Consider the following 72,089-nt stretch of genomic DNA (forward strand, 5'->3'; position numbering starts at 1 on the left):
TACTCTTCAGGGGCTCTCTGATAGGCTGCAGTCTATCAGAGAGCCAGCCTTAGAGCCAACCTGTTTGAGAACCAGCCTTCTTATAGGCTGGCTCTCTGGATAGCTGGCTCTCTGATTGGCTGGCTCTCTGGCAGGTAAATTAATGATCACGAAGACAGATCGGCTGGAACACCACACAACACACGGAGCACCTGACTTTGCCAGAATGGTACCAGAACCATGCAGATTAGATGAGTGCTGCTAAATATGGCTTGGCACAATTGAAGAACTCAGTCTGGCAGTTTATTTCATGGGACTAGTAGAATTTGTGTTGTTCATCGAGTAAATTATGGTCCATTTAGAGTCAAATGAACCAGTGATTTTCAACCACTGTGCCTCGGCACACTAGTGTGCCGTGAGAGAACGTCAGGTGTGCTGTGGGAAAATGTCTTTCTTTTGACAGTTTTTGGTTGACAAAAGAAAGATCAGCAAAGCTCAGCTTTAAACCACGATCTTGTCTAAGTTCAGTTATTTCCTTCTGCTTGTGCAGTCATGTTCTTTCCCAAAGCTGTTGCTGAGTTATATGGGTCCCTAACCTAGTCAAGGCCTTCAGTCGAGGCTGAGGGGAAATAAAATGACAACTTCTCCTCAAGAGTTTTTAAGTGTTTTCCTATTATCTCACACAGTGCCAAGGAATTCCCTGTTATTGCAAACAGGAATTTCCACATTGCTCCCATTTTCTATGACATACTTGTGTGAGATGAGCTTTTCAAGCATGGCTGCTATAAAAATAAAAAACAGAGAGACTGAGACCAGATGTAGAAGAGCTTCGGGTGTGCCTTTCTTCCATTCCTGATAGGATATCAGCTCTATCACATGGAAAACATGGAAATGTTTTTTTCTCTCTCTTCTGGGTTACGAGCATGCACATGCATCATTACGCAACCATGCGTAATGATGCATGTGCGCCCACAGCTACAGAACATTAACGCAAGAAAAACAATAGCGTAAGAAGAAAAATATTGATATAAAAATAATTGCCCATGTGTTCCTGTAACTACATAAATAAAACAAATCATCATTACTATCACTCATTACGTTTTCACACACATCAGTGTGTTGTGTATGATTTATGCGCTGATAAAGTGGTGGGTGATTGATTTGCCTGGCATCGATTGATTAAGTTTTAGCAACACGGCGGTGGTCAGCTCCCACTAAGAGCGTCTTAGGAAGCTTCTTTGGCGAGAGCTTAAGAAGGCAGTTAAGAACGCGTCTGGGAAACACTCGTATCTTAGCGCTCCTTCTTAGCCGAAGTCTTCTTTCGAGCCTTCTTAAGTCCTTAAGAACGATCGAATCTGGGAAACGCGGCCATTGTCACCGTATTATGCTACAATGTGACTTTTGTAATGTTAGTGGTTGTTGGTGTGCCGCAGTCTTTTGTTTTTGTAAAAAATGTGTCGCCGCTCAAAAAAGGTTGAAAAACACTGAAATAGAACATAAAGCATGATTGACAGGTGGCTACTTTTAATCTATCGGGCCTTTGAGGCAAATTTAAGAGTAGTTGTTGAAGTGGCTGCTATGCATGTTTTATATATATTTTACTCGGAGACCAGCAATAAATCCCCCAAGCGAAGACTTGGCAAAGATAGATATTGGTTTTCCTGATAGTGGAGTAACCCTGGTGGCCTGTTGTCGGCTTGTTCGCCTACGTTCTGCTCCATCGCACTGATCAGAGCCAACGGGAGCGTCAGAAGCTGCTAAGCCTCGACTGGACCAGCAGCTATCGACTGGTTGTCGTGTCTCTCGGGCGCCGAAATTGATCTTTTTCTCATCAGAGAGTAAATCTACCCCCCTCCGTCCACCCCTCACACATCCCACCTCATCTGCTCCTACGTCGTTAGACAAGATCCATTGTTGTTGAGGCAAGCACCGTTGGACTTTACGTTGAGGTGGAGACAATAAGGATACGTTTGAGACTTTTTGGCTGCTTTCTTTCGTTTTTTCAAGTTACTGAAATGTCACTGGAGAGGTCATTGCATTTCACACCCTGTCAACAACATGCTGACGAAAGCCACATTGTATTCTAGTCCCTTTGCTAACCCCCTGTGGAGGTAGAGAATTGTTCACTGTGTGTGTTCTAAGAGAGATTTCTCCCAGTGTGATTTTAACACGGATGGAAGCTTTTTGAATCAAACAGTCCCTGAAACATGTCTAATGACTCAACTGTTCTGGAAATATATTACATTTTTGTCAATCTTTTACCACAGACTGCATGTAAGAGGTGGCCCCGCCCTGAAGCATCCCCTGCTTCAAGCTCTGTTTAACTCTAAACAACCATAATTTACTAAATGAACACCATGACTTCTATTCAACCAGAGGAGTCGCCCCCTGGTGGTCAGTAAAGAGAATGCAGCTTTAACACATAAAGCATAGACTTCTATACAACCAGAGGAGTCCCCTCCCCCCACACCTGGTGGTCAGTAGAGAGACTGCAGCTTTAACGCATGAAACATTTACTTCAATACAACCAGAGGAGTCGTCCCCTGGTGGTCAGGAGAGAGAATGCAGCTTTAAGGTATCGAAAGTTACTTTTTTTATCTGATCCTGAACCAGTCTCAGTGTAGTCCTGGTCCTCTATAGATCCGTCAGTAAACAGAGCATCAAGGAGAAGATGGTCTGTTTCTTAAAGCTCCTCATCGCTGGAGGGAAGGGGTGCACGGAAGAACCAGGACCAGGACTGACAGGCCAGACTGACAGGCCAGACTGTCTGACCTGCTGCGGTAAAATGAAAACGTTTTCTAAAAGGACCCTAGTGCTCATAGACACTACCACTTTAGTCCACATGGGGCGCTACAATTAACACAACATGAAAGTTCCTTTTAGTAACTTTAAAGCAATAAGTGAAGTAGCTTTCAAATACTTTAACGTGCGTCAGACGTATGAGGAGAAACACTAAAGTGAACTCTTCTTGCTTTATTGGATTTTGCGCCAGTTTTTTCTTGTGTTGGGGACCAGACATCAGCCCTTCATGTTTTAAGTATTTAGTTCATCTTTAAATCTACAATGTGTACATGTATAATTTACAGACTGTTCTCAAGGTAGGCCTTTTTTGTTTGCAGAGCCCATAAACTTCCAACCCCTGCAGCTTTTAAAGAGCTCTGGACTCATTACCTCTATCTGAGACTAATGACGGCCTAACTCAGCCACATAATGAGCTCAAATGAATTGTTCTCTTCTATGCAACACTTTGCATCCCATAACGACGAGCGAGCACTGAGGACACACACACAAACACACACACACACACACACACACACACACACACACACACACACACACACAGAAACCTCAATTCACACTCAGACAAATTAATGAACAACCATCTGATTTGATCCGTGTGTTTCCTAAACTCTGGTTCTGATTCTGAGCATGATGCTGAATAAACCAAACCAAACCGCCTGTGATGAGTTGTAAATCGAGCCTTTTTGAGTGTGTGTCCCTCTGATTATGTGTGCTAAGCCCCGCAGGAGTGATCTGTTGTTTGATCAAAAAAAATGTCTCTAAAGATATTTAAAAAAAAACTCAACCAGCTCGAAGCTGATTTGCGTCAGATTGCCTCCGACCTGACAAGTCGTCCCCCGATGCTCTGTTATGCTTTTCTTTGTGGGACCGACCGCGTTTCTCCTCTCGCCCTTATTTTACTTTGCCGGAGTAGTAACTGCGGGCTAAACAACGGAGCCACACATGATATGGGCAATGTTAGCAATATATGCCGCATATCAGCATCATCCTGAAGCTATATCGGATCTCCCTGCTCCTCTGAGTCCAATTACAGAGTCTGTGCGTGTGTGCGTGTGTGTGCAGACAGACTGTGTGCAGATCCAGCCCACACACACACACACACACACACACACAAGGAAGATGATTTGTACAAATGTAACAAGGCATGCAGCGACACTGCATTGTTGTCCTCAGACGGCAAGTTAACGAGGCAGAATGTATTGAAGGGTGCGAGCTATGCTCTCTGTTTCACAACTAGCTCCGTCTCCGCTCCATGTATTTATATACTTTTTTAATGTGATTTACTAATTGCTCCAGGGATTATATTCAGTTTGACAGCCTGAATCAATAAATCCTCCAAATTAATCGACGAAATTCATCCCGGAACGACCCATTTTCTGATTGCCTTCTGAAGCTGTTGCAAATTTGCGTTGCTAAAAAGAAACTGTCCTCACCGCCTTGCGGTTGTATCCCTCCGCCAACAAGTTGTGGCCGAAATCTTGAAGCGTTCGGTGTGTACACAGAATTAGTCTTGTCGTTGACCACCAAGGCCCTATTCCACATATGTGGTTTACTGATATAGCTGGATAACTTCCAAGATAAGATGACGTAGATCAGGCTTTTCGGTTATCACAAAGCCAGTTTAGATCAATCACCACAGCACACATCGAAATCCCCTAACCTGGTCCAGAGCAGGTTTAGTGAAAGTAAACTGGGTAAGCTGGCCACTCCCACTGGACAAAAGGCAGCTCCCTTCCTCGTTGTTGAAGGAGCGATATTAATTTTATATTAGTTTCATAGGGCGACAGTTCTTCCAGATCGCCAAGATCCATTCTCACATCATGATGACTTCATTTGAGTGCTATCAATTCTGCCAAAGGAAATGTATTTATTTCCTTCGGCGAGTGCTGTCCGTCTCACATACTGCACACAATACACACTGTATATGCAGACTCGATCACAGAAGGATTGTGTAAAAAGCGCAAGGCACAGCTCGCTTTTTTGCAAGTGGTACATGTTTGTGTCCGCGATGCAGAGAACATCGTGAAAGCCGCTGCATGCCGTATTGTTCATAACGTTTATTTAGCTTAAGAAACTTAGGATGTGTTGAAAGCACTCATAATTATAAGACAGTCATTAGTACCTGATACATATCATTATTGTCGAATATGATGAAGGGGGACTCATGATAAGAATACTTATCACTACTTCAACTGATTGAATTTCTGGTTATGAATAATGTATACATACTGATGCACCCATACAAATATTCAAATTCCTAGTTATATCCTAGCCAGCATGTCCATGTGGGGCCCATAAGGTTTAAATTTGGGCTGCAGATAAGGGTCCCAAGTGGGTTTCTCCGCAGTTTCCTCTGTGGCCTCACCTGTGTTTGTCCATATGGGTTTCATGTTGGAGTATCCTCCATATGATAAATAGTAGGGTGATGGGTTTTTGGTGGTGATTAGAGCCTTGTAAATGCCAAAGATTAGCAACAAAATTGATTTGATTGCATTAGTAATTTTCATGGTTTTATACTACAATGACAGTGACATTAAAACAATTTGGTTTTCATGGAAGTCAATGAGGCATTTTTGGCCACAAAGGTGTCCAGAGGGAGTATTTGACACTACATGAAAAATACTAATGCAATACAATCAATTTTGTTGTTGTTTGAGATTGTTTCAAGGCGGTTCCACCTTTGTGGAACCGACATATCCTGTAGTCAATCATCTCGGTTAAGCTGGATAATAAGACATTTGATTGACTTTGTTGAACCATGTACGTGGAATAGGTTGCAGGCCATTGTAACAGCTGTACATTACATTCACAGTGTCAATTAGCAAGTGATAGCATTAGCCACCTGGCTGGTGACTCTTGGTCTAGTTTAAAAATCTGAGATAGAAATTTTCTTTCAGGTTAGTTAACCTGAAAGAAAACAGCTGCTTTGAAGTAGATCGTTGTTTAGCTTCTGGATTCTCGCCAAAAAGCGTCAACAGACAAATGTGTCGAAGCGTAGAGAAGGTCTGTGTATTTTGCGGCCAACGGATTTTAATTTTTGAAATGAGAAAATGGAAATCGAGAAACGAGCTGTTTCCTGATTTTGGGTCCTGAGAGACGGACCTGAGACGGACCTGAGAGGCTCACAACAATTCTGTCTTATTATTATTCTGTGTTGTCGTGGTGTGATCGTGTCCGGCTCAGCGCCGTGCGGCTTGGCGGAGACTTTAAAGTCGCTGATCAGAGGCTCTGAGTCCATAATGACACCCAGTGGGAAAAGAATATTGCTCTGTGCCGAGGACCCTTCTTCGTTTCTGCTTCTCTTCCTCCCTCTCACCGTCCTACCTCACTTTGATATATCTTTTACACTTCGGTCCGTGTATTTTGCGGCCAACGGATTTTCGTTTGAAATGAAAAAAACAAAAACTCAGGAAACAGCTCGTTTCCCGATTTCCGTTTGGAAATATGAAAACAAAAAATGGAAAATGACCCACTTTCCGTTTTTTGTTTTGATAATAGTAAACGGAAAACGAAAAACGTGGAAATCTTCTTTCTCAATTTCTCGTAAGTTTTTGTGTTGTGACCCGGAAGCTATCAGTAGTTTACGGTGTATTTAATTTAGAGTCAGACATTCAGGAGACGCACCTCAACAGAATGGCATTGCACGAATATGCAGGTTTTATTTCAGAACACCGAATGAATGGCGTGAAACATTCAAACGGGCGGAAAGAGCTACGGGACACAACATCCGGTTTTCAAAGTAGTGACTTATATGGATGTGTTCGGAACATTTCTGACCACATCTAAACTGCACCAGATTGTTTGTGTTTGACATAGTACAACATTTCTGTATAACCAGTTAAGATGGAGTATGTTTCACGTCAGTGTCAGCTGCAGCTGAATTGACCAGGGAGATGATCTGAATGTCTGCTGAGTTCACTGAAGTGGTTTACTGCACTAGATGGAGTTTAATCACCCACTTTGGGCTGCATTCCCAAAACAGAGAAAACCGGACCCGGGGCAACGCGACGGGGGCTGTTAATGGCATGAACCCCAGTGCGACGCAGGCCGTTACCAGCACCTTCGTCCAAGAGGTCTTTAGACCGGCCCGTTACCAGCCTAAGTTAAATATGCTTAAATTCAGCGGGAAAGCAAGAAAACAATAACACAAGCACACAATTATAAACGTATTTGTAATAAACAATACAACTAAAATATGTGTATAAGCAACGTATACGCGTGTCATCAACGTGTTTGTAATTCGTCAAACACCGATGTAATCAAGGAGAAAATATGTTTCTAGTCAACGTAATTGAAGATGCGTATTAGTTCTGGGGAAACGTAACTTGTATGAGACAGGGTTGCAGCACACCACCAAGCACTTTCCTCTTTGAAAAACCCTGTGTCGTCCCAAACTTGGTACATAACGCAGTGGCGATATATCACCACAAGACATGCCATTCATTCGGTGTTCTGAAATAAAACCTGCATATTCGTGCAATGCCATTCTGTTGAAGTGTGGCTCATGGACGTCTGAAACCAAATTAAATACACCACCAACTACTGATAGCTTTCGGGTCACAACACAAAAACCTACGCAGCGTGCCATCTGACACGTATATGACTGTCAAGCTTGTGTGAGCAACTTCCGGGTCACAACACAAAAACCTACGAGAAATTGAGAAAGAAGATTTTAATTTTTATTCTCGATGTCCATGTTTAAGCACATCAAAGAACATCCGATAACGGGGTCGTTTTTCGTTTTTCGTTTTTCGTTTTTCGTTTTCCGTTTTCGATTATCAAAACAAAAAACGGAAAATGGGTCATTTTCCGTTTTTGGTTTTCTCATTTCAAAACGAAAATCCGTTGGCCGCAAAATACACGGACCCACTTCCTTCCTCACCACATCCCCTCCCCTCTTTTACTTCTACAATCCTCAGATCTTCCAGCAGATTAAGGGGATTAAGGAGGAGTGACAAAGAGACGTCATAGGCGTGCAGCGATCTGTCAATCACTTTGTAGCCCTGCCCTAAAACATACCCTGCAGAAAAAAAACACTAAGCATCTTAACACATGAAGCATAGACTTCTATACAACCAGAGGAGTTGCCCCCTGGTGGTCAGGAGAATGCATTTTTAACACATGGAGCATAGACTTCTATACAACCACAGGACTCGGCCCCTTGTGGTCAGGAGAGAGAATGCAGCTTTAATGCATGAAGCATAGACCTCTATACAACCAGAGGAGTCTGTTCTTAATCCAGCAGATAGCTATAATGTAATACTTATTATGTACTCTGCATTGTTTAAGGAGAGTGGTGCTGAGGTTTTTCTTTTCTTTCTTGTCCTTCCCTTTCTTCTTTTTTGTTTTTTTGAGTCGAATCAGGTCAACCTCAGTCTCATGAAATCTCTTCTCTCGCTCTTTTTCGCTCTCTTTCTCTGTCTCGCACTCCCTTCTTCTCTTTCTCTCTCTCTCTCTTTCTCTCTCACGCTCTCTTTTTCTATCTCACTCAGTTTCTCTTTCTCTTGCTCAATCTCTCAATTCAATTCAATGCAGGTCCAATTCCAATCTCTCTCTCTCTTTCTCTCTCTTGATCTCTCTCTCCTCTTTACCTCCATCAATCTCCCTCTCCATCACCTCTCAGTTCATCCGCCCATGTATTTTTCTGGTCCCTTGTGAAGCCAATCCCATTCACACCCTTGAAGATAGAAACAGCTCTCAGAAGTGTGTGTGAGGGTGTGAGATAGAGAAAGTGAGACAGCAAGATGTAGGTGAAGCGGCATCATCAGAAGCACGACGGGCCAAAAAGACGCTGATTTTAGATTTGATAGAACTTGAAGGAGACACAAATAAAGGAGAACGATGGTGGGAAGCGGTTTAGAATTAAAAAAAAAAAGAAACAAGATGTCAGATTCAATTTTGAATAGCAGCTGCTTTCCTTTTCTTTCCGATGCCCAAAGACAGACTCATCAGACGTATCTTCACTGGTTTTAATTAATTATGTGTTTAAAGAAATAGTTCAACATTTCAATGACTTCACCTCATTGGTTTGTGGAATTACGCTTTGAAGCCTTGAGTTTGGCATTGGTCATCACCATTTTGGCTTTTTGCAACCAGTGAAAAGGAAATGACCATATTTGGACTGAGGCGTGACGTAGAGAGGCCGTAAACGTCTGTGCTAGAGACCTGTCAATTTACTTTGTAGCCCCGCCCTAAAGCATCCCCTGCTTTATGGTCTGTTTGACTCTAAATGGACCATGATATACTATTTGTTTGTTTGTTTGCACTCTGCTGCTGTAATCCTGCAAATATCGCCGCTGTGAGATGAATAAAGGATTACTTTATTGTTTACATCCAACTATTTCTGAAGCAGAAGAAACGACTGGCTAAAATTAACCAGAGAACATACACTATATTATCCAAAATTCAAAGAATGTTTAATGCCCAAACGAGAGAGCATACAGGGTTCCTTACTCTCTTCTGAGAACACAGCTGAAACTACTTCTGTGATTTACATGGCTGTGTTGAATATTAATGACTCCTGTGGTGCAGTAATGACGCAGCTTTTACAGTTGCCATTCAATTTCTTTTGATGTCGACTCCATGACCCATTTTCAAAAGTGCAACGAGATTTAAGAAGATTGGGCCAGAATTTGTATTTCAAAAAGAACTGCCATTGTGAACACAATGCAGTTCTGTCAAAGACGCCTGTGTGTGTTGTGTTGATGTCTAGTGAAATGAGCGGCCAGCCTCATCTTGTAATACCACTAGACTCACTATCACCTCTTGAGGTGATAGTGAGTCACTGCAGCGGCCAGTCAAACATGAGAAGACCGAGTGAATGAAGCCGAAGCTGAAGTTTCTTAAAGCTGCATTGTCTGAATAAACCTTGAAGAAAGGGTTTCTCCTTATATGTTGGAGGCGCGCTGAAGTATTTGACAGCTACTTCACTTTTAGTTTTAAAGCAAATAAAAGGAGTAAACATACTAACTACATTCCGCCTCTATGTTCATGTGATGCAGTACTGGTTTAGCATTATTGTAATCACATGTTGTATACCATGAGCCTTTGCAACTGGCTCGCTGTCAGAGGCTCTTGGGAGTTTTTAACCTCCGTGAATCACATTTCTACTTGTGAGTGTCTGGAGACCAAAAAAAAGGAAGATTTTTAATGGAGAACTGGCGCACGATGGCATTTTATTTAAAGAGCTGTGGGATGTAGATGTTGTTTGAAGCGACCAAGCTGCTCTCAGGTCAGTTCTCTCGTTTAATTTGTCTCCAGGTTTCAGGAGGCGGGAACGTGTCTGCAGGCGAGTGGGAGGAAGGAAAGGAAAACACCTTTCTTCCTTGTCGAACAGTGACCTTTAAGGTGGAGGTATGATTTATATTGTGTGTGTGTGTGTGTGTGTGTGTGTGTGTGTGTGTGTGTGTGTGCGTGTGTGTGTGTGTGTGTGTGTGTGTGTGTGTGTGTGTGTGCAGTTGTGTCAAGTATAGTCAGAAGGTTGGGAGAAACATCTTTCTCTCTCTCTCTCTCTCTCTCTCTCTCTCTCTCTCTCTCTCTCTCTCTCTCACACACACACACACACACACACACACACACACACACACACAACGGCTGGTTGTGTGTGGAGGAGTAAAGATGAGCAGCTGGTATCTTAGCAACAGCACGTTAAAGAAAGGAGGAGAGGGGAGAATGCATCGGTGAAGGTGGAGGATGTACCAAACTACTGATAGTCTGCACAGACACACACACACACACACACACAAACACAAGCATGCGCTCGCGCAAACACACACACACACATGCAGGACTCAGCACTAATGGGGTGTTTGGAGCGAATGGACAGCAGACAAAAGGTTTTTCTGTCTGAGCGTCCTGATGTTCAGATCTGAGTCTGAATGTTTTCAAGACTGATCCTAATAATTCTGTGCTCAAAAGCCAGCAATGTTTAAATATATATCTATATTTATTGTTATTATTATTATTATTGTTACTTGAGACATAATAATTCAAGAATTTAGCGGAAAATCTCTTAGTAACAAATTAAAATATTACAAAAAATACCTTTTACACTTAAAAAAAAAGAATTACACAGAACTTTAATTAGAAATTAAATATAATTCCACCAGCATACACGTGGTTGGCAACTATGTTGGTTGTATAGAAGTCTATGCTTCATGTGTTAAAGCTGCATTCTCTCTCCTGACCACCAGGGGGAAACTTGTCTGGTTGTATAGAAGTCAAGTCCTTGTCTGCTGCACACATTAGTGCCTATATTTGTGTACATAAAGCAGTCAAAAATACAGATGTGATTTTATATATTTATATATATTTTAAATACTGAAACACAAAATCCAACCATGGTGGAAAAATAACTAAAGAATAAAAAAACAAACTCTCTTTGACCCACGACTTGTTCTCAGTAGCTCGTTTTGACTCTTTAAAATGAAAAGGCGGGGAACACCTCCCACAGCAAGTTCAGGTCAAACTTCCTGAACTCCTGCGACAGCTGGACGGGCGCCGCCACCACTCGCTTTACCTCGTCATCGTAGCGCACCTGCACAGTGAGAAAGGTGTACAGTGAGGCCCTTTCATGTGATCTTCCAGTCTAAAAATTGTCACGTCTTTGTGGAAAATGTGCTTTCCTTTCGTAAAGGCAGGTCCATTGTTTCCTATGCTAAAGGATCTGAGTAAGGAGCGCCTTTCTTTTGCGTTTAGAGAATTCAACCAGCACTTATAATGGCGGCCACACCTAGGTCAGTTCACTCAGTGAGGAACCTTCCTAACCAAAAAGGACTATTTGACTGCAGCCCTAGATTACCCTCTGCTGGCCAAAACCCGGATTAGCACTCTGACTGCAGACTCAAAATCCTCCTGTCTCGTGCAAAATCTGTAGAATTTCAACAACTGTGACTTAATAATCTTTTTTTGTTTGGGTGTTTCCAAAATATATTTTTTATGGCCCTGATGCCTTCTCTGTAGTCAATATTAGTATAAAAACGGTGTATGTAAATTATAAACGGAATAGAGTTGGAAGGAATGTGACGTTTTTTAACTATATTGACAGAGTGGTATGTGTCCTTGATGAAACTTGGATGTGTGGTTGAGAGAGGATTGAGAAAGGACTCCAGGAACTCTGCAGTGTGATATGTTTCACTGCTGCAGTCAGACACATTGGGTCTACCTGGAGGAATTTGATGTGATGCTGCTGCTCCAGAAGACCACTCTGAAAAAGATGGCTGATGCCACCACAGAGTCAAAGAAGGTCTTCAGGAATGCTCCAAAAGACCTCAGTCTCTCCTCAGCAGAAATAGTCTGCTCTGTCTGCATGTGTGTCTGCAGTCCAATGAAGATGGAGAAGAAGGCAGCCCATTAGATGAGAGGGACACCTCTCAAAATGAAGCTGTTCTACAGAGACACTTTCTGCTGGTGCGTAAAAAAAAGTTGCCTAATTTGAGTTTTACATTTTTGCCAGGGACACGATGAGAGCGTTGAGCTGGGAGGCGAGTCCCAGTGCCTCTGAGCGATAAGTTACTTCAATCAAATAAACAGCAGAGACCAGCGCAGAGAAGCAATCTGTTTATGTGCACCCGTCCAAGCTCTTGATGCTAGCCGCCAGTTGGAGGGTGAATTTGGGGTATAATTTGCTTTCTAAGCACCTAAAATGTTTTAGAGATAGCTCGATTTTTACTTGAGACATTTTGAGAAAAAAATAGAAAGCATTACTCTGTTTGTTGACCAGCACTTTATGAGCACACAAGGGGTGGGTGTGTACGCCTCCTGTCACGACTGTTGCCTCACTTGCTTTTATTTTGAATCTGCCTCCAGCCTCTTATAACCCAGAAACATCCCAGACCTACCTTTACAAAGCATCTTTTCGCATCTAAATCAGGCTTAAGTAGTCTGGACTAAAGCTTTAAGATCTGGAGTAGACTGGACCAAAGGTTTAAGTTACGGAGTAGACTGGACATAAAGGTTTAACTTGCTTCAGGTTTTAAGTTTGTTTAAAGGGAGGACTTCTGTACTTTTACTTCCATTAATTATGATTACTTTTACTTGTAATGGAGTATTTTTACAGGAATGCGTTGCAATAGTAATAGGTAAAATGTGTCTTCCACTACTGATAGTTGGCGATTTCAGAACTCTTTTCCTGCAATAAGATGAACCCATTGAATGCGTTGTGATGTCTTTTGACTTCAGTTTCTTTGGTAAATTGATTATTTTTCTATTGTTTTTCGATCAATTGCATCGATAAAAATCATTACATCTTTATCTGGTCATTGGTTCTCTTAACAAAAATTCAATAAAGATTTTTTTCATTTTTAAATATTGCCGAAAATAATCTGTGTCAAACGTGAGTTTATTTCATGAAGATAATCTTCACTAATAAACATTTTAAAGATGTTTGAAATGTAAAATAAGACGCTAATGCTAGCCTATAAGTTAAGGTGACCAGATGTCCTCTTTTTCCCGGACATGTCCTCGAGACCTAAAAACTGCGTCCGGCAGGGATTCCAAAAACGTCTTGGATTTTGCCTCGTGTGATATTTGTGTTTCTCTGTGTCTTTCATAAACTAGTTATTACGCCCTTACAAGTTTTGAAAACGGTATCTCCCTTACGTTCCACCTTTTTGCTTGAGCTCTGACTGTAGAGAGAGAACTGTCATTGGTCGACCGATCTCAGTGTTGCCAGATGCACGATAATTATCCCCCAAATACAACCATTTTGAGCCTTTGGTACGATACTACGCCATCACCAATCTGGCAACACTGAGCACCTTGTCACCTCCACTCGCGACGAATATCCTGTTACGCTCTGAAGAAAGTTCGGCATAAAACATCGCCGCATCAATAATCGACTGGAATTTCAGCGCCGGATTTTTTTTGGTAGCTTAGCACGACTCGTTCTTTTTTATGAGCTAAAGATCGCGCAGATGCACCACTGTGGAGCGGGATAATGAGGTTTACCTTACGGCCAATAGTTGCATTGTTTACAACATGAAGTCGGACAGTTTTCAGCTCCCTTTAAAGTATAGACAGGATGTCACAGAAAAAATGACTTCCTGTTAGTTCCGATCTGTAGTCAAGTTGTAGTTTACAGATTACGTTTGGATTTATTTATTTGTGATTATAAATATATATTTATGTAGAAATGTGTGTGGAGCTGCATCCTTTGTTCTTCTATGTCTGCCTATGAAATACATTACTGCTACACACACATTTCTATATAAATATATATTTTTAATCACAAATGAATAAATCCAAACGTGATCTGTAAACTACAAGTAGACTACAGATTGTAACTAACAGGAAGTCATTTTTTCTGTGACTTCCTGTGTATAATCTGAAGGCAGCTGAAAACTGATAGACTTGATTGCAGTTTTTTGTAACCGCCTCCTGCAGTGGCGCCTGCTCTTGTCTAGATTCCAGGCGAGGCACAGCTCTAACAAACGAGCCTAATGCTGAATTACGGTAAGGGTTCATAAAGGGCACAAAATGTCTGCCACAAAGCCCTTAGGCACTCGACAATTTGACAATGGAACACTCCTATACACTCGAGGACTTTGCGGGAGCGAGCCACAAAGTCTGTGATTCCGTAAAGGTGGAAACTGGGATTGGGCCTTCATGTTAGCCTACAGAGGAACTCCACCATGGTCACATAACTTCATGTTAGCTTATAGAGGAACTCCATCACGGATACGTGACTTCATGTTAGCCTATTGAGGAACTCCACCACGGTCACATGACATCACATCTCCTCCACTGAGCTGAAGGAGGACTAGTGTCCTAGTGAGGGCCATTCACTGACCTATCAGAGATCAAAACTACCAGACCTGATTTTAAATATTTAACCCAAAAATCAACATTTAAAGAACACATTGACTTTGAGACGAGGAAACAGGAAGTTGAAACAATGTTGACTCATTTCTGCGTTTCATTGTTTATTTTTCTCAATCCCTCAGATCTGGACTTTGAGGGTTGAAGTATCTGGAGGCCGTTCTTTCCATCATTAAACTCCTGGTTGAGGAAAACAAAACAATAGAATTCTGATTAATATCTGGCATATAATATTCTAACCCTACTTGGCATATGGTCACTCAATGAGTAGGATGTGTTCAGGGCTCATTTTTAACTCACTGCAACGATAAAGGCGGTTGACGCGGGCGATGTCATTCTTGCTCATCTCTCTGGCGTATCCAAAGTTCAGGTTTGGGTTTTGCTTGGAGACGATGGTCGGCTGCCCGTTTTTGGAGAAAGCATATCTGAAGGAGGGCACACAAACACAATGATTGGTCTCCGGCAGCAAATTGTTTTTCTTCCATACAAGTTCAAATGTTCTGCTTCTACAAGTTAAAGTAGCGCAACCAACTTGAGTCGGTGCATACTGCGCCACCTAAAGTATAGAAAGTATAGAATATATATATATATTTATATATATATATATATATATATATATATATATATAAATAAATATATATATATATAAATATATATATATATATAAATATATATATATAAATATATATATATATATATATAAATATATATATATATATATATATATATATATATATATATATATATATATAAATTAGGGCATGGCAAAGATAAAAACATTTAACTGATTATTTGCATGATTTCTCTGAAATGAACAGCAATTAATCGCAATATGTGCTAAATTCAATAATAAAGTAAAAACTTGTGTATTGTACACTTTTATTTTAAAGTAATATTATCAGAACAATATAACAGGCACTCTGGTGCAACAGCAAGTTAAAATACATATAAATCTGTTTTCTTTTTTTATGAAGAGGTACCAGAAGAAACATTTGTCTTGTATCAGGGAACAGCACGAACAGTGTGTTCAGTAGTGAGGGTCCCTGTTAGGGACAATCAACTCCTTCTTTTGTCTATGCTCAGTTTGTTGCTGTACATTAATGTTATTGTTTTTGTTGTATGTTTTTTGTTTGCCTTAAGCAAAATGTATCTGGTTTTCTGTTTTGAGATAAGGTGCTTTTATTTTGAAGACGAAAAACAGAGTTGAAACGATAGTTGCATAGGGCGCCTATGCAGACCTATTTAAATGGCTTTTCTAAGGTATGTGACCCTATAACAACAAATCATTGAAAAAAACGGAAAAGACAACAAAAAACTACATAGCAATATAATAAGCCAACTTATGTTGGTTTTAGAATAAATAAAACATATTTTATATCTATATATATATACATATATATATGTATATTTATATGTATATATATATATATATGTATATATATATATATATATATATATATATATATATATATATATATATATATATATATATATATATATATATATATATATATATATATATATATATATCTCTACCATTAGGCCAGCTGTGATCACAGCAAAAACAAGTGTCACAGACCGACACACTCATACAGTCCATTCTACCACACGGCTCCACCACGAGCATACGGGCCGAGGGGACCGACCCGCGGACCTGCGAGCTGCGCGTACCGCCCCTCTCTTTTGTTGCGCAACGTGTTTTAGAGACCCTCTGACTCGCGTGTGCATTAGACTCCTTGGTCCGTGTTTCAAGACGGGTCAGCTGGGTTGCCGACATGCAGACGCCTGACGCCCTTTAAGTGGGACAATCCCCCGCCCTGGCTACGCAACACGGCACCAAGGACAGTGCGCCCCTGTCATATATATATATATATATATATATATATATATATATATATATATATATATATATATATATATATATATATATATATATATATATATATATATATATATATATACAATAGAACACTTACTTTCCGTACTGCATGACTGACTCAAAGTCGTATGGAGTTCCCAGGTTGTTAGTTTGTTGCTTCAGGAAGTTTCTTTCGGTTCCTGCAGGACGAGAGAACAGACCAGCAATATTTTCATGTATATAATATATCAGCAGTTTTATTTTATATTTTTAACCGAAACTTGGTTAGACCAAGATAACAGTGCAGCTGTTCTTATTAAATCAACACCTCCCAACTTCAGATTTATGAGTGAAACAAGAGTGCATAAGAAAGGAGGTGGAGTTGTTATTTTATTTAATGAGTCTCTTCAATGCAAGCAGATGTCTTTTGGTCATTTTACTTTCTTTGAATATGTGGTTCTGAATTCCACTCAAGTTTTATTCCTCAACATTTACAGACCACTTAAATACTGTGCAACCTTTTCTGATGAGTTTACTGAACTGCTGTCTATCATCTGTTTTGATTTTGATTGTGTTGTCATTGTTGGTGATTTTAATATCCATGTTGATAATCCCCAGGACAGAAGGTCTATAGAGCTGTGTGGTGTCCTTGATAACTATGATCTGACTCATTATGTAACAGGTCCAACCCACAACAAGGGACACACTCGAGACCTGATCATCACCAAAGGTCTGAACATTTCCAAGGTTACTGTGACTGATGTTGCACTCTGATCATTTCTGTGTTTTCTTTAAGAGTACAATCTCCCTGCACACAAATGTCCAAACCCAGGTTGTGACAAACACCAGTGAACTATTGATTCAGAAGTTTTCCTCTACGCCAGCCCCCTCTTGCATCTCAGTCAACGAGCTTGTGGATGGCTTCAGTTCTAAAGTTAAAAATGTTATTGATGCCATTGAACCCACTAAGATGAAGGTTGTCTCAGGTAAGAAAAGATCCCCCTGGAGTAATGCCACGCTGGTCCGAATAGAGAAAAGAGAGTGTCGGAAAGCTGAGCGCAGGTGGCGAAAAACTAATCTCCAGGTTCACTGTGGTATCTATAAAGAGAGACTTCAAAATTATAATTAGGAACTTAGAAATGCAAAGCAGTCCATCTTCTCTGACATCATAACCAAAAACAATAACAATACACGCGCCTTATTTGCTACCGTGGACAGGCTAATAAACCCTCCGGTGTCGGTAACTGCTACGCTCCAATCCACCTGGGCTTGCAATGAATTTGCCTCCTATTTTGCTGACAAAATTCAGAGAATTAGACAAGCAGTTGGTGGCTCCACACCAACCACAGGATATGTGTTGTCACCATCTTTAAATAGCATCCATTCAAATATCATGACACAATTTCATTGAATTAATCAAAGAAGCCGAGAAGACATTATACAACACCTGAAAACCTTCTACTGCTGCTTGGATGTTCTACCGACACACTTTTTCAAAAACATTTGACACTGCATGCCCACTGATCTTTTATAGATTGTAAACACATCCCTTCTCTTAGGTGTTTTCCCACAAGCCCTAAAAATTGCTGTTATTAAACCACTCCTAAAGAAGGCTAGTTTAGACCCCGAAATATTGAAAAACTATAGGCCAATATCAAACCTCCCGTTTTTAAGTAAAATAATGGTAAAAGTGTTTTTTCAACAGCTGAACAACTTCTTGGCCGAAAACTACAGTTTTGAACAGTTCAGAAAGCTGTAGCTGATACAGAACACTGCAGCTCGAGTTCTCACTAAGACCAGTAAAGTGGATCACATCACTCCAGTTCTGAGGTCTTTGCAATGGCTTCCTGTCAAACAAAGACTTGACTTCAAAATCCTGCTGGTTTATAAAGCACTGAATGGTTTAGAGCCTAAGTATGTTTGTGATCTGTTGCAACCTTATGAACCATCCCGACCCCTCACGTCATCTGGTTCTGGTCTACTTTCTGTTCCAAGAGTCAGAACTGAACATGGAGAGGCAGAGTTCAGCTTTTTTGCTCCACATATCTGGAACAAGGTTCCTGAAAGCTGCAGGTCTGCTGAAACACTCAGCTCCTTTAAATCCAGGTTGAAGACTTTTCTGTTTGAGGTTGCCTTTAATTGAACCAGACTCAATGCTGCATCTCACTACTGCATTTTATTTCTTGAACTGCACTGCAACTTTTATTCATTAAATTTAATTCATTACTTCATTTTATTTTTACTTTAATTTGAAGTTAATGTTTTCTTAACTGTTTTTAAATCTGGTCTATCGTGACCTCAGCTGTTTCCTGGTCTATCATGACCTCTGCTGTTCCTGGTCTATCGTGAACTCTGATGTTCCTGGTCTATCGTGATCTCTGATGTTCCTGGTCTATCGTGACCTCTGCTGTTTTCTTGGTCTATCGTGACCTCTGCAGAATTCTGGTCTATCGTGACCACGTGAAATTCCTTGTCTATCGTGACCTCCTGCAGATTTCCTGGTCTATCGTGACCTCCTGCTGATTTCCTGGTCTAGCTTGACCTCCTGCTGATTTCCCGGTCTATCGTGACCTCTCCTGATTTCTTGGTCTATTGTGACCTCTGCGGAATTCTGGTCTATCGTGACCTCTGCTGTTTCCTGGTCTATGGTGACCTCTGCTGTTTCCTGGTCTATGGTGACCTCTGCTGTTTCCTGGTCTATGGTGACCTCTGCTGTTTTCCCGGTCTATCGTGACCTCTCCTGATTTCTTGGTCTATCGTGACCACGCGGAATTTCTGGTCTATCGTGACCTCTGCTGTTTCCTGGTCTATGGTGACCTCTGCTGTTTCCTGGTCTATGGTGACCTCTGCTGTTTCCTGGTCTATGGTGACCTCTGCTGTTTTCCCGGTCTATCGTGACCTCTCCTGATTTCCTGGTCTATCGTGACTTCTGCTGATTTCCTGGTCTAGCTTGACCTCCTGCTGATTTCCCGGTCTATCGTGACCTCTCCTGATTTCCTGGTCTATCGTGACTTCTGCTGATTTCCTGGTCTAGCTTGACCTCCTGCTGATTTCCCGGTCTATCGTGACCTCTCCTGATTTCTTGGTCTATCGTGACCTCTGCGGAATTCTGGTCTATCGTGACCACGTGGATTTCCTGGTCTATCGGGACCTCCTGCAGATTTCCTGGTCTATCGTGACCTCTGCTGTTTTCCTGGTCTCTCTTGACCGCGCTGAATTCCTGGTCTCTCGTGACCTCTACTGTTTTCCTGGTCTCTCGTGAACTCTGCTGACTTCCTTGTCTAGTGTGACCTCTGCTGCACTCTGGTCTATCTGGCCTCTGCTGATTTCCTGGTCTATTTCTCAACTCCTTGCTCTATCTTTTTGGGGGTTAACTTAAACTCTTCACTGGGTGAGTTCTGCTCATGCACGTCCCCTAACCATTACCAATGTAACCAAGTCTCTCCTGATTAACTTCCTTTTCCTTAGGCATTTCCTGGTAGGTAAGGTATCACTTTATTTTATTGATATAAAATCTTTTGGGGGGATTCTGCCGAGTCAGAACTCCAGGTCACTGCCCCCTGTTTATCCTGGTTCAAGATAGAGTCCGATCGCCAAACAAAAAGACTCTGCACTATTCATGGTTGTATCAAACGTAATAAATGCATTGTTAATTCGGAACAAGTCTCTCCTGAGTGAAATGGTTTTATGTGAAGCACTTTGAATCGCCTTGTTGCTGAAATGTGCTATACAAAATAAACTTGCCTTGCTAAACTTGCTTACAGTTGGTAAGAACTCTCACTTCTTTCAAAAAATCAACAACATTGTGATATGTCGACTTCTTGGTCATGGAGTCATCCCTCGTGGCTTGCTCATTCTTACAAATGAAGCGAATGGTGTACTTGCGTTCGTGAGGTCTTGTACTCAAGCTCAGGCTCTTGTCTGGGTCTCCCTGCGATAGTCAATGATTTTAAAAGCTTCACAGGCTTCAGCGCGGAACCGACCAGGTCTGATCTTATGCGCTTTGTTTTTATGCTTGCATCAAACCATCTTCTTAGTTTTCTCCTGCTGGCTGGAGAGCTGTCAGCTGACACGTTTAACTCAACTCCTCCAGTCAAGTGACTTGTTTGGATTGACATTTATACATTTTTAATTGCACATTTATTTGACTTGCAATAGAAATTGCGGAATGATCTCTGACCTGGTGTGATGTTCTTAAATAAAATGGAGACATAGTTGTCTCTGTCGGAGCGGACTTGCTCGTGGTGGAAGCCCAGTGCGTGGAGGACCTCGTGCTGCACCGTACTTGTGTACAAACAACCGTTCTTTCTCAGGGACACCGCCTGCCCTTGTCGTTGACGGCCCAGTCTGGACCAACACCTGCGCACACAAGCACACACACACACACACACACACACACACACACACACACGCCCACAGTACAATAAGTACAAACAAACAAGTGTGGCTGAGGCATTTCCGGCCTAGTGTGTTGTTTGGTGGAACATTGAAGTGAACCGGCTAGAGACCATATTTAAGAAGTGGACATAGTCGTCGTGACGTCAGCCGCTAGTTTGTATACTGATGTTGTGAAGCCAAGAGCTTAGCATTTTATTTCATTTGTGCTAATCAATCCCCATAAATGTTACACATTGTCCCTTTAAAAGTAGCATACCATTTGGTAGCACTTTATAATAAGTGCATACTATTCAGCATAAAATGATCTTATTATCATTTAGCATAAAATGATCTTATTATCATTTAGCATAAAATGATCGTATTATCATGTATAGGGCCTGAATACTTCATTTACAAATGGGAATCAATCATTTATAAAGTATGAAACCCAAGAATCAAGAGCTAATCATTTATAACTGTGTTCATGAATGAATTACTCTAAGTATTCATGTTGGATGAATGCTTTATAAATACGAAGTTCATGGTTTACTAATGTTAAATATTGTCTACTTAGTGCTACCTACCGTTTTACTGCAAAGTACTTGCTGACAATAATTGTACTTCTGTAGGACTTTAACTTGTGATAAAAACAAGAGTGCTGCTGTTGTTTTATGTTAGCTGTGTATTTGTACGTGTGTGTGTATATGCGTATGTACCAGTTGATTGGTAATAGAGGTACAGCATTAAGCTGGTTTAAGTTGTTTTTATCAGATCGATCTCAGTTTGTTTATGTAAATAATGAAGCCTCAATGACCACTGCTATTAGTTATGGACTTCCATAAGGTTCTGTGCTTGGACCAATTTTTGGACAAATTTTAAAAAAAAAGCCTTTTTCACCTACATAATATTTTTAAAAGAATTAGGCATATCCTGTCTCAAAATGATTGAGAAACGTTAATCCTTTCGTTAAGCATTTGTTACTTCAAGACTAGATTACTGTAACTCCTTATTACAGGCTCCGCTGAGAGCCTTGGGTCTCTTCAGTTGATCCAAAATGCTGCAGCTCGTGTATTAACGAGGACTAGAACGAGAGATCACATTACTCCTGTATTAGCTGCTCTTCACTGGCTTCCTGTAAGATTAATAATTATATTTTAAATCCTCCTCTTTACCTATAAAGCCTTAACTGGTGATGCACCATTATATCTTAAGTAGCTTATAGTGCCAGACTACCGCGCCAGAGAATTGCGTTCATTGAATGCAGAGTTACTTGTAGTTTACAGAGTCTTAAAAAAATAGGTCTGGGGCTGGAGCCTTCAGTAATCAAGCTCCTCTTCTGGATTGAGGTCCATGCATTCTGCTCATTATATAAATAGTTTGTCACATTCATGTAACGTTGCTTTTTCTAGTCACATGACATCTATTGTATCTGTCCATCCGGGGAGAGGGATCTCCTCTGTTGCTCTCCCTCAGGATTCTTTCTTTCCCTGTGAAGGGGTTTTTACTATCTTTATTTGGGGGAGTACTTGAACTCCTTCGCTTGGGGCAGGCATGTTGTCCCCACCTGGAGGGAGCAATCCACCGGTTTCCGGCAGAGAACCATGGCCTCGGATTTGGAGGCGCTAACTCGTGTTGCACACTTGAAGTAAATAAAACGCTCCACCGTGTGCTGGGCAGGTTCTCTTCCTTTATTTCTCTTTCGTGCAGATTACAGCGAACTTTACAAGCCACAACTACTTCCGCTCGTGCTTCTCGCGACACTTCGTATCCGTTACCTTTATCTCGTTCTGCTAACCGTCACGAAAACTGCATCACTGGTATCACAGCGCCATCTATAGGCTAAAACATGCAATAGCATTGTAACGTACAAAATAAAAACCCACAAAATCAGGAAACGGGACCAAAGAAAAGACAAAATGAGGGCTTTGCCACACTCGCATCCCTGCCGCTTCACACTCGGCTGCAAAACGCCCCAGCGAATGCTGGAGGTCACGTTCCAACCCTCACCTATGGTCACAAACTCTGGGTCGTGACCGAAGGAACGAGGTCGAGGATACAAGCGGCCGAAATGAGCTTCTTCCGTAGGGTGGCCGGGCTCAGCCTTAAAGATAGGGTAAGGAGCTTGGACTTCAGTAGGGAGCTTGGAGTCGAGCCGCTACTCCTCCGTATCAGCTGAGGTGGTTCGGGCATCTAATCCGGATGCCTCCTGGACGCCTCCCATTAGAGTTTTTCCAGGCACTTCCAACTGGGAAGAGGCCCTGGGGAAGACCCAGGACACGCTGGAGGGATTATATCTCCCGGCTGGCCTGGAAATGTCTCGGTGTCCCCCAGAATGAGCTGGAAAATGTTGCGGGTGAGAGGGAAGCCTGGGTCGGTCTGCTGGGTGTGCTGCCACCACGACCCGACCCCGGATAAGCGGCGGAAAATGGATGGATGGATGGATTTGGGGGAGTTTTTCATGATCTGATGTGAGGTCCTGGGACAGGGATGTTAAATGTACAGATTGTAAAGGCCTCCAGGGCAAATCTTGTATCTGTGATTTTGGGCCATACAAAATAAACTGAATTGAATTGAATGTGTGTGTGTGTGTGTGTGTGTGTGTGTGTGTGTGTGTGTGGGTGCACCTACCCGTTTCCAGAGAAGAAGTGGATGTATTGGCGTTGCCTGCTCCTCCAGTAGAAGCGGATGCAGGTGGACTTGTGGAAGGTCAGCAGGCTTCTGATGATGATGTTGCGCTCGTCTCTGGCTGTGAAGACAAAGCAGACGTCTGAGTGCTGCTCTTCTTTCCAGCATGGCAGCACTTTATTCATTTTAAGTGGTCAAAGGTTTATTTTCTCACTGTAGCCGGAGGATATGGAGACGGGCACATAGACGTAGCGTCCATGTTTGGTCCACTTGCAGCCCGTTCTCACGCAGGGGTGTGCATTTCTCTCCCAGTTTGGAACGATGTCGCCGTGCACAAGGCTCGATTCTACAGAGCAACAAGTACACAGACAGGAGTATGAATATATGAACCGGGAAGACATGTGTTATGTTCAATATGCTGCAGGTAAGTTCTTCATTATTATTATTACTATTATATTGTTATCACTAGATTTCTATGGAATATTTAATAAAATAAAAAAATACTCTTTTACAAGTTACAAAATAGCCAAATATTGTCATAACACTGATGAATAAGGACGAGAAGACAGAAAATCCTCACGTTTAATAAGTTTAATGTTTAGAACTAATCATTAATTGCTGACAATTCATTGATTATTATAATAATAATATCATTCTAATGATAAATTGTTTCCCATCATGCATTGAGAGCTGGATTATTTAAATAAACGTCTAACTCACCAATGCCTTTGTTGGCTCTCGCGATGCGTTCAGAGACGTCCAAATCCTCTGAAAGCAAACGGAGAAAACAAACAGATGAGACAAGAAGCTACGAGCAGCTTGTACATTAAATACAAGACACACAGCTTTACATCAATATTTGTGGATATGCTTTACAATTCAACTCACCCATTGGAGGTTCGTCATCAGCTGCCCCCTACAGCACAAACCACAGCAGGGCTCATTTTAAAATCCTGTTTTCTCTTTACTGTTTCATGGTGAAAACCAGACTAATAAAAACGTGTCAATTATAGGATGACATGCTCTTTTGTGGCTTCTGACAATTATGCTCCATCTTAAAAGTTTCATGAAATAATAATAAAAAACTAAATAATCAACTCCGTTTCTCTCTTTAGTTCATGAAAATATTATATTGCATTATTTTTATAGAGTCACACTCACCGCAGGAATGACCGACAGGGAGAGGAAGAGAAAAAGGAAGGCTGGAGTCATGACGACGGTCTTCTGTAGTAAAACTTCAAAGTCTGAAAGTAAAATCAGAGCAGAGTTTGAAACCACCAAACTCTTAAAAAAAAGATTTAACAATTTGTACATTCTAAAGCTGAAGGTGAAAGTTGAAGTTTGGAGTGTAAGAAGGTAAGAAGGTAAGAAGGTAAGGTAAGAAGGAGGCGATCAGTACCTGTGGACCTGGATAGGATGCTCGATGCTGCAGGTGTTCAGCTGCTCGCTCTTTATAGGCAGCTCACGCTGGGGGTGTGTTCCACCTTTCATCAATGGACCTGTTGTGCTCAGCTGTCAGTCAAATACGCTCAAGAAGAACAATTGAAATGTTGAGGGATTTTCCACGAAGGATTGAAAAACCTTTACTGGAAGTGCCAATAATTCATTCTGCACTAAAGGTACTGCTGTGGCAGGTATTTTTAATTATATATTATATGTGTATTATTACTAATGCATTAATGCAGAAGCAGCATTTAAATTTACTTTTGGTCGTCGATAATCATCAGTTTATGGAAAAATCTTAACTTGTAAAGTACTTTTGACACTGATTGATGAGATTCTACTGTTGCACTTCAGTTAATGTTAACATTTCTTGGTTGAAAAGGGCCCCAACAAAGCCATCAATTGCCTTAAATTAGCCAAACCCTGTTGGTCTTGTGCTTATATTTTACAACAGTTTGCCTAAATATGGGATACGTTAACAATAGCGATTCATTATTTTGGTGAAATAATGTATTTGTTACCCCAGATAAAAGATAAAAAAAATATTCCCTTTTTATAATACAGTCGTCCCTCCCAATCACGCAGTTCACCTTTCGCGGACTTGCTATTTCGCAATTATTATTTTTTTGTTTCTTTTTTTTTTTTTACAGCGTACAGTATGAACGTGCATTGTGTTCTGCGCCCTCATTGAGCTAAGGGACTGTAATCAATCAATCTCCTCCGTGCAGTGTCTCCTGTACAGTACAGAATAGGTTTGGCTAAAAAATCAGCGGAGCGGCGTCAAGACAAAGAGGCACGACCTCGTAGATTGATCACTAAAATGAAATGTGTTAAACATGATCGAGCTTATTTTTTAAATCCGAGAAACTTTGAGAGTGTTTAAATAAGAGAGAAATGTGAGAAAATGTTAATGCCTGTCTGAGAAAAGTGTATAAAAGTGTGTGGTTAGGGGTTTTACAGTCTTAAAACATGTATAATAATACAAATAAAGCTCACTACTTCGCGGATTTCGTCTATCGTGGGTTATTTTTGGAACGTATCCCCGCGATAAACGAGGGACCACTGTACTTCAATGCTTTATGATCCATGAAATCAGTGCAAGTTGGTAACAATAATAATATTACTACTACTACTACGTCTACGACTACTACTACTACTACTACTACTACTACTACTACTACTACTCTTAACTCTATCTGACAGGGCAGAAGCACAAAGGGTTCAAAGTGAACACGACTTCACAAACAAAACCTTAAAAGATCACCAGGAAACAAATGTCTTGCAGAAACCAGCTCATACCGGTTTGTTCGTTGTGTTTGACATAAATCTCTCGCGTCGAATTTCAACACAAAGCTGCTGGAGCTTTAGAGGCGTTGGCACGCAACTCAACTTAGACCTAAAGAGACATTTAAGATCTGTATGAAGAGAACAAACTGTTTTCTCCGACAGGCAGGAAAAGAGCAGTAGAATGTTGTTCAGTATGTGACATTCAAGCACTTGATTATATAATGCACATACATTACATGCAGACCTATTCAATTGGCTTTTCTAAGGGATGTGACCCTATGGTGAAAGTGTTGTTACAGGCGACATATCATTGGAAAAAATTGAAGTCGCCAAAAAACAACACAAAGTCAACTTTGATTTTTTTATTCACATGGGACATAAACAGAACAGCCGTCAACTAGGTGATTTTTTATATATATTATAACTATATTCATTTTGTGTTGGACTGGAGAGAAAGGTTTTTTCAAGTCCTCTGTATGTTTTGTAGGTGTCGAGAAATTGACAATGAAGCTGACTTTGCTGGTTTATAAAACACGGAATGGTTTAAGGCCAAAGTATGTTTGTAATCTCCTGCAACCTCATGAACTTGTGGCAGGGAACGTGAGCTGGGTTTAGACCATCGTGAGACAGGTGAGTTTTACCTGCTGCACTGTGCTCGTGTTGACATACGTCCGATCACACGATCAGCTGTTTAACTAAACAGTTTGTGTTGACACCAAATTCATGGCCTGCCACTGATATATATATATATATATATATATATATATATATATATATATATATATATATATATATATATATATATATATATACGTATTTATAATATATATACGTATTTATAATATATATATATATATATATATATATATATATACATATATATATATATATATATATATATATATATATATATATATATATATATATATATTATAAATACGTTATTATGTCAGTGTTGGAATAATTGTTAAATATTTAACTGCAAAGTAGAAATGCATGATACCTTTTTTTTTGCATTGATGAACCGATGGCTTTGTGTCACGTTGTTGGTCTGCCTCATGACTGTGACACACAAGTTCACTGCAGTTACACAACAGTTCTGAAGAAGCACTCACACATTAGCAGCCCAGCACTTAACTGGCTTGACTACTTTCTCCTCTTTACCTTTTATGTTTTCAAACAGAAATTCAAATATATTTCTTTGCTGAGAAATTTACAGATCCTCAATAACTGTAATGACCAAAAGGAAGAATTATATATTGTTTTTCTTTTGTAGTGAACTGGGCCCTATTCCACGTACGTGGTTTACTGATATAGCTGGATAACTTCCAGGATAAGATGACGTAGATCTGGATTTTCGGTTCCACGAAGCCAGTTTAGATCAGTCACCATAGCAACACATCGAAATCGCCTAACCTGGTTTAGTGAAAGTTCACTGGATAAATTGGCCACTCCCACCGGACAAAACGCAGCTCTCTTCCTCATTGATGAAGGAGCGATATTAGTTTTTTTTTATTAGTTTTATAGGGAGAGAGTTATTTCAGATCCATTCTCACATCATGATGACGTCATATGAGCGCTATCGATTCTGCTGACAAGGACTCATTAATTTACGAGACTTTCTGGAGCCGTAGTTATATTGAACACCGGCGCAGCCGAGCGCTGTCCGTCTCACATAATATACACAATACATAATGTACACAATACATAGTGTACACAATACATACTGTACACAATACATACTGTACATGCAGACTGGATCACAGAAGGACTGTGTAAAAAAAATAAAAAAGAGCGCAAGGCACAGCTCACTTTTTTGCGAGTGGTACATGTTTGTGTCCGCGATGCAGAGAACATGGTGAAAGCCGCTGCGTGCTGCTCATAACGTTTATTTAGCGCTTAAGAAACGCTTGAGAAACTTATGGATGTGTTGAGAGCACTCATACTTCTATGACAGTCATTAGTACACGATGCATATCATTACTGTAGATGAAGGTGGACTCAAGATAACAATCCTTATCCCTGCTTCACTTACTGAACTTCTGATTATGAATAATACATACATACTGATCCGCCCATACAAATATTCAAACTCCGAGTTATATTGTAATCTAAACACACATAGGTTACATGAATATGCACATAGTTCATGATACATACGTGCATACAGTACATATATCCTCATAAGTATATAATAATTCCTATACTACTGCCAGCAGACACATTTAAATAAATATAATCTAAATGATTTGGGTGATGAGGCACTTAAAATGAGCAAATACATTTTATTTTGTTTAACACATTTACTTGTCTGATATTTTTGCACTGACTAGTGTTACGCGGCGTTACGCTGCATTCACAACAGGAAGTGTTGCGAATATTCGCTATGCTTGAATGTGAAAGCATCATCAGATTTTGTCATGATTATGGACTTACATTCATCACATGTAGTCATGATCAACTTCTGCTCATCAGCAGAGAAAAGAGAGAGTCTTTCTCTGAGTGTATTTCTCATTTTAGAAAGACAACATCATGAATTTGGCGTTCGACTTTTCTCCCTTCTGAAGAGGAGCGGGCACGCACAGTTATCCTGTGAACTGACGTCTGGTTAGAATAAACGAGACCGTTTGTGGGCGGATCCACCTTCGTGGAACCGACATATCCTGTAGTCAATCATCTCGTTAGGTTAAGCTGGATAATAGGACTTTTGATCGGATTTGTTGAACCACGTACGAGGAATAGGGCCCAGGGTAAACTTCAACTTCAACAATCTTTCTGACATGAAATACGATAAGATGAAACTTTATTCATAGCAAAGGAAATACAAAAACAGAGCAATACATGTGTAAGAAGTAATACTGACACCAGTGCAAACTCGAGTAAAAAAAACTGAAACATTAAATACAACAACATAACAAACTAACATTCATAACAAATGTTTGTTCACAGCATTCATAACCTCAGTTATATAACCTGTGATGCAAATAGATCTAAATCTTCTGTGTAAAAAACTTTAACAAAATTAAACAATGTTAATAATTATGTTCTCGAAATGAATGACAATTAGCACATATAACATATTGCCTCATTTGCATTTAAAAAAACCCATAAGATTTAAAATAAATAATCTTAAATGTAAGTAATAAACTAGGGAAGTTTCCTGGTGATATCTATGAGTCAATGTGTTTTGTTGAACATAACCAATCAATCATTCCGTCAGAGCGCACGCCTGCATGAACACAAGAGACGTGATTCTTATCAACACACTCGTCGTCAAACAGAGCGGCTTTCTGTCGAACATAACTCAGGTGTTGTTTCAGGCTCACACCTTAACGCAGCAAATCATGTTTAAAACACACTTCAGTGTGAATATATATCTGTTTCAAGATAAAAGAGCTTTTCTGCAGGTAAATATTGCCTAAATATTGCATTGGGCAAATTGTTCACAGTATGAAGTATAACAGTGTATTTACGTGCAATGTTTAGAGATTACCATCAAACAAGATGTGCATTCATAAGTTAAGATTTGAAACGTGCAATAATTTAGTTTTTTTGCAGCATGAAGAGACAAAAAACACACAAAAAACGTTTTCTATTATTCGTTTCATGATTGGGTTTTCATACTTTACAAATGATGGATTCCCCATTTGTGAATTAAATAATATATATTGCAAAAATAATTATTAAGGACTTATAGGTTTTGCATTAATGGTTAACATGTGCTTTATAAAGATGTTTTAATACTGCAATCTGCTGCTCTCTTCCTCCATATCTCTGCTCGGACAGGTATGTCCTCCTTGACTATGTGCCTACAGCGTCACCTGAAGTACTGGAGTGTGTGGTGCAGGGTATTTCTGTCCTCACTCACACAGAGTGAGTAGGACAGAACCAGCTAGCAGGCGTCACAGTGCTTAACCGGCAGAGAGAGAGAGAAGACAGAGAAGAAAGAGAGACATAGAGAAAAACAGAGGTGAGATGTGATTGGTCAAAGAGTACCAGAGGACCCATATATGGGTCTTTTCCACTTGTTTCCTTTGTTCAAGTGGTCATACGAACCGCAAATGAGTTTTAATACTCATGTTATTTCATATCATTTAAAATAAATAAATAATAATTTTAAATTAAAAAAAAACATTTTTACATTTTTTTTAAAATAATAATACGTCCAGCTTGATTCTGAGCAAGATTTGCCAAAAATCCGTTCTTAAGCGGTTCCCAGGTTTTTTCAACTCCATGGTTCAGGGCTTTAACAACATCCCACATACTAATAACACACCTTTTTGGAAAGGTTAGGACCTGAGGAATCAGAATCCGCAAAAAAGCACTGCAAAACAAAGCTTCGACATATTGGAAAGGTGTTTTAGTAAATAACCATGTTGTTCGGTTAAAAAATAGAAAAGTTACTTGTTTTATGGGAAAACATTGTTGGATTTTTGCGTGCTATGGCTTTAAATCTTCAGGAGCTTCTGCTGGTGCCCTATGACCTGGAAGCAGAAACATTTTCCCTTCAGGGAGGTATATTCTCACAAGGGTTACAGTATTGTAGAACTTTAAATGAAGTTAATAAACGTTGTGGTTGCAGAGATAATTAAGTTTGTGTTTAAAAAAAAAGAGAATTGTTTTCTCAAAAATCAGCCACTGGGGGCACAGGGCTAAAAAGGTTAAGGAGCGAGCATCAAGCTGGCCAACGAGCTGGCTACAGAAACAGAAAGCAAGGCATCAGGAGCACAGACAGGCGACAGGAGCTGCTCAATCAGAACATAAGCTAATAGGGATTTGTAAAAAAAAACAATTACATTATGAAATAGATATAACTTTTAACTAATATATATATATATATTTTAAATAATTATGTTCTAAAATAGCTATAACTTTGTGTTTCTGTTTAGGCCAGCAGAGAAGGCCTAGCTAGCCCTGATGGCCCGCCACTGTAGCCTATAGAGGAACTCCACCACGGTCACATGACCTCATGTTAGTCTAGAGCAGCGGTCCCCAACCCCGGGCCATGGCCTGGTACTGGACGGTGAGTCCGTTGGTACCGGGCCGTACAAAAAAGTTTTTAAAAAAGTCAGGAAAATGTTTTATTTTGAAAAAGGACCAGATACATTCGTCTGTGCATCTGAGCAAGCTAGCCAACCCACGAGCGATAGAATACCCACAAGCTTGTTAACAACATCAAACAAAGCCGGAAAATCAAGCCTGTCCGTACGAGAAAAAGATCAGCTGCTGGAGATCACAAATGACGGTGGCCTGAAAGTACATTGTTGTAGCGTTGTCAACCTATTCCCAAGCAAAATATTACATTGAAGAGCTTGTATCTGGTACCCAACAGTGAGCTGCTGGCTTCAAGGATTACCAAGTACACGGACATAAAACTAAGTAATTAATAAATACATGGAGAAAGGCCTGTACTTTCGGGTAAATGGTTACGGTACGCCGTTAACAGGTTATGCTGCGCATGCGCGAATTGACGATTTTTGGCGTTTTGCCAAAAGTCAATCTCTGTGAAGTCTCCATCAGGTCTCTTTTCTGCTGTTTCGTCTCAAAACCTAAAAAAGACCTAATCTCAACACGGAGAGTGTCCGTATCAAGTCTACACTCCCGTTTTAAAAAGATGTGTAGAGGAAAGCAGCTCACTGCAGTCACGAATACTGATACAACCTGATGCTCATGTATCTGCACTTGTTCTGTTTTGTTTTTGCAATTTGATTTTAGTTTTCCAAAATGAGCTATTTAGTAGTAACTACAAATGTATTTGTCATGTCTGTTAATTGTGTATGCATGTGCACTGCCAAGGAAGTAGTGATTACAATGTATTTATTTCTGCTTTTGTTAATTTATCAACCTATCCTTGTGGAATAATTAAATATTTTTTTGTTAACTTCTCATCTTAAGTGGATTTTTATTGTTGTATTTAACCTTTACATTATTTGTTGGACCATGATATTAATAAAACAAAAAGTACAAGATAGTAAGAGCTGAACTGTTGTTTAATTTATCCAAATTCCACTACCATGGAAAAAGTGGGCTGGTCTTAGCTTGAAATTCCCGGGCTGAAAAGTGGCCCCACTCCGGCCCTGATTTCACGCAACTCTGCCAGTGTTCTGGATCAAAATTGAAAACCATGTTTCCATTTCCAACGTCTTATCTTTGTGAAGAGGGGTTTTCTGCAATGACGGCGACCAAAACTAAATCACGAAACAGACTGGACATACAACAAACACACACTTTGGGTTTTGTTGTCTCCCGTAACCCGGAGATGGGAGCGGCTTGTTGAAGATAAACAAACTCAGGGCTCCTACTAATTCGGCATAATAGGTACTGTAATATTGTTATTTTAATGGTTTGGAAACATCCAGACCTGATTTTAGATATATAAGCAAAAAAATGTTTTCCTTTAAGGCCTTACCCTAACCCCTAATCCTGTGTTTGAGTTGTGTGTTTTTTTTAGGAGGGGATTTATACTATGTTTTTTTTCTTGATTTGTACCGTGGAACTTGATATAAAAGGGTCCCCATTTTGGGGCTCAAAGCCTTTAAGACAAGGAAACAGGAAGTGGAAATAATGCCGACTCATTTCTGTGTTCAATTGTTTATTCTCTCAACCCATCTGATTTGGACATTGGGGGTTAAAGTATCTGGAGGCCGCTCTTTGCATCATTAAACTCCTGGTTGAGAAAAACAAAACAATAGAATTCTGATTAATATCTTGCGTATAATATTTCAACCCTAACTTGGCATATGGTCACTCAATGAGTAGGGTGTGTTCAGGGCTATTTTTCAACTCACTGCAACGATAAAGGCTGTTGACGCGAGCAATGTCATTCTTGCTCATCTCTCTGGCGCGTCCAAAGTTCAGGTCGGGGTTTTCCTTGGAGACGATGGTCGGCTGCCCGTTTCTGGAAAAAGCATATCTAAGGGAGGGCACACGAACGCAACGGTGTTGGTGTGAGGAGTTACACAATCACAAGCTGCCGACTTACAACTCAAGTTGTATAGTCAACTTTGTTAAATGTATGGGGTCAGTACCGTCAATACTGACAAATGCATGCAGAACAATTCACAAACATATTCGATTTAGAAATGCACAAGAAGGATTTACAAATTCCTTTCAATGATTTGTATAAATGTAAAAACATATATTTCTGAATTTGTATGTAATTGTGTGTGAATTTTTCTATTTGTTTGTAGATTTGTATGTATTTAACATAAGATAAGCGACACACCCTTCCTAGCGCAAATGAAGCAACATGCAATCATGTGATGGGTTGAAAATGAGGGCGACATTTGATTGGCTAGCCGACACATTTGAAGCCATTCACAAACAAATGCAGTGCGATCCACAAATATAGAAAAATACAAACACAAATACATTCAAATGCAGAAATATATTTGTGATTTTTTTTTTTACATTTATATGAATCATAATAATAATAATAATAGTTTCAACTTATATAGCGCTTTTCACGGTACACAAAGACACTTTACACAAGAGACAATAACAGACAGAACAGAACAAAAACGGGAAGACAAGAGCAAACAAAACAAACACAATATTTAGGTAATAAAGAAACAAAGGAAAGTCAACACAAGAGGCTGCGTGGGGTAGAGCGGAGGGTAGGTGCAGGGGTTTATCAGGTGAAAGCAAATTGGAAGAGGTGAGTTTTGAGGGTTTGCTTAAATGATGGAAGGGTGGGAGCCTGACGGATGTGGATGGGGAGGATGTTCTAGAGAGGGGGAGGGGGGTAGTGCAGCAGGTCCTGATGATTTGTGCCGGCGGACCTGAGGCAACGGGTTGGGGCGTGGAGGGGGAGGAGGTCAGCAAGGTAGGGAGGGGCCAGGTTGTTTAGGGATTTGTAGGTGATAAGTAGCAGTTTGAATTCTATCCTGTACAGAAGCCAGTGGAGGTTGTGTTGGATTGGAGTGATATGATCATAGCGTTGGATGGAGGTGAGCAATCCGGCGGCAGAGTTTTGGACATATAGAAGTTTATTGAGGATTTTGGTGGGTGAGCCGTAGAGGACGCTGTTGCAGTAGTTGAGTCTGGATGTTATGAGGGCATGGATGAGAATTTTGGTGGTGGCAAAAGATAGGGAGGGGCGGAGGCGTGCAATGTTTCTGAGGTGAAAGAAGGCAGTTTTGGTGATGTGGTTGGCATGGGGGAGGAAAGAGAGGGTGGGGTCGAGGATGATGCCGAGGTTGCTGACCTGGGTGGAGAGCGTGACAATGGAGCCATCAATATTCAGGGTGAAGGTCTGGACAGAGCAAGTGATGAGTATTTCAGATTTGTTAAAGTTGAGTTTCAGAAAGTTTTGTTGCATCCATAATTTTACTTCATTAAGACAGGTGGTGAGAGTGGAGTGGGTGGCAGAGGTGATAGTCTTGGATGATAGGTAGAGTTGGGTGTCGTCAGCGTAGCAGTGGTAATTAAGACCATGACGGCGGATGATTTGTCCAAGGGGAAGGATGTAGATGATACAGAGGGGACCCAGGACAGAACCTTGGGGGACACCATGAGAGACTGGGGAGGTGGAGGAATTACAGTTGTTAATGGCAATGAATTGTTGTTGGTCTGAGAGATAGGAGGTGAAACAGGAGAGGGCAGTGCCAGTTATGCTAAGGGAGTGCTGGAGACGTGTGAGGCGGATGGAGTGGTTGATGGTGTCAAAGGCGGCGCTGAGGTCAAGGAGGATGAGGATGATGAGGAAGCCAGAGTCAGCAGAGAGAAGTATGTTGTTGGTGATTTCCAGTAGGGCGGTTTCAGAGCTCTGTTTTGAACGGAAGCCGGATTGGAAGGGTTCGTGGAGGTTGTGGAGATTAAGGTAGGTTTTCAGTTGAGATGCAACAGATTTTTCTAGGATTTCGGACAGGGGTTTGGGACCAGACAGTTAAAAACAAGGTGTTCAAATGAGGATGGAGACAGGACGGTTATTGCACTTGTAGGAATTTCTTTTCGAAGAATTGTTGCTATCTCACCACCACGCCCATGGTGGCATGGCTTGTCCATGTAAGAATATCTAGGGGGTGTGGTTTGATTTAGTGAAAAATAGTCCTGTTGGTTTTGTCTTGTTTCGGTTAAACAGAGAAAGTCCAGATTATTGTCAGTTATGAATTCGTTAAGTAAGAGGCCTTTATTGTTTACGGATCAGGTGTTGAACAGAGCAATCTTGAGGTGAGGATGAATTTTGACAGGCTGGGGTACTTTGGTAAGGGTCGGAGCCAGGCAGCTTGCTCGTGCAGGTTGTTACAGTGGCGCTGTGCAGAAGTAGTGGCGCTACGCTGTGTAGACCAGAGGGAGGGGATGGAATGAGTGGAGTGATCAGGCTGGGAATAAATTAACTTAATGCTTGAGGCTCGGTGGTTGTAACAGGGACGGCGGAGGAGTCCGAGTGCTGCGATGTTTGTTGTAAACAGAGGAGCAGAGAAGTTGTTGAGATTGCAGAGTTGCAAGGTGGAATATTGTAGAACCATGGCAGCCGGGGATGTGATGATAAGTCAGAGGTGTTATCAGTGCAGGACAGTTGGGAGGCCGTCCAGGCAGGAGTATCGAGGGGGGGAGCCGGCTAGCTCGTCAGTAGGCTAGCAGTAGACAGCTAGCTAACAAGCTAGTCGTCACAAAACATAACCACACCGCCAAATGAACAACAAGAACCGAAACAAGTTGACTGTAGAAATGTCAGAAACTCTATGCAAAAAGTGCAAAAATAACAAAAGAAAAACTGCATCTAACGGAGCAATGTTAAATTCGCCAGTGTCACCGCACTGCACAGGGATTAACTTTATATAAAAGCAATAAGTGCTTTTAATGTTTTTCAGTTAAGTTTTTTTACTCAGTGAGAAAAGTCCAGTCTGTGTTGGCTTGAAGTGCACTGAACATCTTCTGCTTGTTGAGAACAGAAACTACATATATATATATATATATATATATATATATATATATATATATATATATATATATATATATATATATATATATGTATATATATATATATACATATATATATATACATATATATATATATATATATATATATATATATATACATATATATATAGTGACATAATATATATATACATATATATATGTATATATATATATGTATATATATATGTATATATATATACATATATATATATATACATATATATATACATATATACATATATATATATATATATACATATATATATATATATATATACATATATATATATATATATATATATACATATATATATATACATATATATATATATATATATATATATATACATATATATATATATATATATATATATATATATAACATAAGACTTACTTTCCATACTGCATGATAGACTCAAAGTCGTATGGAGTTCCAGGTTGTTAGTTGACTGCTTTTGGAAGTTTCTTTCATTTCCTGCAGGACGGTAGAACAGACAAGCAAATATTTAGGCTCAGTAGTTAGTTATGTTTAGTAACACTTCATGATATTTACACATTACACATTATGTGCTTTATAAACATGTTTTATTCTGCAATTCATGATTAATTGAGATAGTCACCAGTCGTTAATTAGGTATTAATTAAGGATGTTCCGTGACCTCATTTAAAGTGAGGACTATCTATGCTTTACAACGCAATAATAAGAAACATTGAAAGGCCAACAGTGCCTTAAAGCTAACAGAAGTCGAAATTATCTTGAAAGTGATAAAGAACATTAATATTTATTGCAAGATGCAAACAATGTACTCATAGCGGGACACGCGTTTACACTATAGGAGGCAATGCCCGTCGAAAACAAGTGGCGAGCATGTTTCTTAGTTTGCTGGCATGTATACATTATTGATTATGAGAATCTAGCTAGCTAGCCAGCTAGCAAGCTGTGACTAGTTTCCCTGAGACAGGCACGTGTCACCTCAGTTGTAATCAGTTGTAAGTACACCAATCCAGGTGATAGCTAGATACTCATAATCAATTATATATATGTGCCAGCAAACTAAGAAACATAATCACCACTTATGCCACTGACGGGCATCGCCTTACATCATCTGGCCGGCATTTGAAAGAAAAGAAAAGAAAAACAGAAACGTAAATATGCTACAAACATTTGATAAAAGACGTGTATTTCAGAACAATTATTTGATTTGCAATCAAAATTGCAAACCATGTTCTGACCTGGAATGATGTTCTGAAAGACAATGGAGACGTAGTCGTCTCTGTCGGAGCGGACTTGCTCGTGGTGGAAGCCCAGCGCGTGGAGGACCTCGTGCTGCACCGTGCTCGTGTACAAACAACCGTTCTTCCTCAGGGACACCACTTGCCCTCGTCTTTGACGGCCCAGGCGGGACGAACACCTGTCCCACACACACGCACACATTTTACATTCAATACTTGCTGACAATTATTTTACTTATGTAGAATGAGACTTTAATTTGTGATTTAAAAAAAAAAAAATCACTTTTTCGCAACACTGACGATGCAAGACGTGTGGGTGTGTGTGTGGGTGCACCTACCCGTTTCCAGAGAAGAAGTGGATGTATTGGCGTTGCCTGCTCCTCCAGTAGAAGCGGATGCAGGTGGACTTGTGGAAGGTCAGCAGGCTTCTGATGATGATGTTGCGCTCGTCTCTGGCTGTGAAGACAAAGCAGACGGCTGAGAGCTGCTCTTCTTTCCAGCATGGCAGAACTTTATTTTTTTTAAGGGGTGAAATGTTTATTTTCTCACTGTAGTCGGAGGATATGGAGACGGGCACATAGACGTAGCGTCCACGTTTGGTCCATTTGCAGCCCGTTTTCACGCAGGGGTCCGCATTTCTCTCCCAGTTTGGAACGATGTCACCGTGCACAAGGCTCGATTCTACAGAGCAACAAGTACACAGACAGGAGTATGAATATATGAACCGGGAAGACATGTGTTATGTTCAATATGCTGCAGGTAAGTTCTTCATTATTATTCAGTGTGGTGATGCATGTACTCTTGCCGGCTTAATAATAATCATAGTACCACAAAACATTGGCGAGTATCTCATACCGTGGCATTGCCAGCACATGCATCAAAATACATCAAAACGTGCAGCTTGCATCAGGAATTGTGTCCTATGACTTTTCTAAGAAATTAGATTGGCTGTTTCCTTGAACAACGGCGAGACATTGTCTAATTAACTTGAATTGGGTTTTGGTGTGAAAGGAGAAACAAAAATAGTGACTCGCCATAATTTAACTTCGAGAAGTTATTTGAAGTGTAAAACGTTACCAAAGGTCTGGTGTTTATTTGCCCAATTGGGCATCTTTTGTTAGTTATACAAGTAATTACATGAAAAGCACAGTTTTCATGTAATCATTGTTTATTGTTTAAGTCATCACGAGAGGATGGAGGGGCTTCAGACTCGAGAAAAAAATATTTGTATTTTGTCATTCACGCCACAATTTTCACTTTTCAAGCATAATTTATACATATGAACGTAGGAAATCTTGACTTTTGTCATAAACTTGGGTCGATTGAATCCACAAATTCACACATTTTTTGTAAATCCGCCTAATTGTGAGAGGACGCCCAACTCTCTCCTCCATTAAGCCCCACGTTAAATCTGACCACAATTTTCTCCTTTGAAGCAAACGGGCACTTTCTGAATTGCCATTATGCTCTCTTTTCTAAACCCCACAAACATTTAAGAACACGAGAATGTTCACAAAAGTCTTGTGCTTCTCCTGATTTGGTATTTTCGCGATGGGACGGTTTGCTGTCAAATACCATAGTTTGAAAGGTGTTTTCATTAAATCCACATTCCAGTCTCCCTCTTAGTGATACTGTAACACAGGTGCTTCAAGTTAGCTAATCAGGGCAGTTTTACACACTCATTCTGATTTACAAGCATAGAGACACATACACATACTTATTTGAGATACATAGGTTCCCCAATCACCATGGTAACCAGTGACTATGAGCACTACCGTGTCTATGAAGCAATTGTTGCTCTCAAGTCCGTCACAAATACAGAAATGACTCCTCAATAACTTCAAGGACACATGTGTTTACTGGTTATATATATATCTATCTATATATATATATATATATATATATATATATATATATATATATATATATATAGATATATATATATAGATATATATATATATCTATATATATATATATATATATATATATATATATCTATATATATATATATATATATATATCTATATATATATATCTATATATATATATATATATATATATATATATATATATATATATATATATATATATATATATATAATATATATATATATAGATATATATAGATATATCTATATATAGAGATATATAGCTATCCTCACGTTTAATAAGTTTAATGTTTAGAACTAATCATTGGTCGCTCACAATTCATTGAATATTTTAACAATAATATCATTCTAATAATCTGTAGATCAACCCTGACATGGAGATGAATTGTTTCCCATCATGCATTGAGAGCTGGATTATTTAAATAAACGTCTGACTCACCAATGCCTTTGTTGGCTCTCGCGATGCGTTCAGAGACGTCCAAATCCTCTGAAAGCAAACGGAGAAAACAAACAGATGAGACAAGAAGCTACGAGCAGCTTGTACATTAAATACAAGACACACAGCTTTACATCAATATTTGTGGATATTCTTTACAATTCAACTCACCCATTGGAGGTTCGTCATCAGCTGCCCCCTACAGCACAAACCACAGCAGGGCTCATTTTAAAATCCTGTTTTCTCTTTACTGTTTCATGGTGAAAACCAGACTAATAAAAACATGTCAATTATAGGATGACATGCTCTTTTGTGGCTTCTGACAATTATGCTCCATCTTAAAAGTTTCATGAAATAATAATAAAAAACTAAATAATCAACTCCGTTTCTCTCTTTAGTTCATGAAAATATTATATTGCATTATTTTTATAGAGTCACACTCACCGCAGGAATGACCGACAGGGAGAGGAAGAGGAAAAGGAAGGCTGGAGTCATGACGACGGTCTTCTGGAGTAAAACTTCAAAGTCTGAAAGTAAAATCAGAGCAGAGTTTGAAACCACCAAACTCTCAACAAAAGACTCAAAATTTAACAATTTGTACATTCTAAAGCTGAAGGTGAAAGTTGAAGCTTAGAGTGTAAGAAGGTAAGAAGGTAAGAAGGGAAGGTAAGAAGGAGGCGGTCAGTACCTGTGGACCTGGAAAGGATGCTCGATGCTGCAGGTGTTCAGCTGCTCGCTCTTTATAGGCAGCTCACGCTGGGGGTGTGTTCCACCTTTCATCAATGTACCTGTTGTGCTCAGCTGTCAGTCAAATACGCTCAAGAAGAACAATTGACATGATGAAGGATTGTCCAGGAAGGATTTAAGAACCTTTACTTGAAGTACCAACAATTAATTATACATACAAATGACTAGTGTGGCATATTTTATACATATATCTTTTTTTTTACTCATGTATTATTGTAGAAGACGCATTTAAATTTACTTTTGGTAGTCGATAATCATCAATATATGGAAAAATCGAATTATTGTTGCCAAAGAATGCTTAGTTTCGTAAAACCCCTGAAGACATCAGATGTATTAGCATGAAAAATGAAAGGAAACCAAGAGTCAAGCAAGGAAACAAAATCCACATTTAACCCTTAGGTCTGTTTTTGTTTATTCTCCTTTTTTTGTTAAATTGAGCATGTTTCTCGAGACTAACACATGGTTTAACACATGGAGAGAGAGAGAGAGAGAGAGAGAGAGAGAGAGAGAGAGAGAGAGAGAGAGAGAGAGAGAGAGAGAGACTTCCCGAAAGACCAACGGCACATTAATGGATAAAAATTGATGAACTGAACTCTATTAGTTGTGAATGGACACACACACACGCACACACGCACACACACACACAAACACACACACATGCATGTGCTCTTTTGAGGAATGACGCTTTATTTACACAAAAAGAAGACGTGACCACTGCATCACGCTGGAGCTGGACAGTCTGCATCAGTCAACACTTAGCTTGAAGCATGTCCATAGACGAGAGAATGTATGTGAAAAGGTGAGACCTGGAAAGATGACATGCTAAAGAATGGTTAATTGTTTACAGCCACAAAGAAAGACTGAAGGTGGAAACATGCTGTCCTTTTGAACGCTAAAAAAAACCGGTGACACTGATTGATGAGATTGCGCAATCAGTTAATGTTGACATTTCATGGTTAAAAAGGGCCCCAAAGACCTGGACCAGTAGGCTCAGACCCAAACCAGTAGGTTCAGACCTAGACCAGTATAGGCTCAGACCTGGGTCAGTAGGCTCATACCTTACGGAGATAAGTTTCCTCTGTAGGGCTCAGCCTTAGAGATAGGGTAAGGAGATGAGTTTCCTCTCTCAAACTCAGTCTTAGAAATAGGGTGAGGAGCTCGGATATCAGGAGGGAGCTTGGAGTTGAGCCGCTACTCCTTTGTGTCAAAAGGAGTCAGCTGAGGTTGTTCAGGCATCTAATTTGGATGCCTCCCTCATGTGACCAGAATGAGCAACGTAACAGAGTTTCAGCATATTACATGAATATGACAAGAACTATTCATATAATGAGCAGTAGGCGTGAACCACGATCCAGGTAGCCACAGTCCATTGTAGCATGCAGAACGAGCTCCAGACTGCCATGGTCCATGGTGGGGGGGCAGGTCCAGCTCCAGACAGCCACGGTCCATGGAAACTTGATACGAGGTAGCACAGAGGCTCCCGGAAAGGAGTAGAATTAGTAATGTGCATTGAAAGACAATAATTTATCCAGAAGGAGAAAATAAAAGAAGAGAAAGGGGGAGGGAGATGAGAAAAAGAAGAGAAAGAAGAAGAGGAGAGGAGGAGCTCAGTGTATCCTAAAATGCCCCCGGCAGTCTAGGTCTAGGTCTAATATCATTAAATCGCTGCCACCGGATTGGCTAACAAATTTAACAAGATCTATGAATGGGAAAGAGAAAAAAAGATACACGAAACAAATCAGTCAGTAGCAAGCCTGAGTATTATTAATAAACTAAATGCAATGCAACAAAACATGTACCACAAACGATCAACCCCTCCAAAGTACAACTTAATCTCCAGCTCTCAACAATTCGGAAGTTCCTTAGCGTACCAAAGGTAAGGTCCAGTGACATAATATATTTTCTATTGACTCCATTTTTTGATAAAACATGAAATATTTTCTCCTTTTTAAAAATAATCCTTAAATGCTTTATGGTCCATATTTGCTATCTGTTTTATCAGTGCAAGTTATTATTATTATTATTAATAATAGTAACTATATCTAACAGTTAAAGGGCAGAAGCGCGACGGGTTCAAAGTGAACACGACTTCACAAACAAAACCTTGAAAGTTCACCAGGAAACAAATGTCTCGCAGAAACCTGTTCGTTCCGGTTTGTTTGTGGTGTTTGACATAAATCTCTCGTGTCAGGGATACAAAGCTGCTGGAGCTTTAGGGGCGTTGGTACGCAACTCAACTTAGACCTAAAGAGACATTTAAGATCTGTATGAACAAACTGTTCTCTCCGACAGGCGGGAATGTAGAGCGGTGGAATGTTGTTCAGTATGTGACATTCAGGCACTTGATTATATAATGCACATGCAGACCTATTTAAATGGCTTTTCTAAGGGATGTGACCTATGGTGACAGCGTTGTTACATGCAACAAATCATTGGGCAAAAAAAGGAAAGGTCTCCAAAAAACTACATAAGAATATAAGTCAAGTTTGATTCATATGAAAAATGTTTTTGTTTTTTTTAAAAATCTATCTGCATTCACTTTTTTAAATTCCTCTCAGTGGGGGGCCGTCAGGGCCTTCTCAGGTTTCAAAGTAGTTCTAAACAGAATCACGAAGTTATAGCTATTTTATAATTGTATTCTTTTTCACAAATACACTAGATGCATTATTTATTTTTTTTGCAACTATGACTCATACAATTTTGCTGACAGAGTTGGGAAATTTCAACTTGCGCGTCGACCCGAGTTCGCTCCGCAATTCGTGCTGCCGCTGTGCATCTGACGCGCTGCCCAGATGCGATCATTCTTAAGGACTTAAGGAAACACGGCCAATATATGTATTTATAATCAAAACGTTGATCCTAATAAATCAAAAACCACACAGGACCTTAGGTCCTACATTGACCTGGAAAATGAATGCTAGCAACGTTGTTAAAGTTCAACCAGTTTGACACCATTAAATGCAAAAGAAAAACAATATATAATTCTTCCTTTTTGTGATTACAATTATTAAGGATCTGTAGATTTCAAAGAAATATATTTGAATTTCCGTTTGTAGATGTGACGACCCTCTCTGCCACTGGCCGTTGTCCCTGCAGTTGTGCAGGTGGGCGGGGCAGAGTGGGTTGTCAGGAGAGTGGGGACAGCTGGGTTCATTCATGGCCACTCACTTAAGAGGCCCTTGGGTCTGAGCTTCGGCTCTTTCTCTCTCCCTTCCCTGAGACACCAAGTTGGGTTTGTGTACAATGATCGGGTTTGTCTTTGTTGGGTGCAAATCAATAAACTGTACTTGTTGTTAAATCATTCACTTCTGTGTGTATTCCCTCCTTTTGTCATGGCCATGCAGCCTGGTTCGTGACAGGAGACAAAAGAGGTAAAGAGGAAAAAGTAGTCAAGCCAGTTGTTAAGTGACGTGTGGCTAATGTGAGAGTGCAGCTTCAGAACTGTTGTGTAACTGCAGTAAAGTCTTGTGTCACAGTCAAGAGGCAGACTGACATCGTGTTACAAAGTCACCGGTTCATCTGCTTCCTCTCACGCCATTTTTATGAGAACAAAAGGGAGACAATAGAAAGAAAAATAGTGCAGTATTTCACAGAAGTACTAATCAAATAATCAGCCTCCTTGTAAGTTTCCGGGAGTGTTACAGATAGAAATAACTTTTTCGATACGCCAGGAACCAGAGGGTTGTTGGTTCAAGTCCCTCGCATGGACCAAGTACTTGTGGCTGAGGTGCTACTTGGCCTTATTGGGAACCAGCAGCCCAATGACCTTAAATACCAACTTTGCGACGCTGGATGCTCTGACGTTACACTGGTTTCCAAAGCCATTTGACTCGATGGCTCGGGGCTGTTTCAGCACACACAAACAAAAAGAATGAACACCTTTCGTTTCATCCTCGATATTCAAGAATCGATACCATGATGAGAGTACCGATGCCTCAGTATCAATCTTCCATCACTACTCCAACTGTCCTCGACACAAGAAAATTCTGTCAACGAACACTAATTCTAGATCTGTAAGTAAGAGTTTCTTCAGAGAGATTGTATTCATTTAGCATGGAAAAACTAATGTGAAAAACAATTCGTCTTAAAAATCTTGGTCGATTTAGATGCGAAAAAAAAAAGATCAGTTGACTCATTGATGAAGAATCGGCTGATTCCTGCGTTCTACCGGTTTGACCCTAAAGCCGAAGAAGCGCTGGATTCGCTCACTTCCGAAGTGCTCAGGAAAGTGTCTCCAGTTTGTCATCTGAGGAGTTTCTGGCTCAGCAGGTTTCGACCGTGATTAACCTGTAAGACGGAAAACAATTATCCTCCTTCTCAGAATGACCTAAACCCTCATCATGGTGAACAACTGTATGTGTGTGTGTGTGTGTGTGTGTGTGTGTGTGTGTGTGTGTGTGTTGTGTTTAAGTGTGCGAGCAGTAAAAGCTTGGCCTATAACATTAGATCAAATGTCCATTTAATTATTTACATGACACTTCTCTTTGTTTTTAGTGTTGAGACATTATGCCCTCTTCACTGTTAAAACACATTCTATGTGTGTGTGTTTCTTCAGTATTGAGACAATTGTTTTGAAATGTGTCTGAGACATGAAATAAGTAGGGCTGGGCAGATTAACGCGTTAACTCTGCGTTAATCTGGCCATCCTTTTAACGGCGTTAATTATTTGGTGATGCGTTGACTGTTTGTTTTTTTTGCATTAGAAGGGGCTTCCTTTTAAAATGGCCGCCACGCCGATGATTGGCCTTTGCAGGTGGCAACAAATTACCAGATTGGAACCTGCGAGACAAAACAAGAGGGGAGGGGAACACAAAACACTGACGCGTAACATTGTTCATAACAAAGAAATTCATAACAAAGAAATACAAAAACTAACAGAGCATTAAGTGTGTAGGAAGTAACACTGACACCAGTGCAAGGCAGAGTAGAAACAACTGAAATAGAAACATTAATCACAACATAACAAACTAACATTGTTACTATTAGGAATAAAACAAACATCATTATCATTGTTTTACCACATTTTGTCATCTACCTATCAATTTTTAGATTTTTGTTTTTATTCCATGTCTTCTTTCAGTGGAAAGAAAACATTTAAAATAAACATTTTGTTCTTTATTTTATGACTTTGTCTGTTTGATCTGTAGTGTGATGTTTACACAGTGAGAACGACGCCACCTGGCGAGCATAGACATACATAACATGAGCAAGTGAACCGAGAGCAGATAACGGGGGTATTCCAGAAAACGGGTTATGTGGAAACTCAGAGTAAGTTAACCCTAAGATAAGGGAAACTCTGAGTTATCCGTTCCAGAAATAGAGGTAACTGACACTCTGAGTCAATCACCATGGTAACAGGCCCTGTGAACATAACCTGCTCGCTGGCAGGTTTTCTATAAGAAACCCAGAGTTTCTACCTGTCTCCTCTCACATGAAGAAAGCTGGTAGACATGGATTGCCCATTCCTACCAAATCCGATTAAGATCGAAGACTTAGTAATTCAAAATGCTTTACGTCGCGAGAGAGTCTTCCGACCCAGATTAGACGCTTTATCATTTCCAGAGGAATATCTGTTAGAACGCTACCGCTTTTCCTCACAAGGTATCATTTATCTCAATAACATTCTCCGGCCATATATCACCAACCTCACACACCGTGGACGTGCACTTACGTCAGAGCAAATTTTATGCATCGCACTAGGTTTGTTTGCAAACGGTAGTTTTCTTTACAACATCGGCGATGCAGAGCACTTCAGAAAGCCAACAGTTTGTAGAGCTGGGAGGAAAGTAAGGCTCGCACTGAAACGCCTGTTACCCGTGGTGGTGGTGTTTCCCGGACAGGAACCTCTTCGAACCATCAAAGAGGAATTCCACAGGACGACAGGTAACTGATGTAGAAATCATATTCTATTGTTTAAAATTATGATGTACATTCTGCTGCGACCTCAGAGTTGGGTCAGTAGCTTAATTAGCTGTCATTTTGCAGGGCTTCCAAATGTGATAGGATGCATAAATGGGACACATATTCCCATTACTGCGCCTGCACTCGAGGAAGGGGACTATGTGAAAAGAAAATCCTTTCACAGCATCAATATCCAGGTATGTGACCTACCATCTTAAAAATGATGTACATGAAAATGTATTCATTACAATACAACTAACTCATGTCATTCTCTGCACTATGAAGATCATATGTTATGCAGCGTACCTAATTACAAATGTAGAAGCCAAGTGGCCTGGCTCTGTGCATGATTCCCGGATCTACCAGGAGTGTAGTCTGAGCAACAAATTTGCACATGGTAAGGAACCAAAAGCTTTGTACAAATGTTCATTCTCTCCCTTTTTAAAAATGCACTCAAATGTGTCCTCTATAATTACAGGAGAGTTTGATGGCTACCTGCTGGGGGAATTGAGGCTATCCATGCCAGCCCTCTCTGTTGACCCCTTACTCTGACCCTGAGCCCCAACAAAATTTTAATGCAGCCCAGTGCAGGACTAGAGCCCGGGTTGAGATGACCATAGGCATACTTAAATCCCGGTTCCAGTTCCTGCGTAAGCTCAGGGTCACCCCAGAGAGGGCATGTGACATCATTGTGGCATGTGTTGTTCTCCATAATATTGCAATTATTAGAGGAGAGCAACACCCTGCCGTGCAAACCAAAGACACTGAGGATGACCATCCCATCCACCCTGCAGATGTCCAGGATGGAAGGGCTGTAAGGGACCTAATCACCCGAAATTACTTTTGAGTAAAAAATAAATGACAGACAAATTCACGTGTGATTTAATTCTTCTTTATTCCCTAAAAGTACAAAAGCAACAGTCAGGATTTGTAATATAGTTCCAAACATTAACACATTCACCTGTTTCACCATGACAATGCACCCACGTCAACAGGCGTTCCAGTAATAGAATCTCAAGATCGGCTTTTTGAATCTACCGATCCAGGTACACCATTTCTTTATCCGTTTTTTGAATTGTTTTTATCAGGTGCACCCTGTACAACTCCTTTACTGGTAAGTAGGACACATATGGACAACATTTAATGCCTACTGTTCCACATACAGATTTAACATGGTATTGACCGAAAATCTCACTGTGTCAAGCTGTGCTGTGGACGTTGATGGACCCTGATCCTGGTGATGCCCAATCATGTTCTGTTCAAGGACAAGAATGTGCCAGTTAGCCATTATCTATGCTTATCACTTCAGTGTACATGTCAAACTCCCAATTCCACTCTAGAATGTGAATGGGTAGAGTACTGACAGTAGATAATATTAAGACACACTTCAGTAGGCCCCTCCGGATCTCTCCCTGTGGCAGCAGACAGCGTTTCCTGGTCATCCTCATCATCCTGTAATATATATATATATATATATATATATATATATATATATATATATATATATATATATATATATATATATATATATATATTACAGGATGGGGGGGGGGATTCACTTTACTCACTTTTAAAAACAAAAGATTTATTACATATATACGTTATATATATAAATAACGTTTTAGTGTATATATATACATTACATAAATAATCATAAAATACCCCGCTGTTCTAATCTTATATTATTAGTTAACCCTTAGCATGGAACTTGTCGCAGGCGACAGAAAGTAATGTACAAACTGGATGCAATTCCAACGGATTCTGAACGCTAAGCGAAGCTTTCCAATGTCATGCGGCACTTTTCTTGACAAGTACAGAGAAGATCGCGTATTGAGAAACGGCCGCTGGAGACATCTTAACGCTGATTGGCCAAGACTTGACGTGTCACATCAAAGATGTTCTCTTTATGAAGATGATAACATTAACTTTTCTCCGCGTCTCAGTCCAATCTCAGAAACGCTAGCGTGGTCGCGCGGCTCCAAAAAGGAGGGCAAATACGCGTCCGACTTGAGGCTGCGCCGGACGCCGGACAGGTCATTGAATATCCGCACTGTCCGGCCTAAATCCGGACGTCTGGTCACCTCAGTCCCCTCACCTCAGAATCTACCTCCTCATTAACGGAAGCGTTAGCTAATAATTTTCAACCGGAGCGTTAGCTAGCTGGCTAACGTCGCGTTCTCTCCTGCTGTGTTCAATGACTCAATTCATCAAGCTGTAGCTAACGTTAGCTAAGTCCATGTCAACAGAGCTTCTGGGTAACATAACTTAGATATACCATGAAATATTATATTACCATGCACTCATGCTCCCTTCTGGCACGCGCATCTGTTCGCAGTTCACTGAACACCCCCCCTCCTAAAAAAAAAAATTATCGAATCTACACGATTCACGTAGGTCACTTATTTTGGTTTCAAAACGGCGAAAGGTGAGGGATTTTCATGCCTGAGATATATATATATATATATATATATATATATATATATATATATATATATATATATATATATATATATATATATATATATATATATATATATATATACACACACACACACATACATACATACACACACGTTTTATTTTTAAAAAAAAAGTGTATACTTGCATCTGATATAGGCACTTCTGGGGGGGTGATAGGCTCGGATGAGCTTCCCCCAGGATACCTTCAGCCACCACTGTTTTGGCTGAGGGACAGCTCCTCAGCCTGTCAGAGGTGGTGGAGGTGGCCCTCCACCTGTTTTTCGGGCCTCTGCCTTCTTTCTGTTGGCTGAGCAGAACTCAATGTTTCTTTGTTTTTTTAATTAGTATTTTAATGTGTTGCTGTCGGCTACAGCGTTACATTTTACATGACTTCAATAGGTATAAGATAAAAATGTGTAAGCGTCTTCTATATGGGGTATTAAGTGAGAAGACGTGTAAAAACATTTTATTAGGGGATTAATTTACTATTTCAAGTAGCCACTGAATTAATATTTACTTTGTTTAATAGCCTAAGTCAATTATTAAAAATTGAATTAAAATTAGTCAGGCGCAATCATAGCCTAGCAATATATGCCTTACCATTTTGAAGTATGTTTTTATATTTCATTTTTAGCTGCTTCCAGGTTCTTTTTACCCCTGCTGGATTGCACCTAAATGAAAATCAGATTTCATTCCTAGTTATATTCATAACTATAGGCTGCTACGATCTTACGGTTAAATGCTATGTCAACGGAATAGTACATTCAAACTTCCGCGTTGACTCAGGCAGCAATTTCTTCCCATGCCGTCTGTCTCTCTTTCGCTGCTGCAACTGTATTGCCTTTGGGGCGAAATACTTGCTCATTTTCAGCGTAGGCCTGCAGAAGGACCTCCAACTCCATCACCGTGAAATAGGTTGCTCTTTTATTTCCCGTTGTCATGGTGACTCATGACATGGGACTCCATTGATGATGGCTTTTTATAATACTCATGCACGCGAAAGGTGAACATACTCAGAGTTGATTCAACTAACGCAGATCAGCTGTTCTGGATCAGGTTACTCAGAGTTTCCCATCTCAGAGTTAGTCAATTCAGTGTTCAGAGATAGACTCAGTTTGTTGAACCTCCTTTCTGGAATACCCTCCATTATCTACAAACAGACAGCTGTTTTGATTTCAACATACATTAAGACTAACACACTTTGTGAAGACAAAATTTATTGTTTAAATTAAATGTCACTGTTACGCCCCTCTTTTTTGTGTCCGGGGGGAAAGGTTGGGGGGGGGGGCCAAACACAGGTCCACCAAATAATCAGTGCAAGACGGCAAAAGGTACTGTTTTTCTTAAACCAAGTTTATTGTGGTGGTGCTGACAAAAGATGGGAGAGATTGGAACAGTTGTGGTCGTGCCGAACAAATAGAAATCAAGACAAAACTAGGCCTGGCTATCTACCTCTATCTACAAACAAAATGGCTCTATGGTCTAATGGTCTCTAAAAACTGATAGACCAAAACAGACAGAGGGAGCACTGACCAATTACTTAATGTGATTGACACAAAGTACCTACGTGTGTGCACAAATGTACAGGGTACCCCAAACTCACCTACTGTCCACAACCTTTCACCAAAAACTTCTCAATCAATAGTCTCAGTGTGCACAGACTACCAAAGAAAAACCACCCCTAAACTCTTCCTTCTTTTAAAATGGGCGCCGATTGGCTGCACAGCTGGAAATCAATTAACAGGATGGAGCCTGTCTGGGAAAAAACAAGAGGGGAGAACACAAAAGACTGACACGTAACAGTCACCAATTACAAAATGTTTCAGGTAGGTTATTTTTTTTAAAGAAATAACCCAGCCATCAAGACGACATGGGATCAAGTAAAAACTAATCACAAAAACATTTTACGAGTGTTGAGTCATTACAATATGTGCCATGGTAATGTATTGAACAGCTTGTCAGTGTCATATCCTTCATATTTTAGCAAACAAAAAGAGGGCTAATATGGTCAAGACGGGGGTGTCTTGGACTTTATAGTACTTATAATCATAAAGAATGGCCCAGAGACCTTCCTTTTAAACTGATACTTTCAGAATCTTTACAGAAAACTTAAATCATGTTAATAAAGCCGAATGCTGATTTTACCAACAAGGTAAGGGATAGCTGGCACCTTTAACATCTGAAAACATGAGCATAGGTAAACTAGTTAAATGAACTTCATATTGTTTTTATGTCTCATATCTAGACACACATTCCACATCTCATTTTCCTTTGTTTTCTTTTCTTTTTTTTACATATGAACACAGTACATAACCTAACTGAGAGGTAGGATGGACTGCCTGATTCTCTCTGTTGTGGTATGGAGGTTATTCTGCTCCGTATAAACCCACAACACTCAACTAAAAATGTAGTCTTTTCACAGGCTTGACTTCCCTGCCAACCCTGATGTGTATACCAGAGTGGGGCTGGCTTCCAGACGGTGAAGGCAACAGTCTCAAATGAGAATGGTTTCTTCGGAGACTGCCTGTTGAGGTTTTGATCATGTATGGACATGGTTTCCCTGCTGGACTCCTGTGTGTGGTACATTCCCTCCAAACTCTCTGACCTGGCTGGAGTGGGGGTGTCTCCCGTGCTCTGGGTCGTCTGTTGTATCCTTCAGCCTGTTGTCTCTTAAGCTCCTGGTCTTTCCACTTAAAAGATCTCAAGTCTGGTTTGGGAGTGCTCGGACAGACCAGAAAGGGTGTTTGGATGTTGTGCTCTATCAGGAGCTGCGCTGGTGATACTCAATGGGCAAGAGGAGTTGCTCTGTACGCCATAAGCGCTTTGTGAGGGTCCTCACTTTTCTGCAACAAGAATTTCACAGTCTTTACTGCACGTTCAGCTTCCCCATTGCTTTGTGGGTAACGGGGGCTACTGGTAACATGTTGATAATTGTAATCCTTAACAAAATCAGCGAACTCTGTGGCAGCAAACTGCGGTCCAATGTCTGTGACGAGTGTATCTGGCACCCCATAGCGGCTAAAGATGGCTTTTATTTTCTTAATCACAGCTGTTGCTGAAGTGCTTGTGAGATTGGCAACTTCAATGTAATGTGAGTGGTAATCAATGACTAGTAAATACTGACCCTTCTTCCACTCAAACAAGTCAGCTGCTAGCCGTTCCCATGGGCGTAATTGCAAGGGTGTGGTCATCAGAGGTTCTGTGGCATTTTTACTCTCTTTAACACAAATTTCACACCCACTTACCTTCTCTCTGATTTGATTTGTCAGCCCAGGCCACCACCCTGCTTCATGGGCCCTGGCCATGCATTTCACCATGCCCTGGTGACCCTGGTGAATTTTGTCCAAGATGTCCTGTTGCATGCTTGCTGGAATCACTATTCTCCTTCCTTTCATCAACAGGCCATCCACCATCAGCAGGTCGTTTCTGTATTGCCAAAAGGGCTTTAATTGTGGCGCAGAACTGTTTCTTTCCCACGCTGTGTGGATCCGGGAGGACAGCTGCTTACACACTGGATGTTCTTCTAGTGCCCTTCGTATTTGTAGCAATTTCTCAGATGAGACTGAGAGTTGCTGAATGACCTTCTTGATGTGAACTGTCTCGTCATTCTGGAGCGCAAGGTCTTCCTCTGTTGCAGTACACAGGAGTGGAGCTCTTAATAGAGCGTCAGCTGTACAATTTTTACGATTTACGATTTTTAACTGGTATATGTACAATTTGGTATGAAAAACGGATAAATCTCAATCTGAAGCGCATAATACGAGGCGGGACGTCATCCACCGGCCTTGAGCGTAGAAGACTGATTAATAGTTTGTGGTCGGTTCGCATCACAAAGTGTAGACCCAGGAGGTAGGTCTGAAATCTTTCGCAAGCCCAGGTGACAGCAAGGGCCTCCTTTTCAATTTGGGCATATCTGCGCTGTGTTTCAGTCATGCTGCGAGATATGAAAGCCACTGGCCTCCAGTCTCCAGATTATTGAAGCTGAGACAAGACCCCTTCTCATTCATAAGAGGAGGCATCAGCTGAAACCCTGGTCTGTTTCTCTGAATTGTACTGGGCAAGGACAGTAGATGAACTGAGCTCGTTTTTCACCTTTTTAAAGGCACACTTCTGCGCTGCTCCCCACATTGACATGTTTTCCGCTTTCAGGAGGTCTCTGATTGGCCCTGTGAGCTCTGCGAGGTAAGGGGAGAATTTTCCCACATAGTTGACCATCCCTATGAAGCGTTTTATGTCGGCCACAACTTTGGGTGGCGGCATCTCTCTAATGCCGTGATCTTCTCGGGATCTGCTCGTATGCCCTCTGAACTGACAATGTGTACGAGAAATTTGATCTGCTTCAGTGCAAACTGACATTTGTCATTCAGAGTTGAGCCTCGCTGCTGCAGTCTTACTATACAATACTTGAATAGCTTTCCATGTTGCCTTTGCAAGTACAAATGTGCCGGGATAGCTGTCACTGCAGCTCCCGTGTCCAACATGAACGTCATCTGCTGACCATTCACTTTGACCGACTTTTTCCAGAATGTGTTGGATTTCGTACCATTCACTATGCCCAGAAACAATGTATCCACACTTTCATAAAAGTCACTTTCCTTGATTTCCTCCACTCTCACTTTAGTTTTGCAGACAGCTGCGAAATGTTCCCTTTTCTTACATTTCTTGCACTCAGCAGTGCGCGCGGGACATAAATTCATCTGCCACTTCCAGTATTTGCATAATTTCGCACTGTTCTGTCCATTGGTTTAAAATCACTTTTTCCATGTGGAGAGTATTTCTGTTTGAACTTGAATCTAACTCCATCTATGTTTGCATGCCTGCTATCCATGCTACTCTGTCTTAATGCAGGCTGCTGCTTTTTTGAATTTCCTCACTTTGACAGATTTGTGTGATAGCTTTCATGAGAGTCAACTCAGAATCTCGCTGTCACTTCTCTGAAAGTCCATGGTTTCTGATACCTACGACATGACGGTCTCTGGTCTTCTCAAATATACCTATGGATAAATACATGAACAAAGTAACTTAAACTAAAGTACTAAGTACATGACTCCATGAACTTGCTGCAGCGACGTAATGTTTCACTAAACTAGTGATAGGTTTTCCTTTAGCAAAGTATGATTTCAATAACAAACATATCCACGTAACCGTGAGGCTTGTGGGAGTCTAACAAAGTAATCCATGCCCTTGTAAACTGCATATTACTACCTGTAAAGTCACAAAACGGCTGCAGTTTCTTCTTTTCTGTCGGCAGACTGTTTTTAAGGCAGAGGCTTCCCTGAAGGGAAGATGTTTCTGCTTCCGGGTCATAGAGCACCAACAGAAGCTCCTGAAGATTTAAAGCTGTAGCATGCAAAAATCCAACAATGTTTTCCCATAAAACAAGTAACTGACCAGAATGATTTATTGTAATCTGCTCACGTCTGCCTTTTGAAGCATGTCGGAGAACTAAAGTGGCCTGCGTTTCCAGCAATAGTCGCCACAATCATAAAAAAAAACCGTTGCATTTTTTGCAGTTAGAGTCGTTCGGGGCTTTCTTACAAAACACGCTTCATTCTCATCAGAAACAACCATAAAAGATTTGAGGCTGCTACCAGGTGCTTTGTCAGGACTGTAGTCTTTCTTCCCCAGTTTGGGAACGCTCTTAACAGGAAGACACATTTATTCTTCCATCTGTGACAGAACAATGAAGGATGTTGAGAATTTTGAGTCGGTCTCGAGCTCACGTAATCGTCCGAACCCAAACGCAGGGTAGAGGGGTTCGGTGAAGGTGTCTTGGAAGGTGTAGAGATGGATCTGTTTGGCCGAAGAGACAACGGAGGGGAGCAGGTAGAAGGATACGGTGCCGGCAGTCCAGTCCAGATACACTGCAACTCGGTTGGAGTCAGACCGCGGGACAATGGGTACGTCTTTTGGCTCGTTGTTGTGCCAGGCCGTGTAACTGGAAGTGGAGCACAACAGACTCCAGGACCGATCGTTCCATCCAATGCAGCAGTCGTCACTGTCTCCTCTCCTGTTCATTCCTCTGTACGTCACTCCTATATGAACCCTCCCTTTCCACCGGACCTCCCAGTAGCAACGCCCAGTCAGACCTTGTGTGCACATCAGCTGTTTCCAGATCTTAAATCTCTCCAGGTGATCGGGATACGGCTGCTTCTCTTTCACCACCACCACTCGCCTGTTGTCGTCTGACAGTGAGAGGTTTCGGTGTACCGTGTTGGGGTCCAGAGAAAGATCACGGAAATCTAATGGAGGACAGAAGACACAAAAACACAGCGTTAAGGTGACGGTCCTTTGAAATCACTGATGCAGCTCCCAATGTTGATTGAAAACGACATTGTTTAGATGTTGATGCCACTCGCTTCTGAATTGTATGGGTACAAATGTAACTTGTATATTACCTTCGGACAGCACCAGTCTTCATGCTAAGCTAATTCTTCTTGTTGTAGCTTTAGATTTACCATACACACATTGGAGGTAAATTTAAATCTCATCTTATTCTCGGCAAGAAAGGGATCTTGTTCACGTGAGGTTTTAGCCCTTAGGAATCTACGAACGTGGATCCACATTATACAATGCTTACGTTTTGTAAATATTCATTTCATCACGATAATTCTGCACAAAAATAATAAAAATGTTCTCAAAGCTTCAGTAGAGTTTCCGCTTTTGTCGCAATTAAACGTGTTGAATGACACATCCAGAGAAAATGGCCCGGCTAACAGTTCACTCTGAGCGTAGCTATTTTGGAGTGGATAGAGAGGCTTCAGAGCCTGAAAGAGTTTATTCCTAAAATAAAGACGACAACGGCATTAAAAGGGATCCATTTGAGATTGGTAAGTGTATTTACTGAACTTTGCAATGGCATATTTATGTTAGTAACGGGAGTTAGCTCGCTGCTGCTAACAGGGAGGTAGCGCGAGGTAGCCAACGAGGAGATAGCTAGCTACAGGCCGAACGGTGCTTCTTCAAATATTGTCACTATCTCCGGTAACTTTCTTTCAGTGAACTTAGTACAGCTAGTAGTGTTGGATCTCCGCTACGTGTTTGTAACTATCGATTGTTTGACGTTAGCTTAGCAAGGTTAGCACGTAGCCGTGTTGGACGTTGTCTAAGGTAAAACAACAGGGCACAGTACCTACTCGTTACTACCGTAGCCCTCGTCAGTTTGTTCATGTTGGCAACGTTAGGTGCTGGATCTCTGTTACGTGCTTGGAAAATGGCATGGTTTGTAATCATTACTACCGTAGTGTTAACATTAGCATTCTTAGCTCATGCTATGAGCATAGATGGATCTCTGTTAGCTTAGCAACGTAGCACGTATGTATCTCATGCACTGTCTTCAGCGTAGTCAGAGTTGGATCTCCATTAGGTGTCGGTGTGAAATCATTCTAACTTGTAGTAATTTATTTTTCAGAGGATTCACAGCTATAAGGGTCCAGAGGACAACAGGCAACTTGTCCAACTCTGCCTGCGAACAGATCACCACTGCAGGCCACAGCACATCATCCCACTATATAATAATAAGTTTGAATTTAGACATTTATTTACATGTGTCTACCATTTTATTCATATATGGCACTGCTTTTGTTAACCTAATATCTTTGGTAAAACAATTTCTAGCAACAAAACAAAATTGAGATTCTTTTTTTTTTTTTTTAGGGCCATTTTATTACTTTACACTTGTCTAACTCACAATGGTGCCTCATTTTATAGAGCTGAGATTGTTCTGCAATTTTTTATGTAAAACACATGAGTTTCCATCATATGCAAGTGCCTTTAATCGTGAATTTAAGATATTATGGAAAATCAAGAAAATGATCCCTGACTTCAGAGGGTTTATCAAGTAGATCAGTGACACTAGAAGAGTTTAACTTACACCGAAGAGGTCGTGGTTTCAGGCGATGCTTTCCACAATGATCAATTCTGTGGAAGAGGTAGAGAATTTCTGAATAGCAGAGGAGGATGAATCAAAACAGATGCTACGTTTGCTTTCACACCTGTAGTTGTGTTCATTTGGTTTGGACCAAGGAAAAAGAAGTAGGGCTGGGCACGCCAATCCAATAACAATGACAATGATTGGATCATGCGTTAACAGCATGTTGTTTTTTTTAGCATTGGGAGGGGCTTAACTCTGCCGCACACAGGTACTGCACTTTTAAATGGATATTTTTATTTTAAACCTCTACCACACGGCGTAGTTAATAAAAGCAAAGCTATTTGTAACCACTGTAAACTGTAATGATCTTATCAACGGAGTAAAACGAGCCTGAAGTATCTTAAAGGCAATACACAGCATTGATGCAGCCAACCAGCGTCATTAGAATCAAAGCTAATGACGGCGCACATGAGCCTCAAGACGCACTGTTGTCAGAAGAATACACTTTGGGGGAGTGCTGATACCATTTTTTTTCTCCATTCAAAATTGACCGCGAAGACCGTAGCTTTAGCCGTTAAACACCGCACTATGCGACTTCCATTTCAACTCTGTTTTTCGCCTTGCAACAAAAAGAACAAAATTGATTGACCGTTTCTAACTTTATAAGACATATTGAGTTACTCACAGTGTTCATGATATAGATGAACTGTGGGTGCTGCTTCACATGCTTTGACAGTTATCAAAACAAAAGACAGACATTTTGCAGAAACGTGCGCGGAACATATTATTCATGTTGCGCAGAAGTAGAATGTTTCGTATGAAGTTAGGACAATCAGCACGAAGTGCATAAATATGATGCTGCTGCGAGACATCTGCTGATCGAACACGTCCCCTGCGTCACGCACACTCTCCAAAGCTCTTTGTCTATGCAGAACAGTGCGTTTCACAATGTCCTGTCAGCCAAATGCAGAACAGTTGTGGCCCTTCTGAATTAGAACAGCAATAAAACTGAACATGAAGAAAAGGAGTGGCTTGTCCCTTTAACAGGGACCCTGACTACTGAACAGACTGTTGTTCTCAGATACGAGACAAATGTTCTGGTACCTGTTCAGAAAAAAAAGAAAACAGATGTATAACTGTTGTTAAATTGCTGTTGTTAAGTGCCTTTTTTATTGTTCCGATAACATTAACTTCAAAATAAAAGTGTGCAATACACTAGTTTTTTATTTATCATTGAAGCATAAGGAAACCCAATAAGTTATGCAGACTGACAGGTAATTTGTTGATTGGACAGTCCAATCTGCGCCAGATTGAACTTGGAAGCGGATCGAGAGACACCTTTTTAGTCTCGGTTTGGTTATTTGGGCCTCATCTTTGTTTCATTGACAGCTTTTACACCAGTCCAAATGAATCGTACTTTCCGAGCAGTTTAGGCGTGAAAGCACATGCACAAATATACAACTACCATGATGTATCTGCACAATAAAATAATCAATATTGTACTTGAGTGTTTCCAGTTTCCAGCTGGGGTCATCTACTCCAGCAAACAGTCGTGTGGAGTTTTCAGGATGGTTGAAGCTCAGGTCCAGTTCTCTCAAATGGGAGGGGTTGGACGTGAGAGCTGAAGCCAGAAAGGTACAGCCTTTCTTTGTGACCTGACAGCCCGAAAGCCTGCAAAAACATATGCAAAGCTTTATAATGAATTTCACCTTCATTTAATCAATAAGTCCAACCCTGCAACAATCTGCTTGGAAATGTCATGCATCCTCTTACGCTGGCCGGTCTACCTTAGGAGACAAGACTTGAATAATGTGAATGTGAATAATAGTTGTTAACCGCTTTACATGTTCAACTAATCAACAAAGACTGACCTGAGAACCTCTAGTCTGCAGAGTGGACTCTTGAGTCCATCTGAGAGCAGCTTTACGCCCAAATCCTGCAGGTCATTGTTACTCATGTCCACCTCTCTCAGACTACAGTTCTTGGTGATGAAAACTGAGGCCAGAGCTTCACAGCTTTTCTGTGAGAGGTTACAGCTACTCAGCCTGAAGAAGAAAAAGTAGTTAGATTTTGCCCCAGAAATTAGAGGTTTTAACACATTTAATGATTCCATGTATCAGTACACCTACAGGGCTGTTTTGGATGCTTTGACCACTGGCAGCAGCTTCAGAAAACCCTCCTCTGAAGCTGAGAATTTACTCAGATCAAACACGTCTAGATGCTTTTGTGATGACAGCAGGATGAAGACGAGCGCTGACCACTGAGAGGAAGAGAGTTTGTTTCCCAGGAGACATCCGGATCTCAGATACTGTTGGATCTCATCCACTAGAGAACGGTCGTCCAACTCATTCAAACAGTGGAACAAATTGATGCTCTTCTCTGGAGATGGACTGTCCTTGATCTTCTTCTTGATGTGCTGCACTAACGTCTTCTTGACTTCGTGTTTACTTCCAGTCATCTTCAGCAGGCCTCGTAGGAGAGTCTGATTGCTCTTCAGTGAAAGACCCAGGAGGAAGCGGACGAACAAGTCCAAGTGTCCATTTGAACTCTTCAAAGCTTTGTTCACTGCCCTCTGGCAGAGATGGCTAATGTGGATGTCTCGTTGTAATGGTGCAAGCCGTACTGAGTTGAACCGGCTTCTTTTTCCCAGTAGATTGATACCGGTGTTGACGAACATCAGGAAGACATAAAGCGCAGCCAGAAACTCCTGAACGCTCAGATGGACAAAGCAGAATACCTTTTCCTGGCTCAGCCCATGCTCGTCTTTGAGGATCTCCGTGAATAGTCCAGAGTGTACGGAGGCAGCTTCTAGCTCAATGCCACACTCTCTTAGGTCTGCTTCATAGAAGATGAGCTTTCCTTTCTCCAGTTGCTCGAAAGCCAGTTTTCCCAGAGTGAGGACGGTCTTCTTGGTCTCTGTGTTCCAGATGCGATCGGCCGCCGCACTGCCGTGATACTTTGCGTTTTGTTGTTTAGTCTGAACCACCAGGAAGTGGATGTACACCTCCGTCAGGGTCTTGGGCAGCTCTGCCTTTTCTTTGATTCTCAACACGTGGTCCAGGACCGTTGCCGTGATCCAGCAGAAGACCGGGATGTGACACATGTTGTGGAGGCTTCGCGACGCCTCAACGTGGGAGATGAGTCTGCTGGCGTGGTCATCATCCATGAATCTCTTCCTGAAGTACTCATCCTTCTGCAAGTCACTGAACCCTCTCACCTCCGTCACCATGTCAACACATTCAGGAGGGATCTGATTGGCTGCTGCAGGTCTTGTGGTTATCCAGAGACGAGCAAATGGAAGCAGGTTACCTCTGATAAGGTTTGTCAGCAGCACATCCACCGAGGTGGACTCTGTAACGTCAGTCAGGATCTTGTTGTTGTGGAAGTCCAGAGGAAGTCGACACTCGTCCAGCCCATCAAAGATGAACAAAACCTGCAACTTTTCAAACCTACAGATTCCTGCTTCTTTGGTTTCAGTAAAGTGTTGATGAAGAAGTTCCACCAAACTGTATTTTTTTGCACTGAGCAAATTGAGCTCTCGGAAAGAGAAGGGAAAGACGAACTGTATATTACTTTCAGCCTTGTCTTCAGCCCAGTCCAGGATGTACTTCTGTGTTAGGACTGTTTTCCCAATGCCGGCCACTCCCTTTGTAACTAGAGTTCTGACTGCTGCATCTTTGCCAGGTAAAGGTTTAAATATATCCTCACATTTAATTGTTGTTTCTGAACATGATGTTTTTTGGGACGCTGCTTCTATCTGTCTGACCTCGTGTTGATCATTGACCTCTCCACTCTCTGCCTCTGTGATGTAGAGTGTTGTGTAAATCTGATTCAGAAGTGTTGGGTTTCCTGCTTTGGCAATTCCTTCAAACAAACTCTGAAACTTGTCCTTCAGTTTAGATTTAAGTTTACGTTGGCCAATCGCAGCATGCGTTTCTGAGGAAGTGACATAATAGATGGTCAATGGATGTTGCAGTAAATACTCATGAGACATTTTGATACATTGCATACATTCTTTAAAACTCTGATTCTGCTAATCACAAATTACCTTAATTTGGATGAATGATGCAAAAATGAAAACTACTTTATTCAGGAATTCAATCCAGCATTATCAACAACCTCACACTTTGAACAACTTATTCAGACATTAGGCTAATGTTGGTTAAGATCTGGAGTTCATAGATTGTTGTGTGATTGTGGTTTTTGAATGAAAAGTCTACTTGTGTTTCATATAAATCTGCATGAATTATTGGAATATATAATCATTACTATATGAATTATTAGAATGTATACTCATTACTATATGAATTATTGGAAGGTATAATCATTACTATATCATGGACATTGTGTAACTAATGTTGTATCAGAGAAGGAAGTTCTCTTGTCTGCTGTAGAGAGAAAAAAGAGAAAAGTCATCTTGTGTGCATTTAGTATGTGGCCGATTCCCACGCTCGCTCTGAGTGGCTAGAAGATTGATGAGGTAGCTTGTCCACGCTTGAGACTCATGGTTGCAAGATGGCCAACACTTGGCCAAGGAACTGCTGATGAAGCATTTTTCCAGTTCATAGGAAACTGGACTCAATCAAATCCCTTTTGGCATTTAATGATGATAGTTGGCCTGGGATAGTTTACATGTAGACACTCTCTGAAATTCGACTAACCTTTGTATGCCTATGTAACCTTTGTAAGGAAAATCATATATATATATATATATATATATATATATATATATATATATATATATATATATATGATTTTATAAAGTGCAAAAACAAAGTGTAAGAGCAAAATAAAACCACAGTTTTACAACTTGTAAGCTGGGACCAAACTTTTAAAGAACTTTAGTTTCCTTTAAAGATGTGATACGTCTTCCCTTGTCCTGAAAAGTGTGATTTTGGAGTTGAGGACCGAAGTAGCCAAATTATCTTACGGTAAGAAGCCTGGGCTGAAAAGGTGTAGTGTGTCTTCAAAAAGCAGTGGATTAAAAATAGGTATCAAAATGGTAAAGCCATTATATCTATTTGATTCATAAGGGTTGGTAAAGAGGTATAACCTACCTAGAGGACACACAGTAGAAATAACTGAAAACACTTAGCAAATACAAATACTCTCATATAAAATCCTAACGATACAACTGCGGGGTGATTATATTAAAATCGGGCAGTGTCATCATTCGCTCCAAAGATCCCTGAGATAATACACAGTGACCACCGGGTTGGGTGCAGAGTCTGTTCCTCCCTAAATCTTCCTCCCTCTCCTCAACCCAGGTACTCTGTATACGTTTAAAGATCTATTAGAAAAAGACCTATATTTTCAGTATGCAATTCATAAAAGCATCTTACTGCTCTGCAGGGAGTCCGCCAGCTGCTTTTCCTCCATGTTTCTGAGGAAGTTCAGCGAGAGTTTCAGAATCGCTTCTCTGTTGCTGTTTCTCTGCTCTTCATCTTTATCGCCCACAACTTTATCATCTTCTTCCAACCCCTTAAGGAATTGTGGATCTTCTGGATCCAAAACCTTCTTGAGCTTCTTGAGCTCGTTCTTCACAAAAGTCACAATGTTTTCTTCAAGATGCTGTAAAAGTAAAAAGTATAATTTAAAATGTTCTCAATGATAGAAACATTCATACACACCTGACTCTAAAGGATGTACACTGCAAAAAAGGAATTTCAAGAAAGTTTTTTAAAAAAGCCTTGTATCAAGAAAATAAGTCTTATTTTTTCCCCAAAAAGAATATTAATCTTGTCAAGCATGTTTTGGTGAGAAAATTATCTAATTTTAAGAAAGTATGCCTTACTTTTTCTTGATAAGATATATCAGCTAATTTTGAGCTAGAATGAACCAGAAACACAGTATAACAATGTTTTACAATAAAACCCAGTGCAGTGACAAGATTATTTGCCTTATTTTAAGAGTAAGACTATTTGCACAACTTCTCAATTCAAGAATGTCATGAAACAAGGACAATTAAAGTTGTATTATTATTATTATTATTTTCATTGCAGGGCAGAACCTGCTGCTTCATATCTAACATATTAAGATGACAGCAGACTGGTCTATACAACACAAAACATAATACAAATAACCATGCTGAATAAAAACTGCAGGGCCCATAAACAAAACAAAATGAAAAAATGGCCAAAACAATATGACCCTTGACTCAATTGCATCTCGAATCACAAAAGAACATGCAGTATCCTGCAGCATCGGCATCTGACTGCTCGATGATTGTTCATCTGTTTTATAGGGGCAACTGTGGCTCAGTGGTTAGCGAGCCCGTCTTTCTTATTTTAAGAAATCTTGTCAAGGAAAAAAAGCTTACCCCATTGGCAGATTTCTTTTGCTTAATATAGGATGATATGATTGAATATAAGAATGTTTTGCTTCTTTCTAGAAGGGCTGTTTTTGCAGTGTAACATGAGGAATGTTTTGACATTAATCTTTATCTTATCAAACCTTTTCCTCTGACTCGTTGCTATACCCAGACCCAGATCCATCAAGCTGTCCGAGCTACGTTATAATGGAGCCTACACTATTATTAACTTCACTCCCTGCACATCATATTTATTCATCTAATTTTTGTCAAAACAATTAAGGGATTTCAGATAGAATATTCAGGATGACAAACTGCTTCAGCAGTGAAAACAGGTCAAACAGATAAAGACAGAAGCTCAAGCTACAGATCATACGTGAACCACCACATCGCCTGGTGATCAAGACAGAAGACAATGACATTAAGGAGGTAATGACAGACTGAACATGGACAAAAGAAGGAGTGGTTTGTCCCTCACATGCACCCGTACAACTGAACAGTACCTGTTCAGAAAAAAAGAAAAAATATTTATAAACTATTTATGTGTGTATGTCAACTTGCTGTTGCTCCAGAGTGCTGTTATATTGTTCTGATAACATTTTATTAAAATAAAAGTGTGCAATACACTAGTTTTTATTTCATTATTGAATTTGGCGCATAATGTGATTAATCGCAGAAAAATCATGTGATTAATCAGTTAATTTTTTTTCAACTTTGCCCAGCCCTAATATATATATAGTGAGTGCTTTCCATATTAAAAGCTTTACAAAAACATAAAATGTGAGCTATATGTATATATGTGTGTGTGTATATATATATATATATATATATATATATATATATATATATATATATATATATATATATATATACACACACACATATATACATATAGCTCACATTTTATGTCATAACCTCCCCTTATTGAAGTTCAACAAAGACCATTTTAATGATGGTGTTTTACCAAAGTCCAGCCATTATAAAGGATATTGAATAATTATCAACCTTTTATACATATTATACATATGGATGCATTTGCTGTCATCTCTTTAAACCCCTATAGCTATTGCAGGCTTGTGGTCATTTTCGGCAGGTCGCGTGGTTGCGAGTTGCTTACAGTGTTGATTTGTGCGGTCAGAAAAAGAAAAAAAAGCTCATTGCTGAAAAAAAATAGAGGGAACATTGGTCAGGAGGTCATGACATATGAGAAATATGGAGCAGATTGCATAATGTACATAATGAGTTCAAACAACTTCCATTTTCATGGAATATGGTGTCTCTTTGGCGCTGCTCTACGCTCACATAGTTCAATATTTTTAAGCCTTTGACACAGAACATAAATAAATGTATTTCACCATTCAGAATTTCAGGAATTCCAGGGGTCCGCCTCCATTTTTTGTCGAGCAAACCCACCCGGACATGTGTACAATTGCAAGTCAATCGGTGATAGTTGGCAAAGATGGATCGCTTTTACATCCAAAGGGGGCGCTATTGAGCTAATTCTTTTTGACTTTTGCCCAACACCCAAATCAGATTGGCATGTTCGTCAAGTCAGATAGGTGTGGAAATTTTGAATGGTGTAGGTTAAGCCCAATCACCTCTTTTCCCTACGGAAAGGGTGCAAATAACGTGAATAATAATAACAAATTATAATAAACATTTGCATTTCAATAGGTCCTTCGCTCTGACTACGTCAGTGCTTGGGCACTAATAATAACAAACATTTGCATTTCAAAAGGTCCTCCGCTCTGACTACGTCAGTGCTCGGGCCCTAATTATTCAATAAAGATAAATGTTTATTTATTATTTCAACTGTTGCCCTGACTGCAGTTGTTGTTCATCACCTGACTGAATACATCTGCCAGCTCATGTGACACCTGCAGTGGATGTTATAACTATTGTGTATGAGTGTGTCACATTGGCAGATAAGCCATCTACAGCTCAGCCAACGTGTGAGCCACGTCTGACTATCACAATGTGCTCGAACAGGTTTGACTGCATGTGGTTTTCTAGACTGAAGATGGTTCTGACAGTGCCAAAAATAGAAAAACAACAGCAGTTGATCTAGAAAGTGTGTGAAAGTGTGTTTTCAAATCAAACAGAAATAACAGCATTAATTAGCAGCAATGTCCATATGAAATCACAGCGTACTATTTCAGATCCCAAAGATTCAATGTTTCCTTACCACAAAAACAGAGTCCAGGTTATGGTGCTTCAGCTCAGGCCGTTCACTCAGAACCTCTGATCTCTTCCTGTGAGGCCTGTGGACCCAGAAAACACAAGGCACACACACACACACACACACACACACACACACACACACACACACACACACACACACACACACACAGACACAGACACAGACACACACATAATTGTAGGAGGGAATGAACGTTGGTTTCTCTGAGGAATGTTGACTGAATGCCAGGTACCTTCCAGTAACCGACGACAAACATAATACAGCTTTTTCCTTGAAGTCACATGAATGAAGAATTCAAAATGTACGACATACTGCCGACTACATTAATTATTAAGTATGTCTGAAAGTAGTTCATTTCAATTATTTTTATTTAAATTAAAATGATAGAAAATATGTATTACGAGTATTATATAATGTCATACGTGTATCGCAGTTTTTCTTCATTTACAGGTGAATGAGGTAAAACATTTGAACTAAAAGATAAATCACCATAAAATGTCCCCAGTTTATTTTTCTTATTACAACTTGTCTGAGAATGTATGTTTTTTTTTAATATAAAATTAAGGAATTATGGTATAAAATATTTGCTAATATGTTCATTTTAATTTACAGAAAACTGAACCGTGGAGAAACCCGCAGGTTTAACAATGTTTGTTTCATTTTGTTGACATATTGGAGACAAAGATCTTTGCAGGGGGACTTCTGAATAGCTCAGTGTATCTCTCCAAAAATCCGGAGACTTACCTGAATCAGGTAAAATACAGATCAACTGTTATAACACACTCATGCCTTAAATTCTCACCCTGGCTCCACAGTCGGCTCTTCATTCTTGAAGTTAATAGTTTGACTTATTGACCGGCCACTCTTCATGGACACACAGTCTGGTGCAGGTGAGTGAGGCATCTCCTCCGTCACTGAGCTTCAACACAACAGAAATGGTTGCAAACTCACATTAGACATCTGGTTTCTGCCACTTTAGATTTAATCTAATAAACAAACTATCAAACCGTAGACTGCCCTCGGAGCAGCTTGACTTCTTCGTCCTCTTATTTATCATGTGTTAAACAGATCTTACACGTTGCAACTAATTGTGCTTCAAATTCTTACCTTGGCTCAACACTTGGCTCTTTTTTCTCGAAGTTAATTGGCTTCCACATTGACCGACTTTTCTTCAGGGACACACAGCTGGGTCCACTTGAATTTGGTCTCTCCTGCTTCACGGAGCTTTGACACAACACAGAGATAACACGTGGATTTTAGAGCCCTGAGAAGACAAGCGGTCATAAACAGTCGTTGAAGTTGACCTCACCTCTCGTCTCCGGTCTGGCTGTCCTGCCGCTCAGAGGCCGAGACGCCGTCGTCCTTCTCCTCAGACACGTTCATGTTTCAGTGTAATTCCTTCACAGACACGAGCATCGCAGCTCCTTTAACCCTCAAGGGATAGGATCACAGTTCGTCTCAATAATGACATTTCATTCGTGGGTTAAGATTCTTACCTGCTGCACTCACATTGTTCGACACACTGAAGAAAAGACTCTTCATTCCCTGTCTGCCCCTGAGGTTTTGTGTGTGTCTGATTTCCTGTCCCGTCCTCTTTACTTTATTAAGACATAACCTTACTAGTCCAACCTGTTTGTTAAGGCTAGATGATAAACAATGAGCCTTGTAGATGCAGAACACATTGTCGATAATCATCATGGACTTACATAAGCACATGAGACATCTTTTAGTTTAATACAAAACAATTCAGCAGTGACATTAAAGTATGCACCCTAAACCTTTATGAAGGAAGTATTATGCATATTCATTTATATATGTACAGCAGATGTACATGATTGTATATGATTGCAGATGTACATGATTGTATATGTGTGTATATATGTGTGTGTATATATATATATATATATATATATATATATATATATATATATATATATATATATATGTATATGCCATCCTCACACGCGCGCGCACCATCCTCACACGAGCGCGCACACACGCACGCGCATGAGAAGTTGACAGGTCAGATGACGGTCACGTGCTGCAGTCAGCTGACTCTAACGCTCAACAGACGGATCTGACGGTCAGCCAGGATGCCTTTCTCCGAGCTCTACTTCAACGTTGATAACGGCTACCTCGAGGGGCTGGTCCGGGGGTTCAAAGCCGGAATATTGTCCCAGGCGGATTACTTAAACCTGGTTCAATGTGAGACTCTGGAAGGTGAGCTAAAACAGAGGCCAGCTAACGGCTAACTCAAGCTAACCGTAGCCGTCAGTCAGAGACCTAGCTAGCTCGATAACGTCGCTTTAAATCACACCAGTTACTGTCACATCCTGATGGGCACTTCTGCTGACAGTCTCGAAGCTGCACGTCCACACGAAGCGACTAAATGTCCAATAACAAGCGAGATCGGTTTTGTTTTAAAGCTCGAAATCCTCTAAATCCTAGCTCCGTACAGCTAACGTAACCGGTGTTACAATTTAACAGGCCACCGTGTTAACTGGCGACTTTCAGTTCTTAAAAATAGGAAGAGAACACCTAAGCTACCTGCACTTGTGAATGCCGCAATGTTTAATTTGTATATTATATTTACGAAGTATGTGAAAAGGGTTGACACTGTATTTAAAAAAATATTATTATTTCTTTATTTGTCGTAACCACGAAAACGACATTCATTCGTCCAAAGTCTCCGGTTAACACGGTCGCTTGTTAAACCGTAACACCGGCTGAAACGTTTTTTTTTTCAGAGAAAGCGAAATTAAAAGATATATATATACACACACACACACACACACACACACACACACAGGTAAAATAACACTTCATGTCAAACATTGTATCATGTCATCAATGGATTATAATTATTATTACATATATTAGTTAAGTTGATGTGTTTAATCTGCAATCAAAATCTCCCATATTCAATGTACTGAAGTAGAACTAGAAAGTAGAAAACAATGCAAATACTCAAGGCAAGTACAAGTATGAATTGTACTGTTAAATAGTAAGTAAATGTACTTGTTTGCTTTCCAGCACTTCATCACTGTGGACCATTTACCAAACTATATTTATATTGGCTATATTTATTCCTGTACAGCATCAACATTTAAATAATGAAAAATAAGATTGATAATCACAATAGACGTTCTCTTTAAGTTTTACTTTTCTTACAGATACGTAGAGTATTTAAAGGTTCAAGTCAGTATTTGTATTTGTCCAGGTTTGTTCCTGCAAAATGTAGAAAAGAAAAACGCACAAATAAAAATGAGATAATCCAAGATATTAAGCATATGATAATGTAAATAGTGCAGAATATATAAATAATTATAAAATGTAAACTATTAAATATAATAGTGTCTGGTACAGTAGTGATACAAATGAATAAACTTCACTATTGATGTTTAAGATCAGATGGATATGCAAACAGCAGTGTAAACAGTTGTAAACAGGAAGGAGAATAAAGGTAAAGGTACCGGTGATGAGCAGTTCAGCAGTCATGTGACCTGCGGGGATTTATTGTATCGTTGCCGTTATCATGCAGATTCATATGAGCGTTATGCTGGACACACAAAACAATGATATAATATAATACAATATTGTTTTTTTTAAATGAAAACAGAAAAGAGAAATCAAACTGCAGTGTTCACCTTGAAAGTCTCTGATCTCTGAGCTGCTGACTTATACGGACACCGCCATGGTGTACATTGAGGAAGTATTTTTTTTTTTTTTATCTCTGCTGTACTCTAAAACAGTTCAAATAAACTTGATCTACTGGGTCAGGGAACAAGCTGTGCGTGGAGAAGTTATGACATTCTAGACATTATAAATCAGGCTTTTCTACACAGATCTGAAGCTCCACCTGCAGAGCACCGACTATGGCAGCTTCCTGGCCAACGAGGCGTCTCCGCTCACCGTGTCTGTCATTGACGACAAGCTGAAGGAGAAGATGGTGGTGGAGTTCCGCCACATGAGGAACCAGTCGTATGAGCCGCTGGCCAGCTTCATGGACTTCATCACGTAAGAACTGTGACACCACACGGAAACATTCTCTTGTGTGGATGTAGAGCTGCAGTAAATGTATATTGCTCATATTTAATTCAGCTGTACGCCGCTTGATGGTTCCAACTCTTTTAAGTGAGTGATGTTTGCACAAGGACTTTAAGGTTTTAATGTATTTTGCACCATAACATCATGTTAAAAAAGGTCCTGCACTTTAAATACATCGACGAAGGTTTCCACACAACAACCTTTGACTGTGAGTGTGAATTTTTTAAAGTGCTCATCGACTCTAATGTCCGGAATGTTAAGAAAACATTCATTTTAAATAATTTTGTGGTAACAAAACATCACCACTTTCCTAGTTGGCTTTCCAATTTATTTCAATTGCTAATCCATGAGAGTGATTATTCAGTCACCTTTTCTTTGTTTTATTGTGGTACACACCTGCTAGCAGGGACTGTTTTTGAAACTCAGTGGTGCATTCAAGTGTCCCCCGACATCTGAGAACTGATGCTCTAAAGCTATGAGTTTTGACTTTGGAGAGAAAAAGGAAGTGAGAAGCAGAAGACATGAGAAAACATGAATACAATTAAAATAATGTGTGTCTTGTGTTAAATGAAATTCTGCTGTCCAGTCGTCCTTCAGTGTCCTTAAATGCACCACCAGGGACCAGTTTCAAAGCGGTTCCTGCCTGTAGGTCCCATGTAATGGCACTGAAATGTACACATTTTATAATATTTCTTACACACTAAATTAAAGGTGTTAGTGTTAGTTTGTCATATTTTTTAGGCTTTAGAGTTCCTGTCTGTGTGTTGTCTTGTTTTATAATCTGTACTAAAATGGAACAGATAAAAATCTAAAGTGTTGATTTAAGCTTAAAAAAAAATTGGCTGTGATGTACAGTATTTAAAAAACCCTATATGATCATTTTCAACGAACAAAAGAATATTGATTTCATTTGATTGGAAAATTCAATGTAACATTTAGCATTCCAATACCGAGCATAAAACTGGTGTTTTATAGCGGTTGCCGATTTTGGGGATTTTATCATTTCTAAAATATACAGCCTTCTGCTGACCGTTTCCTCCCGCCTCATGTCTTCAGGTACAGCTACATGATCGACAACGTCATCCTGCTGATCACCGGCACGCTCCACCAGCGGGCCATTTCCGAGCTGGTGCCCAAGTGCCACCCGCTGGGCAGCTTCGAGCAGATGGAGGCGGTGAACATCGCTCAGACGCCCGCCGAGCTGTACAACGCCATCCTGGTGGACACGCCCCTGGGTGTGTAACCCGCCCATTTAAAGGGGCGGGGCTGTCAGTCTACACTTCTTGTATGTCTTTAATCAAACGGAGACTCTTGGTTTCTAAAGACGTAATTCATGAGGTTATGAGCATTAGCTGAGTTGGTGTTAGTGGCTGGTTCAGATTCTCGGGTTCTCTCAAGTAAAAACTGCTGTTTTTGTGAATGGAGACGTCTGTGGCTTCGAAGGTCACCATGCGGAATCTGACTCAAGGAATCTCCTACAGCAGAACAGCAGATGGCGCCAAAAGCTGTTAAGTTTTGACATCAAGCTTTTTTTTTTTTTCCAGCGGCGTTCTTCCAGGACTGCATATCTGAGCAGGACTTGGACGAGATGAACATCGAAATAATTCGTAACACGCTTTACAAGGTAAAGAGCGTCATGGTTATAATCATACTTATTATTGGGAGTGCTTAAAGAAAAGCGTGGAACCAGATACATTACATTACATTTTACAATGATTAGAGATCTAAATGTAATATACAAGATAAAGATATTGAAAGTTTTGCCGATACAAATTTAAATGAATGTTATTGAGCTGCAACTCTTCAGTTGGTGTCTTTATTCATCACTGAGTTCCTCTCCTCCCGTCCTCTCAGGCGTACCTGGAGGCGTTCTACAAGTTCTGCTCCAACCTTGGAGGAACCACGGCCGACACCATGTGCCCCATTCTGGAGGTGAGTGTCCGCCCTCGACGTCTGCAGGTAACGTTGTGATGGCACGCGGAGATGGATTAAAAGGGTAACCAATGAAAGATGACCACTGAGATAATTGTTGAGCTGCAAATTTGTTTTAAAGATTACAGAACTTATTGTGTCTCTGCCCAAGAAACACTATTCGTAAACATACAAGAATAATGAACCAATGTTGATTATTTTGTGAGGGAAAAACAAAAACATTAACAAAAAAAGCAATAGGAGCATCGATGAGAGTATGTGGCATGAGTCCTTAAAACAAACATGTGAATTTCTTTTACAAAAATTTGAAAACATCGAAATCTATGAATTCAACACTCGGGTAATTTGTCCAGAAGTGTAGCCAATGTTGGAAAAAAGTAGTGGAGGTGCCACCTGATGTTTATATTAACATATACAACTACTTTCATCCTCTCCTCTCCTGCTGTTTTTTACAACACTTGTTTGAGTGAACTGTTTATTTTTTATAATGAAATGGTTTTGATGAAATATCACAATTTTAAGCTTTAGTTTCATTTGCGTTTTCTGATGCAAGAGTTGGTCACACACAATGAGTTTGAGGACCAGCGTAAAGAGGAAGATCTGACAATTTATCACAGCTTTTAGCCAAGATGAACAATTAAGTTTTGAGTACTGTTGAAAGAAAATGTGCTATTCCATCCCTCCGGTGGGTTTCGGGGTTCAGAGGCTTAAGGTGGACTGACCTTTTTAAGGAGGACCAGCTAATACTTTTATTATTCTGTGCAGTTCGAAGCCGACAGGAGAGCCTTCATCATCACCATCAACTCGTTTGGCACCGAGCTGTCCAAGGAAGACCGCGCCAAACTCTTCCCCCACTGCGGCAAACTTTACCCAGAAGGCCTGGCTCAACTGGCGCGAGCAGACGACTACGATCAGGTCAAGATTGTAGCCGATTTCTATCCGGTAAGAT

The 72,089-nt window shown here is 40.3% G+C and overlaps 3 protein-coding genes and 1 pseudogene across 3 annotated transcripts in view; 1 reads left to right on the forward strand and 3 right to left on the reverse strand.

Annotated features, from left to right (window-relative positions):
• Positions 1 to 11,200: 11,200 nt before the first annotated feature.
• LOC137784573 (hatching enzyme 1.2-like) lies at positions 11,201 to 24,949 on the reverse strand. The gene is made up of 11 exons (XM_068575356.1): positions 24,858 to 24,949; positions 24,620 to 24,740; positions 24,347 to 24,374; positions 24,179 to 24,226; positions 23,673 to 23,804; positions 23,462 to 23,579; positions 20,637 to 20,815; positions 16,575 to 16,656; positions 14,899 to 15,023; positions 12,233 to 12,294; positions 11,201 to 11,317 (listed from the first exon to the last, which is right to left on the reverse strand). Exons 1-11 carry the CDS (start codon positions 24,947 to 24,949, stop codon positions 11,201 to 11,203), a joined length of 1,104 nt encoding a protein of 367 aa, XP_068431457.1.
• A 7,819-nt stretch (positions 24,950 to 32,768) lies between these two features.
• On the reverse strand, positions 32,769 to 40,122 carry LOC137784016 (high choriolytic enzyme 2-like; annotated as a pseudogene).
• Positions 40,123 to 54,228: 14,106 nt separating this feature from the next.
• On the reverse strand, positions 54,229 to 66,544 carry LOC137784582 (NLR family CARD domain-containing protein 3-like). The gene is made up of 10 exons (XM_068575368.1): positions 66,471 to 66,544; positions 66,269 to 66,385; positions 65,964 to 66,080; positions 65,147 to 65,222; positions 61,994 to 62,222; positions 58,781 to 60,587; positions 58,523 to 58,696; positions 58,155 to 58,322; positions 56,652 to 56,698; positions 54,229 to 55,020 (listed from the first exon to the last, which is right to left on the reverse strand). The coding sequence occupies exons 1-10, from the start codon at positions 66,542 to 66,544 to the stop codon at positions 54,437 to 54,439; spliced, it is 3,393 nt and encodes a 1,130-aa protein (XP_068431469.1). The 3' UTR covers positions 54,229 to 54,436.
• A 654-nt stretch (positions 66,545 to 67,198) lies between these two features.
• LOC137786391 (V-type proton ATPase subunit d 1) overlaps positions 67,199 to 72,089 on the forward strand; it is a 6,406-nt gene continuing 1,515 nt past the window's right edge. The window contains exons 1-6 of the mRNA XM_068578254.1: positions 67,199 to 67,381; positions 69,007 to 69,178; positions 70,265 to 70,443; positions 70,753 to 70,832; positions 71,063 to 71,140; positions 71,906 to 72,082. Of these exons, the coding sequence (XP_068434355.1) occupies positions 67,255 to 67,381; positions 69,007 to 69,178; positions 70,265 to 70,443; positions 70,753 to 70,832; positions 71,063 to 71,140; positions 71,906 to 72,082 (813 nt within the window). The 5' untranslated portion in view covers positions 67,199 to 67,254. The remainder of the gene's footprint in view (positions 67,382 to 69,006; positions 69,179 to 70,264; positions 70,444 to 70,752; positions 70,833 to 71,062; positions 71,141 to 71,905; positions 72,083 to 72,089) is intronic.

The sequence above is a fragment of the Clinocottus analis genome, unplaced genomic scaffold (genome assembly GCF_023055335.1).
Source record: "Clinocottus analis isolate CAN_PGR_092001 unplaced genomic scaffold, fCliAna1.0.p SCAF_1, whole genome shotgun sequence".
Lineage (NCBI taxonomy): Eukaryota > Metazoa > Chordata > Actinopteri > Perciformes > Cottidae > Clinocottus > Clinocottus analis.

Coding starts and splice junctions, on each gene's coding strand:
- LOC137784582 (XM_068575368.1), bottom strand. CDS start 66,544: ATGAACGTGTCTGAGGAGAAGGACGACGGCGTCTCGGCCTCTGAGCGG. Junction 66,386..66,470: donor AGCCAGACCGGAGACGAGAG/GTGAGGTCAACT, acceptor GTTGTGTCAAAG/CTCCGTGAAGCAGGAGAGAC. Junction 66,081..66,268: donor GAGCCAAGTGTTGAGCCAAG/GTAAGAATTTGA, acceptor GTTGTGTTGAAG/CTCAGTGACGGAGGAGATGC.
- LOC137784573 (XM_068575356.1), bottom strand. CDS start 24,949: ATGAAAGGTGGAACACACCCCCAGCGTGAGCTGCCTATAAAGAGCGAG. Junction 20,816..23,461: donor CACTTCTTCTCTGGAAACGG/GTAGGTGCACCC, acceptor TTGTGTGCGCAG/GTGTTGGTCCAGACTGGGCC. Junction 11,318..12,232: donor ACGCTCTCATCGTGTCCCTG/GCAAAAATGTAA, acceptor CTCACTGTGCAG/GTGCGCTACGATGACGAGGT.